This window comes from Periplaneta americana, chromosome 2, assembly GCF_040183065.1.
Source record: "Periplaneta americana isolate PAMFEO1 chromosome 2, P.americana_PAMFEO1_priV1, whole genome shotgun sequence".
In the NCBI taxonomy this organism is placed as follows: Eukaryota; Metazoa; Arthropoda; class Insecta; order Blattodea; family Blattidae; genus Periplaneta; species Periplaneta americana.
The window spans coordinates 171,934,952-171,995,899 of record NC_091118.1 but is presented as its reverse complement, the minus strand read 5'-3'; the positions used below and the strand labels follow the sequence as shown (position 1 = coordinate 171,995,899).

The 60,948-nt window shown below is 33.6% G+C and overlaps 2 protein-coding genes across 2 annotated transcripts; both read right to left on the bottom strand.

Moving 5' to 3' along the window:
* Positions 1–616: 616 nt before the first annotated feature.
* Positions 617–35,746, bottom strand: Gp93 (heat shock protein 90 Gp93). The gene is made up of 15 exons (XM_069818904.1): positions 35,590–35,746; positions 35,014–35,094; positions 34,653–34,813; positions 31,494–31,610; positions 31,189–31,387; positions 26,998–27,127; positions 24,559–24,670; positions 24,020–24,219; positions 19,365–19,554; positions 17,678–17,821; positions 17,146–17,409; positions 16,601–16,846; positions 13,246–13,516; positions 8,257–8,357; positions 617–6,446 (listed from the first exon to the last, which is right to left on the bottom strand). The coding sequence occupies exons 1-15, from the start codon at positions 35,633–35,635 to the stop codon at positions 6,333–6,335; spliced, it is 2,376 nt and encodes a 791-aa protein (XP_069675005.1). The 5' UTR covers positions 35,636–35,746; the 3' UTR covers positions 617–6,332.
* An 8,899-nt stretch (positions 35,747–44,645) lies between these two features.
* On the bottom strand, positions 44,646–53,737 carry LOC138695319 (uncharacterized). The gene is made up of 3 exons (XM_069819744.1): positions 53,337–53,737; positions 49,490–49,700; positions 44,646–46,679 (listed from the first exon to the last, which is right to left on the bottom strand). The coding sequence occupies exons 1-3, from the start codon at positions 53,510–53,512 to the stop codon at positions 46,233–46,235; spliced, it is 834 nt and encodes a 277-aa protein (XP_069675845.1). The 5' UTR covers positions 53,513–53,737; the 3' UTR covers positions 44,646–46,232.
* Positions 53,738–60,948: the final 7,211 nt, after the last annotated feature.

Sequence of the window (60,948 nt, the reverse complement as noted above, 5' to 3'; positions counted from 1 at the left end):
TTTCAGATCAATAGGCAAATGCATTATCATCTGAGCTGTCTGTGGCCTCATTTTTATTTGAAATTTCTATTTTGCGTAACTAAACCTTCCACGATAACTTCACATGTCGCCACTGACTGTTACTGTGCAAATATATTTAACTCTTTGTTTATACTCCAGCATTATAAGCAGTCTTTAGGGTTAGTTAATAAGCCACATTATTGCACAAGTGCCGTAAAGTATCATGCCAACTAAAAGGTCATGACTTCTATTATGATGGCATAACTTTTGCCATATCAGTTAATATCACGCGAAATTTTAATACATATGGTTTCCATTGCAACCTCTTTCTTTCTTCATAGCTCATGATATCAAACTACTTGTCGTTACAAATTTGAGATGTGATTTCTTTATTAATTATTGTTTTATAATGCTGTCATACAAGAAAATAATGTATGAAACACGTTTATGTTATTGCATTCATAAAAATTAGGAAATTTATTTAACTTGTTTCCTAAACAATGACTCCTGCAATAAAGTGTAATCTTATAAACTTACTTCATAATATACTATTTTTATAGTATTAATAACTGAAGCAATATAAATATAGGGATAATACACACACGAAAAGACTATATAAAAATAACATTTTTAATTGGAAAAAAAAAAGTTTATTCACTTTTAAATGGCAATCAAAACAACTTTCACAAAGTAACTAAGAAACTGATTCACACTTCTTAATTTAGACAACTTATGCACCGTCAAACATACTTTCACCATTCAAACTCCAATTGCAATACATGTATTCCATTACATTTGTTTCAAAGAACACAGAAATATATAATTATCCTGGGAAGAAAAAAATGCGTAAAGAAGACTTTTAATTCGTTAACAGCATTTGGCAATTAACAATTCTAGAGCATTCTTGTACAACTTCATTCTCATAAATGCAATTTTTCAAAAAAATGGTCATGTTTTTCAATACTAAGAAATGAAAGGGTGTATTAAATAAAATAGAAGCTTTTAATTTCATTTAAACTTAAAGACCGGTATAAATAAATTTTTAAAACTGTATTGGTAATCACTATTTGAAACAATTCATTGTTTGTTAAGCCCTTTTCATAATTCTACAACCACAGAATTAACAAATGAAGTATGCCATTTTTTAAATACTTAATAATCTGAAAGATTTTTGCTTTTATACCCTCCTCGATGCTTAAGAACAAATTGATTATACATCAGACTTCAGCTTATCTTAATAACAGACAACTCCATAGAAAATCTTTTCGTTTTTGCAAATTGCACTGACAGACAGAAAAAACCGCAACATTATGTGAAACATAAAATACATTTTCCCATTGTTAGATATATTTTTCTGTTAAGCTGTTTTTCTTCTCCCTTCTGAGGTAATTTTTCCCTGTCAGAAGGTGGTTTATGACCTCTACTACTATGTAATATGAATTACAGACAGCTGTGTGCAATAAACATTCTTCCAACAATGAGGTTTATGGCCTGCAGTGATTTCATTTTTATGCTGGACATATCCATTGTTGTCTGGTGGAATTTCAATTACTGTCTAGGCTTATAAATAAATTAAAAAAAAAGATGTTAATGCGTAACACACACACCTTTGCTCTTCAACATGTCCGAAGAAAGAACACTGGTACTGTATAAATCAAGGGTAATATCTGCATCCATAACCTATTGTTTCTTTACCATGTAGTGATATCAGACAATCTTAACTCGTCAGTTAATAACAATCTACCAATGCTCCTGTGTCCCTGTTGATGGGCAAAGTGAAAGTGCGCTGTCCATTGTTACATCAGAAAGGAATCCAGGGAGCCTTACCTGAAAGACTAGATTTGCATGAATCCATTATTGTATCTTTATTCTGATGTCTTTTCCAGACCTTTTGGAGAAAGTGTTAAGTTCTTTGCACCTTATGGCAGTCTAGACATGGAGATATTCTGAAGGTACTAGTTGGTGACTTGAATTCAAACAGCTTGCGAGTCACTTCCAATGTGATGCAATGGAATTCTGCTCATGATGCTACTCATTGGTAATCCACTATGCATTACTGATCAGTTTCTGGTAGAGTAAACGCAAGAAGAGCTTGCCACGGAAAGCTGCGCAAACTTCCGGAAACGTTCGGGTGCACTCGACCTCACTTCGATTCGATTGGCAAACTGTCGACAGTTCTCAGTCGTCTGCAGGCTTGATGTTTCAAGTGAGATTTATCACAGCGCATGTAACGGAACCTAAACCTAGTTGCGGAGTAACTAATAACATAACATTGTTGAAAATACAGAAGCACGAATTCTTTTACATATAAATTCACTGAATGAAATTACAAAGATGTTATAAGAAATATGTGATTGTGTAATAATTGATATTTGATATTGTAATAAAATACTAATAACACGTTACGAGTGGAGCCTGTTTCGTTTTTCATACATTTATAAAAGTTATAAATAATTCCCTAGTTTGACTGTTTAATGTTTCATTAGCACTTCCTAATATAGAGCCAACGGGGGGCATTGTTAAGTACATAGAATGTTATACAGAACTCTGTTATTTAACAAACACACTTTGAACTCTATAAAAATCCTGATATCAGGGATAAAACGCAGAATATGTAACGCACGCGCTGGCTTCTACCCGCTCTGCACAATACATTTCACGATACGAACAGCTCAAGACCGCGCTTTCGAATGCGCCCTGTAATCAACATTAGGTGATTCATGGCAGCCCTGTAACGAGCATGACGGCACGAGGACCGAATATCGTTCTCTGTGCCTCAGTCAAATGGGCAAGCTTTCTTTGCGCTTCCTCTACCAGTGCTCCTGTGTCCCTGTTGATGGGCAAAGTGAAAGTGCGCTGTCCATTATTACATCAGAAAGGAATCCATTATTGTATCTTTATTCTGATGTCTTTTCCAGATCTTTAGGAGAAAGTGTTAAGTTCTTTGCACCTTATGGCAGTCTACACATGGAGATATTCTGAAGTTATACTAGTTGGCGACTTGAATTCAAACAGCTTGCGAGTCACTTCCAATGTGACTCATTGGAATTCTGCTCATGACGCTACTCATTGGTAATCCACTATGCATTACTGACCAGTTTCTGGTAATTTGACTTCTGCGTTACCTAGCTATTCCAATCCCTATCACCAAGATCACAGTCCGTAACAAATTTGTGAGGGAAGTGAAAAAACATTCCATTCTTTATAACTATACAAGCGGCTAGGGTATTCAAGGAAACATTTAATGGGAAAAGTATGATGTGAAATGAAGAAAGAAGTCCAAATGACGGGTATGCAGCATTTTAAATCACTGAAATGAAATTTACTAACAATAAAAATAATTACAATTGCTCATCACTAGACTTTGTACTCCACATCATCACTTTAGAACGAAAAATCTTCACCTTCTATACTCGAAAGCACGAAATTGCCATTTCTGTCACTTCAGAGTAGCCAGCATGCAGAACTGAGTTGCTAGTGATAAGTTACCATTAGTAACTTGAATCATCAACCTATTTCATTCCTCCTGAGGAGCTCCTAAGTGGACAGCCTTAGATTATCTGGACTGTAAAAATACTGACATCGGGCACCCAACGAAAAGGGCAGGTATACTTTACGTTCATTAAAAAAATTGCTCTCGCAGGTTCTTTGAACTTAAGAGCATGTTATATGATAGAATTAAGTTCTAAACAAATTGATAAACCTAAACATTTGCAATTTCATCAGACAATATCCGTGGATATGTCCACAGTTAGGAAAAAATTCGTTAGCTTCAGAAGTGCAGTAGCTTGGAATGCATACTGGATGGTAAGAGGGTCATAAATCACCCTTCGACATGGGAAATCCCTCAAAGACAGAGAAGAAAATACAGCTTTCAACAGACTAATAGTAGGAAAATATTTGAATGAAGTCAGTATTGATTGTACAGATATTCCACACAGTGGTGCGTTTATTTTTTCTCAGTCAGTGTATATCAATTAATTTGTACTTCATTGAAATATGTATCCTTCTTGTCCATAAAAGTTAACCCTCTTAATTTCAAACATCAACTATCATAGTCTACAATTAAGTTACTTACTTCGAGCCAGATATGTATATTTACCCAATAATAGGTTACTAATAAGGATAAGCGTAAATATTAAAACCCACTAAAAAATCCTTCCACAGTAGTTGTTTTTGAAAATATGATATTGAGTTTTCGTACAGCCTGCAACCAGTTTTCATGAATGGCACTGAAATATTTTGAACTATATAGGGCTGCTTAGTTCGTTATTATCAATTACATATTGTATATTAATGGATTTAGTAAAATTCATTAACAATAGAAGCAGTTTGAGGGAGAGTGGAATAAACATTTACTTAACATTTTAAATTCTTCAGTGGTTTGCAACACGTCAATGTTATCCCACAGCTTATTCAGTTTAGTTCAATCTATAAACGACCATCTCATAGTGACATTCAGCACACAATAGCAGTCTTAAACAGCCACTTTCAGCAGTGGACAGAATTAAGAATATTATCGCAACATATTGATTTAAATGATTTACTACTATTCCAAAGCTTGTGCAAACCACAATCGTTCAGTAAAAAAATTTGGTAATAAATAAGTTAATATCACGAGGTTATTATTGATTTCTTCTTTATATGTGACTAATATATTTAAAACTTGTACTGTAGGTTTAAGACGAATTTTATTTTCAATGTAAACTGGCCTCACAATCCTGCAGGAAATTCTTAGAAGGAAGTTTAACAATGTTCCAGTAATCCTAGATAACTCAAGAATCTAAAATATAATATAAACTCGAACAAGCAATGATTTTCAATAAGAACAGTTACTAAACCACCAGACTGACATTAAAGATTAATCAATCTAACTATGTATCACATAGAAGGCAGAAAGTAATGATGCCTGAAACAATGTTACTGATGCTTGAATTGATCTAAATTTGTAACATAAAAATATAATTACTTTATTATTATTAATTTCATCATTCAGGTTTATGCCTTGTGACCTGTTCCAACTTCAAGAGGAAGTTATTTCTAAGTTATGAGTAATGCAATGGCCCCTGAATTATTATTATTATTAACTATATTATTTTTGTTCTTAGTTTATGTTCTACAATTTTATACCCTTTTTATTTATAAAATTCTTTATAATAAAGCTACAATTCTTACAGAAACTTAACTGACAGACTTCTTATTTGAAGAATAATTTATTATACTGCTTATACTGACACAAGGGCATATTATGTTTTTCAGTTATACTATAGAACATTTTAATTTATTTCAATGTATTCATTAAATACATATTTGCACATGGGAGTAAAGGCTAATTGGAATTTCCTGATCTCTGATCACATCAAAAACCCTGATGAAACTGATATTTCAATTCTTGTGATAATTTCAGTGAAGTCCAGAGGGCTTAGTTACTCAAATCCACTCTCCTAACCTACACAAAAATTCGAAAAAGAAAAGTATGAATGAATGAATATTTGCACAAAATGTCTAAATTCCGACCTTAAATATCTTGAAATTAAGAGGGTTAAGTAATGATTGCTATGTGATAAGTTTCTGTAATGTCGTATGAATGTGGCTATCAACCACAATAAATAACTTTTATACATACACCATACACAATAAAGAAACTGGGAAATTATGATTATTCATGAAGGAATGGAAAACAATGGGTTTCAATGAAAGAGAGATCGAAGTGGCCATTTCTGCACTACAAGAATAGAATTTGTATGTTTTTAAACACCAAGAAAAATGTCTGCCGCAAGAACAATGTTTTTATGGGCAATGAAATGCAGAATGATGATTTTTTGCTTTCAGCTAAGCCACCAGCTTCTAGAATCCAATATGGGAACGATCATGTCAAACTGTCGTATTAAAATATACATGTTTCTCAAACTAAATCTATTCAAGTATGGACTGGTGAATTTATAGTATTTACAATTACCCGAAAAAAATTATAATCCATAATAAAGCTTTAAATTTTCGAAGCCAAATCAAGCAAGTGGTATGGCAGTACTATATGAAACATAATTATGGATACAATCCCATACATTTCACTGAATGCTCCAGTAAAGGATATGCAATTGCTTCAATGTTGAGGCAACAAACTCCCCAAGTATACACACAATTTCAACTGTTGAAATTTCACTAATTCATCTCAGTCTGTGCAGGTACAAAATGCACTGAATGTTTAATTCTGTTTAAATCCACAGATTTTCAGTATTATAGTTGTATCACAATAATACAAGTGTCTTGATTTTTACAACACCGCATTGCAACACTTCCAATGTCACTCAATGTCTATCAACAAAACTATCTTACAATTCTATATGTGCCGCATCATCATCATCATCATCTTCCTCGTCCTTTTCTGCATCAACTTCATTTTCATCTGGCTTCTCGTCTTCTTCCTCAACCTCCTCTTCTTCCGGCTATAATAAATTTAACAGAAACTCAGTAAAAGAGGTTTCAAAATAAAATCAATGAAAATAATATGCAGTAAAACTTCTTTCATTTAGCTTAAATTTATTCTTATCTTAAGTCTCAGCAAATCTCCTAAGGTCTTACTAATAAACTGTGTATAGTTGTGTCTTCCTTAAGCTACGTTACGTGGTCGAACAACTGTACCAGCGTCATGGTACTACCACTGAAGATGGAGGAGCATTCCTCCGAAACATGTATGGTTTTTAACCGATTTTATTAATTTTATTCAATCATTAAAAAGTGTTCATATAACTGTATTATATTACTTTTATTAAAAAACAACTATCTTACTCATGAACACTGTTGCATATGACCTAACTTATGTAATTTAAACCGTGTATAGTTTTTATAAGAGACTTGTGCGGAGTTGGGACAGAAAACATTACTAATAAACTATGAATAAGGAATGGATTTATAAACAGCCCGTAAATATACATGGGAATTGCTTTGCACTAGTTATATACACAAAACTCCTTGTTTAAGCGTTGTATATAGAGCAAAAAATGGCCGCCCATCTAACAGCTGTTTGTATCGATTGTCATTTTATGATGATGGTTGCCTTGTAACCACAGAAGGACAAACCAAAAAGCTTAGAGTAATTAAAATAATATTGCTGCTACAGCAACTCTTTGATCAAAATATAGCATGGTAATCGATAAGGCCCAATTATATTATCGATACTTAGCACAGCTCACTAATATGCACTATCGGATGCAATAGAGAACCTCAAATATTATACTACCTTTCATAATGAAGTAATAACGAAACTATGATGTAGCTGTGTAACAGTTGTACTGTTATACACGAAATATATAGTGATTATTAGTAAGGAATTTACACTCGACTTATAAACAAGCTATTTGTTGTGTAAATATAAGACAATTAAACATCTGTAAGAGTTTTTATTAGTAAAATCACTACACTTTCCATGTTAATTTAGTATGATTATATGTTCTGCATTTTTCACTTGTATGATCATATCTTAAACTCCAGGAGAAACGAAACATCTTATACACATTCTAAATAAATTTTGCTCGAAATTAGGTTTGTCATGAAAATATAAGAATGGAAAGTACAGTATGTGTTCATTGTTAAGATGCAGCCCACTATGAAATTCGTGGAAATTCGAAGCTGCCCATGTTTGCCTCTAACAATCTTGTGTCCTTCAATGGCGCTGTTACTGCTTTAGAAACAGTGAAACATTTTGTAATACAAATTATGAAGCAGTTCTCACTATTTGAGGACAAGCAATCTAAAATAACGAACATTTTTTGTAAAATAATCACATGTTATTAAATGAAGATTACAGACGAAGAACGAGGTTAAATTGATTTTGTAACGTTTTCTGGATTGGAGTTTGAAATGTAATATATCAGCCAACTTTGGTTCTAAGCGGTTAAGATTTCCTACAAGTAATCTTACATTCTCCAAGAATAAATTCGAGTATTGTATTATAGACTCAAAGATGGCTGTTTAGTTATAAATTTCTCTTGTGAAAATTTTACTACATTAACTTATCTTCTCCATAGAGACATCAAATGCTATTCAGATGTTACGAATATTTTAATGTCATTTCAGTTATATGATTTTCTCACTTATGCATTTTTTACTTCAGTCCCCCATAAAAACGCATTGTATTTTTTTTTAATAAGCACACTTCAACCATTAAATATATTTCCTGCCAATTTAATTTCTAAAGTCATACAACCTAAGACTCGAGAGTTTTGCTAATAGTTTAAAATGTTAACTTTAACTTACATGTTCTTCCAGAGGAATGCCTAATGTTTTTCTCATCATAAGTTCAACAGTTTCTGCAAAATCTGATGTGTCCTTCAGCATATAACCTGATCGCAATGTAGCTGGAAACATTACAGAAATGAATAAGTATATAGTAATTAATCTTTAAAGTTTATGTACCAACAAAGTCATTTTCTTCAAAGACTTATTCAATAAATACATACACAAACTAAACTGTTACGAAAAACACTAATATGTAGTTTCAATGAGTGCTGCAAAACTACTAAACATTTGGTAAAATAATTTATATGATTATCGTTCACCAAACTGTCTCCTCAACATGACAATCATGACAAAGTGCTGAAGCTATACATCACTGTGACATTTTAAATGCAGCCTAGGGCCTAGTCCACATACCTTTGTGAAATAGGCTCCTGGAGTGTGATAAGTGAAAGAAATTAATTTGCACCGAGAATAGAGACAAAGATGACTTCTACCAGGGCCTTACGGAAATCATACTTCCCACATTTGGTATCTAGGTCCAGAAGATTATCACCATATTTCGAATTATCAAAAAAAGTATAGTGTTAGAAACAGAATGACAGATGGACATTTAGCGTCACTTCTAAGTCACCTTGTCCCAGATGCAACCAGACTATGAAAAGCTTTTAGAAGCATATTCACAGTTCCACTAATCACTCACTGCTTCATATACACTGAATAAGTAACAATAGGCAAATGAGCCTTATGGCCGGTTTTTCCAAGTATTGTTAGAAAATTTAACGACTGTTAAACTCTAAACAGTTTGTTAATTAATAAAATTGTATGTTTTCAACACCAGTTTGGTTTAACAGATTGTTAATTTTAAATGTAGGATTTCGGGCAGTTAGCTTATTTAATAGTTAAATATGGCCAATGTCTTCACAGCTGTTCCAACAGAAGTTGCGAAATTAATATTTTGTGTCTCTCTTTAGGGAATGTTTAGCATATGACTGGTAATATAACATTTAAAAAATACTTTGGACTGTTTAAATACATCAGTGCTATTTTATTTCTTTCGTATTTCGTATCTATAATAGCAATGAGGAAATATAACCTTACTTTGTAATTATTATTCAGCACGTCACCTACAACTTTCATTTGTCAACTGTTTGTTTATGGAACGTGGCCTACTATAACAGGTTGTCATTTTATGCAAGTTTCATGACTCACTCTATAATATAGAATTTAAAGATTAATTTTAGCCAATCAAAAATTGCCTTACATGTGTAGAATCATTACCAACTGCTGTTGAGTAGTTAAAATAGTGCTAACAGACGTTATAGTTAAGTGTTGGGTATCTTAAACAAAATTATGTTGAACAAATGGAAAATACATTAACAAAGTGTTAAAATTAACAGACTGTTAATTTAACATTCGTTAAGCAAAATTAAACATCACTTGGACAAACTGGCCACTAATATTACAAACATTTTGTAAATTATATCATTGAATCTTTTTGATAAAATTTGCTGGCCTCATGTACATTTCTTCTTTCTTTTGACCCTCTCTTATGAAAGTTTGCCCATTACTGATTCCGACAATTAAAACATAAACATACTACTTCTAATGGATACACCCAGCGATTTTTTTGAAATGGATAGGAATGTTAAGAGTTAAAATCGCAATCTGGAACTACAGCAAAAATTAGAAATAAAAATATATTAAATTAAGGAATAAAAAAATACCACTCATGAGTCCCAACACCTAATGCTAGCTCCACACTCTCGCCGAGTCTAGGCGAGCCAAGGCGAGCACGAGAGTGTGGATGGTGCGCTCGCCTCGCCTTGTCTCGCCTAGACTCGCGCTCGCCAAGACTCACACTCGCCTGCGCTCCGCTCCGTGTCGGTTTTTGGTGTCCGAGTCAAAGGAACCCGAGCGTCACCACGTCCCAAGATACAATAACAAAAAGTGTAGACCAGTGGTTCTCACTACGCGGCCCGCGGGTCGCATGCGACTCTTAATGTGATTTATTGCTACTATTGAACTAATATTAGGCCTGCTATTACTATTTTTTAACTTTTCTTTTTAATTTCTGTAATAATATGCAACTGGAGAAAACTTTGGTTACCCTGCATCCTTACTGCCAGTGAAGGTGTTCAACAACGACGCGTATTTGTTTTCATTTTTAAAAGGTACAGCAGTGGCATGTCTCATGTCTTATTATGTCTTGATATAATACTGGGTTATAAATGTTTTTATCTTAATAGACATAGCGTGCATTCAAATTTTTGTAATAGGTACTCAAAAGATTCTCAATCAAAAATAGAGAAACTGAAAATGTTAAAAATTCCGTAATATCTGTACAGAAAGTAATGTATTCCCTGTACATAAAAATCAATTGACAACAAAAGGATCGTGCAACGTAGCAAACATTAAGCTATTTATAGATTCGGTGATTGTTAAGGAGTGTTTTCTAGCTGTATGTGACACTTTATATTCTAAATTTCGAAACTCATTCAAAACACATTACAGGTGAAATAAAACATCAAATCAACCTGCTCGTATCGTATGAGTTGCATAAGGATAGCAGAGTCCGCCCTTTAACTTCAAAATACCAGTAATATACAGTATACATATTAGATAATGATCACGATGATGCTGATGATAATAATAGCAATAATACTAATAGACCAAATTATATAATTAAAAATCCGCGCATTTTGTTAAGCTTCAATACTGTAAAATGCATTGTGGCTCTCGGCAAGTTCCTATTTTCCACTTTCGGCTCTCCTTTAATTTCTAGTGAATACCATTGGTGTAGACTCTTGTACTCACTTAATTACTTACTTACAAATGACTTTTAGGGAATCCGGAAGTTCATTGCCGCCCTCACATAAGCCCGCCATCGGTCCCTATCCTGAGCAAAATTAATCCAGTCCCTAGCATAATATCCCATCTCCGTCAAATCCATTTTAATATTATCCTCCCATCTACACATTGGCCTCCCCAAAGATCTTTTCCCCTCAGGTCTTCCAACTAACACTCTATATGTGCTATATGGATTCATCCATACTTGCTAAATGTCCTGCCCATCTCAAACGTCTGGATTTAGTATTCCTAATTATGTTAGGTGAAGAATACAATGCGTGCAATTCTGTGTTGTTTAACTTTCTTCATCCTCCTGTAACTTCATCCCTCTTAGTCCCAAATATTTTACTAAGCACCTTATTCTCGAAGACCCTTAACCTCTGTTTCTCAAAGTGAGAGTTCAAGTTTCACAACCATATAGAACAATCGGTAATATAGTAACTGTTTTTTTTTTAATCTAACTTTCAGCATTTTCGGGAGCAAACTGGATGACAAAAGTTTCTCAACCGAATAATAACAGGAATTTCCCATATTTATTCTGCGTTTAATTTCCCCTCGAGTGTCACTTATATTTGTTACTGTTGCTCCAATGTACTTGAATTTTTCCACTTTTTCAAAAGATAAATTTTATATTGAGGTTTTGTAACAAGCTCTTTTTTACGGTAATGGGTTGTTAGTCCTTCGTCCAAACCCCAAGCTGGAGGACCACCACTAATCAAATTTCAGCGACTGTCTGTTCAATATATTTCAGTTATTCTAGTTGCCAATATGGCGAGCCGCAATTTGTCTGGTATCGCTTTTCTCAGTTGTGTCTTTCTTCGAAATAATTGGCAATACAGAAGTTATCAAATTCTCCTGATGGTTCACAAAAATTCCTCGTTAAAGATATTTTCTATCATGTCTCTGCAATAGAAATTAATATTTAGTTTTAAATGGCTTTAATTAACTTGGCAAACAAATGAATAGGCCTAGTCATATTTTTATTAATCATTTATAAACTCCTATTAAGATATTGTGATAACATTAGAGTCGATATATTGTGTAATAATAAAATCGTTGCCATGTTGGAAATGTTCATAGACAAGCTACATTATACCCTAGATCATATATGTAACAGATAACTCCTCGCTACGTTAAAATCGGCAGCACTTTGAAAAGAACAACCGCCAGGATCGCCACCCATCCACCATAAACGAACACGAGATGGCAGCACAGTCACTAATGCAATTCAAATGGATATTATGACGTGATTCCTTACGTAACAACTAGATGGCAGCGTAGTAAACCTGACAAAAGTTGTTAACCTCAAAGCCTATAAGCCCGACATATCTGTTACATATATGATCTAGGATTATACTAAATGAGAAATAATGTAATATCAGCAAATTCATCTCATCCGATTTTTGTGTATAGCTTCATTCACCATCTTTTTTTTCCGAGGCTTCCGACTTTTTTGGTGTGATAAGTTACCAATAGTTGTAATAACTAAGAGCACACAGAGCTGATGCAGCTGCAATTTCGGTAGCTTCCATCGTGTACACGTCACAACTGAACGCCTCGCCTCGGCGAGAGAGTGGATAGGTACATCGCTTGCAACAACACGGTTTGTGCTCGCCGAGTGGCACTCGGGTCGACTCGGCGAGATTGTGGAGGTAGCATAAAAGATTTCATTGTACTGCTCGCTTTTGCAAGAAACGTAACTCTAAATATGGAACACCAGCCAACACTTCAAAGTTTAACCAGAGATGGGAGGGGGGGGGGAACAGACAGGTTCATTTTATTTTAGTAGATTATTTTACGATGCTTTATCAACAGCTTAGGTTATTTAGCATCTGAATGAGATGAAGGTGATAATGCCTGTGAAATGAGTTCGGAGTCCAACACCGAAAGTTACCCAGCATTTGCTCATATTGGGTTGAGGGAAAACCCCAGAAAAAACCTCAACCAGGTAACTTGTCCCGACTGGGAATAGAACACAGGCCACCTGGTTTCCCGGCTAGACGCGCTAACCGTTACTCCACAGATTTATACCGAGATGGCAGAAGTTACATAGTTGTTGTCTGCACAGCTGAAAATTTTGGGAAACACTGCTCTGTAGTTTACATTACAATATGCAATTATTTGTTTCAAAGATCTACAGCTAAGATTATGACAACTTACCTGTTCTAAACATCATTACAGCAATATCTTTTGCAGTAGCATCACTAGGATCATCCTCCACCCTTCTGAGGAGTTCTTTAATGAGAGGATGTCGTGGATTAATTTCTAGAGTCTTTTTCTGGTTGAGGTAGTAACTTCTTTGTGGGTCATCTGCTTTTTGGTGAGCATTAGATATTGCTAATCTTTCCATATTTCCAGTCCAACCAAACATGCCAGCTACTAAAGCACATGGTGAGTCCGACAGTCTTTCAGATACAGTAGCCTTTGAGATCTGAAAATATTTAAACATTCAATTATATATTACAAGTGGTGCCTTCTTGGTATCACTTGTGGGGTTCAAATCTGTCTTCGGACAGTTGACTAAACAACAACTATTATACATGGAGAATCCTGAACAATTGTGAACTGGGAAGTCTGTACAAAAATCCAGATAATTATAGTCGCACTGATGAAAACTCAAAGACTACAATGGCTAGGCCATATTCTACATGGAGACCAAACAAATATTCTCAGAAGAACAATGAAGAAGAATTCAAAAGGGAAAAGTCATTTCATAGATCAAGATTGCGATGGAAAGACCAAGTAGACAAAGATCTCCAAATATTGAGAGGTCAACAAGATGCAAATACAGACAAGAATTCTGGAGAGCTTTAATGAATAGGACCAAAAACAGTCTCCAGTTTGAGTAGTCATAAATTTAATTGAACTGAATCTGCCATGAATTGGAATCAATACTCAACAGCCTACTCAACCAAGAACTAAACTACAAAAAGTGCAACAACGCTAAACAAGCAAGAGAAGGCCTTGCTAGACTATATTGGAATGTAAGAGGAACGATACAAATCAACAACCTTAAAGCATGTAAAAGTGTAAGTGTAGACTATGTAGTAATATATTATGTACAGGAACATGAAGTTAATAATAGCGGGTATATTATGAAAAAAGTTTATAATGTTATATGTTATTGCACAAGTCCATCATGAGTTTCCTAATTTTGACGAATGCAAGAACTGTACAACATTGTAAACATGTTTCAAATGCTTCGTTTTTTTTTTTTTTTTGTTCAACAGCATTATGAAACAACAAATAAAAAAATAACATACAATTTTTAATTATGTGCAGTGTGATATCAAGGTCTTTGAAGAAAGGGATTGCTACGACAACAATGATGTATTAAATGAAGGATAACAGGGAATACGATAAACCTCATTTTTATACAGGGTGAACAGTAAGTAGTATCATTAATTTTAGAAGGTTATTCTTTGTCCCTATTTACACTAGCTTAATGTCGTTTGACTTACAGCGCGGGCGCATGCGCAGTAAGGATTTCGTTTCTTCCCTTTCGACATCTGCTGGGTGGAAGTTGTTTCTATTTCTGTGCGACATTTCCGTAGGTGGGCCAGCCGAATTCACGCGACAGGACCCGAACATGGTTCGGAAAAAGCAGTAGCAGACAACTTTTAATCAGCTGTTTCTCTCTTTCCGCGCGCTTTGTAGCATCATGTCAGAGTGGAACAAAAACAAAGTAATGAAATTAATCGAGCTTTACGAGCAATATCCATGCTTATATGACATCAGAAATAAGGACTATCACAATAGGATTCGGAGGGAAAATGCACTGAAGTTTATTTGTAAAAATTTGGAGTCTGTTCGTTCCAATACTATTTCCTCCGACATCAAAACAAAAATAAAGAACATCAGAAGTCAATATGCAAGAAAAAAAGTTAAACTTACAATTCATTTTAATACAATACATAACTACTGGACAATTTTGTTCCAGTTTGAAATCTTTACTGAGAACATGGAATACCCCTTTCTCCTGCCTTCTGGATATCCATTTCCTTTCCCAGTCTCTCTCTCTCTCTCTTTTTTTTTTTTTTCATTAGTGCAAGCTAACAAAATACTTGAAGCTGCAGAAGCTAAAACAGCTGCTTTTCTATTGTTAAAACCCATTCTGTTCATTTAAATGGCTCACCACATCATTCACACGTTGCTCGAGCTCAACAACTAGCCTCGAGTAGCAGACGAGAAATCTGCCAAGAGTGAACGGTGATACTACATTTAGCCGACAGAAAGCGCTTGATATAAGACATTGCTCGACAACTTGCGTCGACTTGTGGACGAGATATCTGCCAAGTGTAAATGGTGATGCTACATATAGCTGACAGAAAGCGCTTGATGTTGCGCGACAAATAGCAAGTGTAAATAGGGACTTTGAGATATTTAAAAAAAAGTTTAATATAATTTTGGTCGTTTCTGAGATATTTCAAACAAAAAAAGTTTAATATATTTTTGGTCGTTTTGCTTCCTTTTCGAGATAAAAATTGTTTTATATGAAACATTTCACGGCGTGTTCTGGGAAAAACATTGATTGAATTCTCAATATGCTCAGTCAATTTAAAAGAGCAGTGTATTATGATAATACATTATTGAAATAATTTTAGTTTTGTCCTTTAAATATGTATAAATTTGATTCAAATAAATGTAACTTTTCGTTCTGAAAATGAATTTTGAAATGTTCGTTTCATAATATAACTTTATGGCACAAGTTATGCCCTCATAATAGAAGTCAAAATGTTTTAGTTAGCACAGCAATATTTTACAGCACTGGTACAATAATATAATAATAATAATAATAATAATAATTTATTTATTTAATCTGGCAGAGCTAAGGCCAGTAGGCCTTCTCTTCCGCCCAGCCAGACTCTAATTCTAATTGAATACAATTGCTTACATAGTTATTACATTAATATCTAGACCATAAAACAACATCAAAGTAAATAATGAAAGTTGGATAAGTAATGTTAGTGTGACAATAATAAACATTGGTAAGAAATAGTTATAATAATAATAATAATAATAATAATAATAATAATAATAATAATAATAATAGTAGCAGCAGTAGTAATAATAATAATAATAATAATAATAATAATAATAATAATGAGGTAATTTAGATATTTATCTGTGATATATATAACCATTAAACATTGAGAAACCTGAAACAGCTAACAAGAATTGTTAGAAAAATATTTCGTTAGTCTATATGGCATATTATGAACGATTTTCACTGACGATAAAGACTGTTTACAATGGAGGGCAAAAAAATATTGTAAAATCAACAATACTTGCACATTGGTAGCCACCTGTTTTGATTTCGCTAAACATGATACCCAAAATCTAGAATGGAATTGCAGGTTCCACATTTTCTGCCAGTTTTTATTGCAACATTCAGCAATGGGAAAAGGTCCAAACAAAACCTCTTCTTATGAGTGTTCATGTACATAAACTATACATTTTCAGGTTCAACACACAAATACAACACTTTGCTGCTAGTGTTAAAATTGATACATACTTGATCCTTAAGAGCTTCATCATTAAGCCATTTTGTAAGAGGTTCAAATTCCTTCTTCATATTCTCAAACTTCTCCTTGGCTTTATCACCCTCTGAAAGTGTAAAGCCTTCCTTGGCAACGTTTTGGAACTTTTTACCATCAAATTCAGGTAATGCTGAAATGCAGTACTCATCCACTGCTTCTACCAGGTACAATACTTCATAACCTTTTTTCAATAGTCGTTCTACAAATGGAGAATTTTCAACCTGCAAATAAGTTAAACCATAATTAGTGATTTCAACAAACTTCAATTTTTATGTCATTATTTTAAATTACATGGTTACCAAATTGAATCCATAAAAAACTCCTCACGCATTTTATAATGGCGCCATTGAATAGAACTGTGCTTAGGAGTACAATTTTGGAGTGATTTTCTATTATAATTACACTCACTTTATGATAAGCATAAAGTAGCAAATTAAGTTTACAGTATTACATTCAGAAAGTCTCTTATATGTTTGTAATATACAGTTCCATTTTCTTACAATTTCAGATACAAACTAACCTCTTTCCTGTTTGATCCAGCAATATAGTAAATATGGTCTTGTTTATCCTTCATTCTGGAGACATAATCTGAAAGATTAGTCATGTCAGACTGATTTGATGAATGGAACATGAGGAGTTTAGCAAGACGTGTTCTATTTGATGGATCTTCAATCACACCAAGTTTAATATTGGTCGAATATTCCTTCCAGAATTTCTCATAATCTGCTTTCTCCATCTTCTTGAACATGTCTAATGCTTTTCGTACCAGTTTCTTCTTGATGACCTATAAATCAAGGAAATAAAGTCATACTCTAGATGACTAAAAATTCTAATGTTTTTAAAAACTACAACCCATCTTTTTGTTTTATTACTTTGAAAACAACTTGCATGGGTGTCCATAAGTATTTTTTTTTCAAATAACCCAGAACTGGAATTATATGTAAGAAGAGAAATATTTTGACGAGTTTCATTACAAATGTAAAATGCAAAGTCGCTTTAATCTTGGTACCTACTTGTAAATGTCAGTAGGCTACTATTAGACATGCACTAACCTTAATCAGCTTATGCTGCTGTAGAGTTTCTCGTGAAACATTCAATGGAAGGTCATCAGAGTCCACGACACCTTGTACGAAGTTGAGATAGTTGGGCATCATGTCGTTGAACTCGTCAGTGATGAACACTCGACGTACATACAACTGTAATAATAAAAGAATAATTACATCCGAGGATCAAAAGTAGAAAAAAAGTAACTCTAAAAATTACACTCTTAACTAGGACAAACAAATGTATGCTTTATTTGACAAAAATTATGCTTTATAATGTTTAGCATCTTTATGCTATTGTATTGTAATAAATGGCTACATACAGTATTTTCAAATTGTGTGCTATATTAGTAATTTTTATATATGTAATGACCCAAACAATTCCTACATTACGAGCCTGAAGGAAGAGAAATTTGGGATGAGAGGATAAACAACTGAGACTGCAATAAACCATGATCATGATGATGACGATCATGATCATGAACTGAAGGCACCTGAACACAAATTTGAGCAATAGTAAAACTTCTTTATGGCATTATTATAACTCTAGTTCACTACATCGACATTTATTTTTTAAAAAGACAGTTAAGAAATAAAATTTCAAACTTCAAAGAATGTATGTCTTGAACAAAGCAGCTATTTCATTTTAATGTGTATTTCATTTGAAGAAGTAGAGAAAATATAACAAATACAAACACATAAGGAAGAAAATTAAGAAAACTAAATTTGAAATTAGTTTATATCCATTATTATAATATTCACTGAAGGACACAACCATCTGCATTAGAGGTTCCTCTACGTAGATTCCTTTTTATGTGTTATAAAAATAGAGATCTATAATGAGACTAGGCATTATGTTTTATTTTCCTAAATCACGCTTTACTATAATTTTCAGATTATAACCTTAACAACCAAATTTAAGGATCGAACCCTATATAGACCCTATATAGTGTATTTCATCACATAATCGTCGCATTTTTAATGCGACTCTTTTAGATTGAAAATATATGATGCGACAATTCGGATTTCTGGAAAAAGAACTAAGGAAGAGACTAGTGAAGTGCTCTGTATGAAGTGTGGCATTGTATGGGGCAAAAATATGGGCATTAAGACGAAGTGAAGAGAAGCGACTAGAAGCATTTCAAATGTGGATATGGAGAAGAATAGAATGTGTGAAGTGAATAGACAGAATAAGAAGAGTGGATGAAGAAAGAATGATACTGAAACTAATCAGAAAGAGGATAGGGAATTGGTTGGATCACTGACTGAGAAGAAATTGCCTACTGAAGGATGCACTGAAAGGAATGGAAGTAAATTATCACTGTGAAAAATTTCAAAATAGTAGCTATAATTTTTTTGAGAAAATGTACCCAAGTCTTAACAAATTATTGAATGGAAAAAAGTGTAAACAAATCCTAGAAAAGTCCATTTCAGTACCTTTAAAACCGGCGGAATATGCACAATTTACAGTATGTATCAAACTGTTCAGAATCAAATACTCAATAGAGTAACCATTTTAATGTCCTGATCACCAGAAAATCTGTATTTTTTCCAAAAATCTCAAAATAGACTTTCCTATACTCTGCACTTCGAAACTAAAAGACTCAGACGAAATTACTGAACACATGACATACCATACTGTGTACATAAGAATTACGTCAAACTACTATCTATAATGTTTTACATCAACTCTCACCTTAATATTATCAGTCTTGCTCCCATATTTGTTGAAACTCTCACCAGGTTGTGTCTGTGGTACATAGAGCACAGATTTGAAAGTCACTTCTCCTTCAGCAACAAAATGAACTTTAGTTAATGGACCATTACGATCCTTTGTCAGCGATTTGTAGAACTCATTATATTCATCTTCACTTATTTCACTTGGTCTGAAAATAAAACAAAATTAATTACAACTTTACTTATAGCAGTTAACAGAATAGGACATGTTTGTTCCCAAATATTAGTTTCCTTGAAGATATTATTTATATAATGAGTTTCACTTTTCCAAATAAGTGAAATAGTAGCTAGTAGCTAACCCACATTATTTCATTTAAATTAATGCCAAAAATAAAATATTTGCACATATTAGAATGATTGCTGAATTGCCTGTTTGTAATCTTGAAACTATATTGTGCGTGTTAATTTGTTCAAATGTTTATTCCTTTCGTAATAATTGTAAGTCTAGTATGCATGAGAACAATAAAGAAAAAGATATTTGAAGATAGAATTGTTAATTTTTTATTACAGCCATCGTGTTTCCAAAATCTTACCCTTCACAATTATTTTATTTATCAGAAAACCTAAAAGACAGTGTCTGAAGGAAGAAAGCATCAATTTTTAACACTGTATAAATGACAACTGTTGATATATTTGGATTTTTTCCGAGGTTTTCCCCAACTATAAGGCAAATACCAGGTAATCTGTTAGCAAATACTCTGCCTCATCTCACTACATCTCGTCAAAAAATTGTAATCTTGTAAAATTTTGACTTGCTCCACCTCTTAAAGCTTCATTGCTAATGTAGGATCTATAGAATACAATAAATGAACTGAAAAAAATAAATAAAATATGGCATCAGGAATGTGAGCATATACAAAGAGTCAGCAATCACAGCAACATTTGTCAATGCTGCATGTTATGTTTACTATATTAGTTATACTGTATGTAGGCAGTGACATTCCCAGAATGTCACTAAACCTAAGAGCTCCACAGAAACAAAATTTTAATGTACTTATCCGGATATGTTTTACCTCACCTATTCTGTCAGATTAGAAGACTACTTTCAAATAGCCTATTTCACACAATAAAAAGTCTGTGACAGTTTATACCATTAAATTCATCTTTCTGCGAAGTGTTTAAAAAACTGGGAATGCTAGGCCACTTACATAATATGTTTTCGACTATCTCAAGTGTAAAATGTCAAATAATACTAATATTGAAATAAAAGTCACGATACTTCAGCAAATACGCAGTACAATCTTAAAAACTTTCATCATATCCCTCACGTATTAGACCCTACAGGATCTGTTATGGTCTCATGCCAGCGCTTTCGTGGACTTCCCAATTTCCTCTTTCCTCTTGGTACATAAGTAAGAATCTGTTTAGGCCATCTAGTGCGATCCATCCTTTCGACATGTTTTTTCCACTGAAGTCGATATTGTTGAACAAAATTAACTACAGAATCCATTTTGAGTTCCTGCAATATGTCCACATTTTTACGGTGTTCCAGCAAAGAGCATCCCGCTGTTCGTCTCATGAACCTCATTTCCGCTGTCGTCAGCCTTTGCTCATCAGCTTTTCTGATTGTCCATGCCTCGCTACCGTAAGTGAGGACCGGTCGAGCTAGTGTTTTATATACCTTTACTGAACATGGGAGGATTTGAAGACGGCGTTAATGACGCCAGTGATTTTTATAAATTTAGATATTTTGTTTGACATATCTTCATCAGTGATGTAAGAGAGGTTATAACCTAAATAGTTAAATGAATTAACACGTTCAATTAAAGCATTATTTATCATGATCTTACTTGAAATTGGGTTCTCTCCCGAAAATGCCATGACTTTTGTTTTCTCTTCTGAGATTTCCATATTGAAATCAGAGGCGATTATTTGCAAATTATAAATGGCTCTTTGTAAAGCATCCTCTGTTTTAGCAATAATAACCTGATTGTCGGCAAACATTAGTGTATCGAGAACTGTGTTTCGATTAATTTGAATTCCAGCATGATGACTTTGCCTCCAAATGTATAAAATATGGTTCATATATATAATAAACAACAGAGGGGAAAGACCGCACCCTTGTCTAACACCTTGGTTGATGGAAGTCCAGCTAGTAGTTCCGCGTTCAGTTCTTATGGCAATTTCATTTTGTTGATATAAATTATAAATGGAGAGAATGATTTGGTTTGGCACATTATCATAGCGTAAAATCTCTAAAAGTTTATTTCTATCAACTCTATCAAAAGCTTTTATGAAATCAATAAAAGCTAAGTGGGTTGGAATATTAAATTCTCTGTGCTTTTCAATTAAAATCTTCATGGTGAAATAGCTGCCACAACATGATCTTCCTTTTCGGAATCCATTCTGTTCTTCAGTGATTTATTTTACAACGAAAATGTGACAACACCGCTTGTCATTAAAAAAAATATATCCAACATAAAGCCTGCTGCGAGAGTATTAATTCAACGATTTTTCTATAGACATATATTACTGCTCCTCGTGATTGGAGCAGCATTTGAGAAGGCCTAATCAAGAAACAACTTATCATTTATCTTCAAAAGGAAACACTGGCTGGGTATTAAGTGAATGCTGAGACTATACAATGTTGCACAACAATCTTCAATAGAAATAATAATAATAATAATAATAATAATAATAATAATAATAATAATAATCAAAATAATTTTCTGTATAGATCTTATATCCAGAATTGAGAAGACTTATACCCCTGTAATTTTCACATAGTTTTTTTGTTTCCTTTCTTATAAATGGGTACTACAATGGCTTTTTGCCAACTTTCTGGGGGGTTTAATCCTGCCCATATACTGTTTAAGAAATATAAAAATCGATAGGTAAATTCTTCTCCAGCGTATTTAAAAAGCTCGAAATTTAAATTATCTTCGCCTGGGGCTTTCCAGTTTTTTAAACGTTTATATACTTCAATGAGTTCATCATAAGTAATAATATCTGTTGTGTTGTTGGAATTCTTTAATGTAAGAGAGATGTTTTTGTGAAACCATATATTTTTAAAGTAAGCAAGTAGAGATTCGTTAGGAATAGGGTTTATAACAACATTTTCTTTTATCTCCGAATTTATTTTCTTTAAAATTTTGGAAGTTTTGGGTCTTGGTAATGTTAAATCTCTTTCTAATCTTGAGACGAAACTTAAAAACTTTAAATAATAAAAATACACCAAACATCAAAGAAGACTATCTCATACTCAGGTAGCTGAAATGAGGTTCTTACAAATACGATAACAAGGGCACTGAAGAGATTGCAATGGACAGTTATTGCTCAATTTTTTCTTCTAAGTGTAACCTAATATCCAGACTGTGTCAAAGACAACTCTTTCCTTTGAAGAGATAAGATAAGAGTTTATCGATTAGGCTCTCAAATGCTGCTTCAATCACAAGAGTGGTAACATACGTCTATTAATGATGTTTTAGCATTTGTTGTCCCAATATTAATTTCACGTGGAGTATGTAACAACACTGTCATATCTCGAGTTGATTGATGACGACAAAGAAGGTTAGCAATTTTAATTTCAGTTTCAATTACAAGTCATCTTATAGCTTCAAATTCATTGTCTGTGAATGGTGGTGGTAGAAATTAATGTATACTGGGTGTTCGTTTCAAAGTGTGTCATGATGTCACTGTTGTGAGTCAGCGATTTGAAGAGAGTTTCAGCTTTTATGTCAGAGAAGTTGCCTATTAATCAAGGCGTTCAATCTGAACTTGAAAACGTGTACGGTATGACTTGAACGTCGTAGCAACAGATGGCAGTCTGTACGGTCTGTGTGCTACCATAACCTCTTTCGAACTGTGTATTGCTCAGGCAAGTCGTACGCAGGGTATTTGTTATCATCGGTTGTGTACGGTTACATTCCACAACACAAATCAAATGCTCCATGTCCATGTTGACCGTCGAAGTTAATGTCAACAAATACGTAAGTAATCGTCTTAACCCTCTCCCCATATCCCGACAGTAAGAAAAAAACTCACCCCAGTACATGTTTCCAAACAGTTCACATTCCTGCCACTACTGGAGTTACCGCACGTATCGGTAAGTACTCTTCAGAATGAACGCCGTACTTGCTAGGCAACTTCTCTTGCACATAGGTAATACGCCTCTGCAGAAGTGTAGGAAGATTGAATTGTCTAGGCTCGTCGGCTAGCCACATGACGTCATACAGCGAGCCATGACACACTTTGAACTGAACATGCAGTAGATGTTGGTATAAAAATAGTTGTAATATTTTACAACGAAAATGTGACAACACCGCTTGTCATTAAAAAAAATATATCCAACATAAAGCCTGCTGCGAGAGTATTAATTCAACGATTTTTCTATAGACATATATTACTGCTCCTCGTGATTGGAGCAGCATTTGAGAAGGCCTAATCAAGAAACAACTTATCATTTATCTTCAAAAGGAAATACTGGCTGGGTATTAAGTGAATGCTGAGACTATACAATGTTGCACAACAATCTTCAATAGAAATAATAATAATAATAATAATAATAATCAAAATAATTTTCTGTTAATACAGAATGAGCAAATAAACTGATATATAGTATTGCAACAAACACCATTCAAGAAATATTTTCCGAAAAGAAATGTTTGTACTTACTTTCTTGTCCAAATTGGTTTGTTATCGTTGAGGACTTCCCAGTCCCATACTGTCTTCTCAACAGTCTTAGTTTTTGGTTTTTCTTCCTGCTTATCTTCTTCAACTTTTGTATCATCATCTTCTGCATCCTCTGTTTTTTCTGTTTCATCCTTTGCTTCAGGTTCTTCATCCTCTTCTATTGGTTCCTCTACCTTCACGGCCTGAAAAGAAGAAAAAACAATGATTTCTATAACGGAAATTACTAATTCTGATTTAGTGATAAAATAATATGGCAATAACAATTAACTAATGTGATAATGTTAAAACACTGAAATACTCCAAGAAATGCGACTTAAAGCCATTTTGTTCATTACAAACTTCATAGGAACAAAAGGTCTCCAAACCTCTCACAGAGTATCTCATTAATATGTATGATTATTAAGTACGTATATACTGATATGATTTTACTACCTTTCTTTCTACTGTTTTACATAAATACAGTTAATTTTCATAATTAATATAAAGTCTTGAGAAAATATTGTAATAAATTAACACATTACCTTACTGTTCCACAAGTAGATGGGGAAATTTATGAACTGCGAATACTTTTTAACAAGGTTCTTGAGGGTGTCAGTTTCCAGAAAGTCATATGCTTCCTCTTTGAGGTGAAGACTGAAAATGAAAAATTCAATTAATTCAAGATACCGGTACTTGTAAATAATCTAAAGTTCTGGTATCACTTTATGCTCTTTTTTTTAACACATTGCAACCGAATGAAATGTTCTTTAACTTTTATGTACGTCTTTAATGACCACTACTCATCGAATCATAATAATAAAAACAAATTTACAATAACATAATATTAAGTAAAGCTGTAAATCTCATCGATTTCGGCGTAAAATATACTCCAATGCAACAAATAAGGAAAAGCAGCAGACATATCTACTTGAACAATAGGCGAAGATGAGAAGGACAGCATCAGATTTGTTTAATTTCACATTATTACAGTACTACGATGGAATCACTCATATCCGGCACTCAAATAACCTGGAATTTCGAAACAACGCCACTTCTAAATAAGAAGGAAAATGAAAATACAAGAGAAAGTCAGTAAATAAGCCACAAATTGAAGTAGCAACCTAAATTTTTTTAACGAGACACCTGAAGCTATCACCACTACATAACACAAATATCAATATGTGCACAGCAAAACAAAGAAACATACATCTAGACTGCTAACTTCGCACTGGGATGTGAGACCAGCCGTTATATGCTATATAGGTGTGCAGTATACATACTGAACATGACATTACCACAAAATGCCGATGTTATGTGCCACTTTTGGGTGCACGAACAACTATTACATGAGTAATCTTCAATAGAAACAAGTAACAGAACAGCTAATTCATAGCCTCAGTCTCTAAAAATTCTGAGATAGTTAACGATCCAGGTAGATTTTGAAACAGCAATTGCAAGATGGTGGCATCTATGCACAAGCGCACAATGAGCACAATTCTGCGCTGTGTAACTTTCTCCATTCTCCTGTAACTTCATCCCTGTTAGCCCCAAATATTTTAAGCACCTTATTCTCGATTACCCTTAACCTCTGTTCCTCTCTCAAACTGAGAGTCCAAGTTTCACAACAATACAGAACAACCAGTAATATAACTGTTTCACAAATTCTAACTTTCAGTTTTTTTGAAAGCAGACTAAATGACAAAAGCTTCCCAACCGAACAATAGCAGATATTTTCCATATATATTCTGCGTTTAATTTCCGCACCAGTGTCATTTATACTTGTTACTGTTGCTCCAAGATTTTGAATTTTTTACCTCTTCAAAGGATAAATTTTCAAATTTTATATTTCCATTTCGTATTATGTTCTGGTCATGAGACATGATCATATACTTTGACTTCATGTATGATGGAGTTTCGTAACAAGCTCTTTACAGTGATGTGTTGTTAGCCCTCTGCCCAACTCCCAAGCTGTTGTTGTTGTTTTCTAATGCCAGGCGTTTGACAATAAAGTCATTTGACCTCTTGCACTCCAATATTTTTCAAAGATATTATCATGACCAGCCACTGAAGCACAGATTTTGAGGTGTTCCGAATCCATTTCTTGGTTTGAGTTGCACAATGGGCAGTTAGGGGACAGATATATTCCAATTCTATGCAGGTGCTTGGCCAAAATCATGGCCTTTTGCCAATCTAAATGCAGCTACAGACGATTTTCGTGGTAAATCGGGAATTAACTGTGGATTTTGATGCAGAGAGTTCCATTTTTTCCCTTGGGATTGAGTTATCAAATTTTGTTTGTTGAAGTCTAAGTATGTAGATTTAATAAATCTCTTCACAGAGTAATATGTAGATTTAGTAACAGGTCTGTAAGTAGCAGTGCTGCCCTTCTTTGCTAAAGCATCCGCATTCTCGTTTTCCAGGATTCCACAATGGGATCGTATCCACTGGAATACAATTCTTTTATTGAGTGATATTAATTGAGAGAGCATTTTAGTTATTTCTGCTGTTTGAGAGGAAGGTATGTGTTTAGAGACGAGTGATAGAATAGCTGCTTTGGAGTCTGACAATATAACTGCATTCCTAAATTTATTGATGTGGCATAGAAGATTCCTGAGACATTCACTTATTGCAATGATTTCACCATCAAAACTTGTTGTTTCATATCCAAGAGATCTATAAAGTGAGAAGAGACAGCATGTAACACCTGCACTGGCACCTTGTTCTCCCAAGCTGTAGGATCACCCTTTATAGACTGTCCCTGACTGCTTATTCAATATATTCGCAGCTATCCTTCATATCTGGAGGCAATCTCTTCTATCCACAGCCTGAGGACGCGCCATGCAGTAATTCACTATTTAAAAATGCAATTTTTAACTATGGCTGTTTTTTTTTTGTAAAAGATGTCTCATATGTGACATGATGCAACATTTTTGTGGCAAAATACTCTGAAATACAGAATCAGGAATAGTTTCAAAACGAACCTGACTTGAGTTCCTCGTTTAAGTGTGTCCCCACGAGGATCATCAACAATAGTGAAGCTGGATGCATCCGATTCCCAAATGTATTGTTTGTCATCATTGTGCTTGGTAGTAACCACTACACGTTCAGCCACTGCAAAACAAAGCATCCCATATAGTGCTTGCTTCAAAACAACAGTGTTTACAAACATGCAGTTATTTTTGTGCTCTCTTTCTCAACTCTGAAGATTCTATAACTAGATACAGTGATGACTGCATCTAAGGCTGGTATTACAATATCAAGTTCTTTGACAAAGATCTTTTATAAAATGTATGACAGTGTAATGCGTTTTCTTTTATAAAAGTTTTTTTGATAAAATATTTTTTATAAAACGTAAGCACATCATGTTACCTTTTATAAAAGATCTGTCTGGCTTGAAACCAATATGACAGAACGTAAATGTTGTTGGACTGTTACTACGACCAAAATGCTGATAATGAGAATATGAAGCAAATGAAATGTTACAAAACACAAGACACGGACTACAAAAACAGAATAATAGATGGGAAGCTTACATAAAAATTGCAAAGACTAGAACTGCTGTGCAGGCGTGATCTGCAAGTCTGGACAAACTGAAAATTATCGCACAAGTCTGAACAAACTGAAAATTATCTTCATCCATTCTCAAATAATTTATGTAACTTTTTAAGTGCTTGCATTGTACCTTTTTTTTTTTTTTTTTTTTTTTTTTTTTAGCGAGTTTTAATTGATATAATTCTTGTCACGTCTCGGAATCCATGGTTTAACCCACAGACGTTTCTTTTTCTGTTTCTTTTACAGCAATATGCATACTGTAATATTTTAGACTAATTGTAGCTAAACATACATAGTACTATATTCAAAGATAAACCACACATGTTGGGCCAATTATACAATGTTCATAGATTTGATAAGAAACGTAAAAAATTATATATTACAGTTATATGAACACTAATAAATATAATATAATTATTAAAAAAATTAGTAAAAGTCAGACATGTTTCGGAGATGCTACTCCATCCTCAGTGACTTTACCATGACGGCTGGTTCATGTGACCGAACCACGTTGTTGCTTGGCTTAAAGGAGACTGACAAAGTCACTGAGGATGGAGAAGCATCTCCGAAACATGTCTGACTTTTACTAATTTTTTAATAATTATATTATATTTATTAGTGTTCATATAACTGTAATATATAATTTTTTACGTTTCTTATGCATAGTACTGTTCATAATTCATTTTTGCATATCCGTGATAAAAAAAAGATTTTTTTTTTATTTAACTATAACTAGAGGCTGATGATTCTAGTTCCTTCAGTTTAGGTTATATTTAATAAAATATTTTATGTAGTATAATATACTCAAAATTCTACCTTTTATCAAAAATCTTTGATAAAATATTTTATCATATTCTTTGTCAAACAACTTTGATAGTGCAATACTAGCCTAAAGAAAATACATTTACAATTTTTAAATGGATACTCAAACACAAACCTTAATACGAATTTAATAAACTTATAATTCATTAAATTTTTATCAAATTCCAAAAATGTACTATTCTCCAAAGTTCATTAAGTACCGGTATACATTATGGAGAACATTCTTCTTACATAGTTCAATTGTCTTGCATCCTATTAGATACCGGCCAATATGGTATTAAGGAAAGACAAGACATTATATACCCACGTGGTGATTTTAACAAATTTAGTTTAATGAGTTATTGGTTCATTTCTCTTTCAAATTCAGAACCCCCATTTTAGGTTATCTCGATTTTGGGTATAGAAAATTCACTCTACTGGCTCCACTAGGGAAGCCAGGGAAAAGGGGAGGCAATCTATTTGTTAACCTGTTACCAAGAGCCACTCTTTCGGTCTTTTAGCTCTTGGCAATGGATCTAATAGGTTTTTCCTGTTCCTTGGTGAAGTCAGGATGTAGCTCCAAAACGTTGCATGTTTCTATGTCAAAGTATGACACAGTGCATATCCCCAAAAACCTCTTAGGCCAGGTGCACACAGAATCAGATGCAACACGACACGACATTTTGTCTCATGCTACTTGTCTCCCATTGATTTCTTATTATGTGGTGCACACAGGATCAGACACAGCACAACGCTCGTGAGCAGACACAAGGAGTCACAGAGAGACAACATCGAATGACTGCTAGAAGTTCGTTGCGAGGAGACTGTCTGATAGCTGCAGTATACTGTGCACACGTTAGCAGTGGCTATGATTACACGCTTTCACCATCTACAGACACTATTGTTGTGTAGTGCACATTATTCATAATGGGGCTCGATGCTGCTAAATTAGTTGTTTTAGTACAGGAAATATACGTTCTATAAAATCTTTGTAACAATATCACGACAATAATGTGGTTTCTAAAAATATGTGAGAAATTGCAAATGAGATGAAGGTACCAGGTGAATAATAATATTGATAATAATTTGTAGTAGGCCTACTTCTATGCTCTATACTTACTTACTTACTGGCTTTTAAGGAACCCGAAGGTTCATTGCCGCCCTCACATAAGCCCACCATTGGTCCCTATCCTGAGCAAGATTAATCCATTCTTTATCATCATATCCCACCTCCCTCAAATCCATTTTAATATTATCTTCCCATCTACGTCTCAGCCTCCCTAAAAGTCTTTTTCCCTCTGGCCTCCCAACTAACACACTATATGCATTTCTGGATTCGCCCATACATGCTACATGCCCTGCCCATCTCAAACGTCTGGATTTAATGTTCCTAATTATGTCAGGTAAAGAATACAATGCGTGCAGTTCCGTGTAGTGTAACTTCCTCCATTCTCCTGTAACTTCATCCCTCTTAGCCCCAAATATTTTCCTAAGCACCTTATTCTCAAACACCCTTAACCTATGTTCCAAGTTTCACAACCATAAAGAACAACCAGTAATATAACTGTTTCATAAATTCTAACTTTCAGATTTCTATGCTCTATACTTTCATTCATTATTGATTTAATATATTATTTTTCTTCATTGTGAGTCGTGAAGTAGTCATTAACATACAAAATGACGTTTGTGCACTACATTAGTAGTATTTAATTTTAAGATTCTTTCAATTCTATAGATTTTTAGGCATATTAGGCATCCTTAGGAAATAATAACCAAAAATACAATGGAATTTCTCATATAGACAATCCTCTTTCAATGACGCCATTTTCTAGCCTAGGCCAGTTTTCTAAACCCACACAGCCAGCAAATCAGTTGTCGCGAGCAGACCGTGTTAACAATTTCATCTTGTTTTGATTTTCCGATAAGCTAACTATAATGTAATAAGTTTCAATTAGACCATCTATGCTTATCTTATGTTACAAATATAAGTTTTTTTTATTGATTTGTCACATTAATGTTTTCGGTACTATGTGTACCATCTTCAGATGTATACTTGATGCTAATTATGAACCAGGCCAATAGATGCATGTATCATGGACTTGAATGATCTGTGTTTGTGTACGTAATATACTATACCCATGATCAATTACTGTGGTTACGTACATAAATACCATAAAACACTTATATGCTATTAAATAAGTAAAACAAACAATTAAAATCAATTGTTTAAAACACCATGGTCAGATAAGAAATCTCAAGGTCTAATTTATATTTATTCAAAATACAGTACAACTAATATAGTGAAATTTTAATAACTTATTGTCCCATTAAACTATCTCGACAACACACATCAACAATATCATATAACCAAGATCACGTCATATCAGAAACGACCACAGTGATTTAAATAATTGATTTTAATTGTTTGTTTTACTTATTTAATAGCATATAAGTGTTTTATGGTATTTATCTACGTAACCACAGTAATTGATCATGGGTATAGTATATTACGTACACAAATACAGATCATTCAAGTCCACAATACATGCATCTATTGACCTGGTTCATAATTAGTATCAAGTATACATCTGAAGATGGTACACATAGTACCGAAAACGTTAATGTGACAAATCAATAAAAAAACTTATATTTGTAACATAAGATAAGCATAGATGATCCAATTGAAACTTATTACAGACCGTGTTAAGCTGTCGTGAGGCGTTGTAAAGCAAAACATCGTGTCTCGCCGTGTCTCATTCTGTGTGCACCCAGCCTTACCATGCAAGATTCAAATCATACTAATCTGTTTTTCTTCTTACCTAAGAAAGAGGAATAAAATCCAACACCAAACTGTCCAATCAAATCGTTCATGTCTTGAGCTGTTGAGGCTTCTTGCATCTTGCTTAAGAAGTCAGCTGTACCAGACTTCGCTATTGTTCCCAAATTATTGACTAGATCAGTTTTAGTCATTCCAATACCAGTGTCAATAATGTGTAATACGTGATTGTCTTTATCTGCCTGTGAAAGATAATAAAATATGTTATATTATTTCATTCAATATATGTTTCCAGGGCAACAATAGCAATATGCTCAACCTTAATACTGACAATGTAAACTATGTTACCTTTATTTTTATTGATAATTCATCTGTTGTGTCGAGAACTGACTTATCAGTGAGGGACAGAAGACGAATCTTGTCCAGAGCATCAGAAGCATTTGAAATTAGTTCTCGAAGATAGATCTGAAATCAAGAAATAAGGTACAGTTTAGATGACCTTAAATGGATTACAAAGATCGACATTTTCCAAAATTTAATCTGAACTTGTGAACTATTGTTATATATAATTTCTGTTCTTATTACAGCACTCACTCGTAAAAATGTTTCACTTATTTGCAGACATTTTTCTGTTCTTTCATTATTAATATAAGATCGTCCAAGTTCTTTCAATTATTATACAGACAGGAGTATTTATGGAGATCTGAGATAGCAGCCTGTTACGTGTTGGAGGTACGGCTGGCTGGTCACTAGTGTGAGACATGGGCATGCACACACAAAGAATGACACTGCAGTTTTGAAATCAGATGCTAGCAATATTTATTTATGCCTATAATAGGGCAAGCCCCAATTATAATAGACAGTACAGATATTCGTTTACAAAAAAAAAAAAAAAAAAAAAGATAACATGAAAAAAGAAGAGATGAAACAGATACAAGTGTAAATACAAATTAAAATGGAAAATGAGAAAAGGAAAGAAAAAAAAAAAGAACAGACAAATAGATACTACCTAACTGAGAGATACAGATATAGATATAAATGAAAAATACAAAATAAAATAAATGAAAAATAGTTAACTATAGATGTCATAGCCAAAAATGTAAAATGTAGCTATAATTGGCAAATTACAGAGTAACAAATAGCAATATTATACAAAATCAACTACCGGTACCTTCAGTATATTAATAAGAAAATGTTTGTATTCCATGTAAGAAATGCAGAAATCTAGATCCCATGTTTTACATATTTCATTGAAATTTGAACACATTTTTAACACTGGTGAATTTTTATGTGCTGAAGTGTTTGGTTTTTTATAATATAACAATTGACTATTTCTTAAATGTGATGTTCTAGCGTTAATCTGGATTTGTGATAATATTTCGCTATTATCCAGTAGACCGTTGAATATTTTATATAATAAAAGTTGTTCAGCAAGTAATCTACGACTGGCAAGAGATATTAAATTAAATTCAGCAAGTAGATTGTTGTACGAAACTTTGTTATGGAGGGCTGAACAATGATATCTTCTAAAATACAGATATCTAGAGAATCGTTTTTGAATTTTTTCAATTTGATTACTATGTGATTTGCAAGTGGGTGACCAAATTACAGATGCATATTCCAATTTAGCGCAAACATGACAATTAAAAAGGAGTGTCAAAGTCGAAGTGTTCTGTAAAGTTTTTGAATTTCTAATAATAAAACCCAGATTTTTTAAAGCATTATTTGTTATATGTCGGTAAAAGGTAAAAAAAAAAAAGGTAAAGGTATACCCGTAACATGCCATGAAGGCACTTGGGGGGCATGGAGGTAGAGCCCCATGCTTTCCATGACCTCGGCACTAGAATGAGGTGGTGTGGTTGGCACCACGCTCTGACCGCCTTTTACCCAGTACTCAATTTTATGGGAGGCTGAGTAAACCTCGGGGCCGTTCTGAAAGTTTGGCAACGAGAAAAAAAACCCTGTCACCAACTGGGATCGAACCCCGGACCTTTCAGTCCATAGCCAGCTGCTCTACCAACTGAGCTACACGGCCAGAGTAAAAGCTATTTTTCTTAAAAGTTTGTACCACTCAGTGTTTTGTGGTAATGCCATATTCGTTTGGCTACGTGAATGTATCTGTACAATACATAGGTAGGCTACATACATAAATACATACGAAAAAGAAAATCCTGTGTGGCAACAAAACGCGAATTTCGAGTGAAATTTCCTAAAGGACCTGTGCTTAGTACCTGTATAATAAGACTATAAAACGTTTATGTGGACAGGTTCAATAAACGATCGTAAAAAAAAACCTTGGACAGCATATTCTTATAGAAGAAAACTTAGACGAGACTGGTGAAAGACTAGAACACAATTCTCAAAAATTTCTTAGGCGTTTGGCAGAAACCAGAACGAGTAACCTCTCTGCTGAGTGAGCAACAAAATTAGCCTACTTAAATTAAAGCCATACAGAATTCCAAACCGCAAGACCCTATTACTAGATTTAATTTTTGTAACTTAATCTTGCAGAGACTCAATGCTTGAGAAATCGATCACACCATAAACAAATTCAAAGACTACATAAAAATTGCTGTAGAGTCACTCAATAGTGAACTTGTGAAAGGGAATATCAATTTCGTAAAAAGATGTCAGCAATGTGTTCCAGCAAAGGAGAGACATTTTGAGCAACAAATATGAGCTAGGTTTGCAAGTACAAATTCTACAACTCTTATTACAAGTGTTGTATCAATGCCAGCGATACAATGTACCTTGCAGTAGCCAAGCCATAGCTTGGAGGGGACTGGCATCACCTATCTCCGGATCACGATAAATGTTCCTCACTGTATATATTTCCTAAAAAGTTCATTTTTCCCCACAACGCATACGTAGATGTGATTCTGAACCAACACACAGAAATACTGATTTTTTTTTTAATAACATCTGACATTTTCTGTTTTATCTTACATTTAATGCTCAGTAGGCCTATATACTCATGGACATTTCTAAATACCGAAAAACCCTTTTTTGAAATGAAAGAGCTTTTCATAGAGTTTACTTAATATGCTCTAATAACATCTTCAAATGTTACACTCGTAATTACGTAATTATTCACACCTTACAAATTGCTACATGGGCGAAGTTCTGACTGAAAGCGAGCGTTGGATGGAGTGAGTTGGATTATGTTGCAGTTGATTGGTTACATTGTAGATTCATTAAAAATTTCGAACTAATTTCCTCTCCATGTGACACAGTGGTTCATTTGAGCTCGAGAAAAGAATGACCAACAGTATGTAAAACTTCAACACATATATAGTCTATCATTTAGAACTAGGAATGGGTAAAAATTTATATGAAATTAATTCACAGATTACATTCAACTCCAACATTTCTAGGGAAACATAGGTATATTCATGTAGGCCTACATACATTTGCTTGGTGAGACAGAAATGACAAATCTAACCTAAATACAAAAATGCTAAACGTTTAGGAGGAATAGCGGTTATAAAAACTTATTTTATCTCTCACCTCTTTGTTACGATACAGAGAATTAATGATCAGTTTCATCATCCTATTTACTTCAGCCTGGAATGTAAACTTTTCTGCTTTCTCTCGCAGTTCTTTCATCTGAGCCACGTTCAGTCCATCAAGTTTAATTGCTTCTTCTTCCCTCTTCACTACTTCATCATCTAAGAAATAAAACAGACCTTTCAGATGAAATTTCACATTCTGCTAAAAAGAACACCTGTGAACCCTAATTGAATCATGCAGTTAAACTTCAGCATGCACAAATTCAGAAATTAAATATACCAACAAGACAGATTATTTAGCGTATAGAATCCCTTGATGTTGAAAGAAACGAAAAAACATTTTCGTGAAAATAATTTACCTGTTCTTGATCCTTCTCGACTTGAGCCAATGTCTGCTTCTACTGTTTCTGTTTCCGTGGCATCTTCTGCCCGAGAAAATCCTTTAAATAAAAATTGAGTCATCAGTCAAACTTCAACAAATGTAGAAGGATATGGGCGACGAAGGTTGAGCCGCAGGGATTGCATGAATTTAATACAGGATTTGGTACACTTATAATTAGCGATAAAATACATTCGTTGACGGAGATGTATCAGAACAGTAATGGATTACATGTGTCTCCTAGATTGTAAATATGTTAACATTTAAATGAGGTACCTTTAAATTTAAAGGTTAGCTACAATAAGCACAGCAAAAATATTAAAGGAAAAACTTTCGACTGTGCAACGGTGGCATTACATATTGAAAACACAAATCACTATTCAACATGCATCGCATTAAATCCATTAAAACGTATACAAATAAGATAAAAATGTTTCAGTTTTTTAGACAACTCTAATTTCATAAAGTCAAAACACCGGCTCGTCGATGGCATGGTTACAATAACATATAAACAAACACTAAAACTCAAATAAAATTCGTATCTGCTATTTCTTACCTGCTAACAAGAGGGCACCTAAAATACAGAGTAGAAAGGTCCTCATTTCTGTCTTATTTACTCCACAATTCACAAGCCACTATCTCACACTGTTGTTTCCTTCGATGACAATAACCAACAAATGATTCTAGAAGGTATTCATTTACGTACTCGTGTACAACTAACCAATCACACTCTACCACGCATATGTACCTCATCCAATAAAGATCTTGCACCCCATTCCCTTTATCCAATCAAGAGCCAATGGGTGGTTGCACGTTGTCCAACTGGCTAATTTCTATTGGTAGATGTTCCACGAGGGAAATATGAAGACACAAACTGTCATTACACTAATTTCCTCACATTTTGACCTCAATTAACTCTAAGGACTATTTATGAATATTACTGAACTAACTTAATTTCGCAAGTTCCACTAATATTACTTCTAAAGAAATCATATAATGAGATTTCGTAAGCAACGGTTTTAATATTTCGCGTTTTACGAAATTGCATCTCGTGTAACAAACAGTACTGAAATGCGAACATAGATGGCAGAGAAGTGGCCAGTGATGCAGTGATGTTATGGTTCAGGTTCGCCATTTTTATGCAAAAACAGAGAATCACTCCGTACAGTGTACTGTAGGTGACTCTGATAATAGCAAAATTGATCCTCTTTCCCAACATTCTAAGCCGTCGAAAACTGATAAATGAAACATCAATTTCGGGTTTTCAAATAACGGAAACCAATAAAATCTCTTTCAATACTTAATACCAAAGACTTTGGTGTTTTTCCTTTTGTGGCCTTACTCCATGTTCGACATACTGTAGGCCTATATGTTGATATAATTATATTAAGTCAATTTCCATTATACAAGGAGTCAATGACTTGGTGGCCGGAATTCCACAATATATGCGAAGAATCTACGTAAAGATTTTGGTCCTACAGAATTAAAACACTAGAGGAAGGGGATTCGATCCAGTGCTGTGGATTGAACTTCGGCGTAGCTCAGTGGTTAGAACATTTGGTACGATCCCCAGCATCGGAGCGAATTTTTCTCCTCTAATAACCATTGTTACCACAACAGATAAATTCTGTAGGACCAAAAATTAATCTTTACGTAAATCACATTGTTTAGTGTTACGAATAACGTTATTTTATCAAGTAGAATCATTTACTTTGTCAAAAGTACAACATTCCCCCATAAGGATATACATAAATATACTTGGACTTCTCCAGATGGATTGACACACAACCAAATAGATCACATCTTGATAGATAAACGGAGACATACTAGTATAGTAGATATTCGAACTTTCAGGGGTGCAGACTGTAATTGTGACCATTATTTGGTGATTGGAGAATTAAGAGAAAGATTATCAGTAGCCAAGCGAGTAGAGCAACAAGTTAATATTACTAAATTCAATATTTTGAAATTAAAGGACGAGGAAGCTAAGCAAAATTATCAGGTCGAAATTTCGAATAGGTTTGCCACTTTAGAAAGTTCCGACGAAGTTGAGAAAGAATTAGATGTTAATAGCGTGTGGGAAAATATCAGAGATAGTATCAAAATTGCAGCTGAGCAGAGCATAGGTTATTATGAAACTAAGAAAAAGAAACCGTGGTTTGATGAAGATTGTTGCATGGTAGTAGAAAGAAGGAAACAGGCAAAATTGAAATTCTTACAGGATCCAGTTGAGGAGAAGAGAGATAATTATTTCAATGAAAGACGGGAAGCAAATCGTACACTTAGGAATAAAAAGAGAGGTTACTTGAAGGAAAAACTGAATGAGGTAGAAACAAATAGTAAGAATAAAAACATTCGAGATTTATATAAGGGTATAAAGGAATTTAAGAACGGATATCAGCCAAGGGTAAACGTGATCAAGGATGAGAATGGTGACTTGTTTGCAGACTCTCCATCAATCCTAAACAGATGGAAAAACTATTTTGCGCAACTACTAAATGTACATAGGCCAAATAGAAATGATCGAGACGAAATTGAAATACAAACTGCTGAGCCATTTATACCCGAACCCACGCTTTCAGAAGTCGAAATTGCGATAGAAAATCTGAAAATGTACAAGTCTCCAGGTATCGATCAAATTCCAGCAGAATTAATACAAGAGGGTGGAAGTGCATTATATAGCGAAATTTATAAACTTGTACTTGCTATTTGGGAAAAGGAAATTGTACCAGAACAATGGAAGGAGTCCATAATTGTACCTATTTTTAAAAAGGGGGACAAAAATAACTGGTAACTTTCGAGGAATATCACTTTTGTTGACGTCGTACAAAATTTTGTCCAATATTCTTTTGAGAAGATTAACTCCGTACGTAGATGAAATTATTGGGGATCATCAGTGCGGTTTTCGGCGTAATAGATCGACTATTGATCAGATTTTTTGTATTCGACAGATAATGGAGAAAAAATGGGAGTATAAGGGTACAGTACATCACTTATTCATAGATTTCAAAAAGGCATATGACTCGGTTAAGAGGGAAGTATTATATGATATTCTTATTGAATTTGGTATTCCCAAGAAACTAGTTCGATTAATTAAAATGTGTCTCAGTGAAACATACAGCAGAGTCCGTATATGTCAGTTTTTATCTGATGCTTTTCCAATTCACTGCGGGCTAAAGCTGGGAGATGCACTATCACCTTTACTTTTTAACTTCGCTCTAGAATATGCCATTAGGAAAGTTCAGGATAACAGGCAGGGTTTGGAATTGAACGGGTTACATCAGCTTCTTGTCTATGCGGATGACGTGAATATGTTAGGAGAAAATACACAAACGATTAGGGAAAACACGGAAATTTTACTTGAAGCAAGTAGAGCGATCGGTTTGGAAGTAAATCCCGAAAAGACAAAGTATATGATTATGTCTCGTGACCAGAATATTGTACGAAATGGAAATATAAAAATTGGAGATTTATCCTTCGAAGAGGTGGAAAAATTCAAATATCTTGGAGCAACAGTAACAAATATAAATGACACTCGGGAGGAAATTAAACGCAGAATAAATATGGGAAATGCGTGTTATTATTCGGTTGAGAAGCTCTTATCATACAGTCTGCTGTCCAAAAATCTGAAAGTTAGAATTTATAAAACGGTTATATTACCGGTTCTTCTGTATGGTTGTGAAACTTGGACTCTCACTCTGAGAGAGGAACATAGGTTCAGGGTGTTTGAGAATAAGGTGCTTAGGAAAATATTTGGGGCTAAGCGGGATGAAGTTACAGGAGAATGGAGAAAGTTACACAACACAGAACTGCACGCATTGTATTCTTCACCTGACATAATTAGGAACATTAAATCCAGACGTTTGAGATGGGCAGGGCATGTAGCACGTATGGGCGAATCCAGAAATGCATATAGAGTGTTAGTTGAGAGACCGGAGGGAAAAAGACCTTTAGGGAGGCCGAGACGTAGATGGGAGGATAATATTAAAATGGATTTGAGGGAGGTGGGGTATGATGATAGAGACTGGATTAATCTTGCACAGGATAGGGACCGCTGGCGGGCTTATGTGAGGGCGGCAATGAACCTTCGGGTTCCTTAAAAGCCATTTGTAAGTAAGTAAGTAAGAATCATTTACTAGAATAATTATTGATGCAGAAGAATACATGTACCAGTACCCGTTAGTATTATTGGATAATATAGCTAATTTTGAAAATAATTTTACTGGGAGAAGTACTATAACTACAATGTTACAGAAGTATCCCAGGATGTTCACTTTCTTCAATACTTGAATCTCAATCATCCATTATTTTGGAGTAACTTAATGGTTAAATCTTCAGGAAGAAATTAGTCATTAAATTGTTCCATTACATTAAATACTCTTTATATTTTGAAAATGCACAAATACCAATATCACAAGAATATCTCATTGTAATGAAATAGCTTATTCAAATGCATGTTTTTATAATCACAAATTTTATACATCTTGATTACACAACTTTTAACACTTCATCACTTCGGAATATAAAGTATGTAATATATGCATTCACGTGTTAATTATCTAGGTTACCGGTATCTTGTTTACTAGCTTCAGCCAGTAGGCTATCATCAGGACTGGGTGGTCTTCGCGCCTTCTGATTGCATTTCCTGTGGGGGTGTGTTTGTGTAGCGTAATGTGGAGTTAAAGAGTGTGTGCATTAGCCCACCGGCTGGAACTAATCAACAAGGTAACCTATTTAATTAACATGTGAAACATACAATATACTTTTATATTCCACAAATTTCATCATCATTATTATTATTATTATTATTATTATTATTATTATTATTATTATTATTATTATTATTGTTGTTGTTGTTGTTGTTATAAATAAATGTAAGGTAACTTAAAAGTTTGTTTTAAGCATGCTTAAATGGTTAAACCAAAGCAAATAGCCTATACTTTGTGCTTATAATTGGTACGATACAAAACCCTTTATTGTATTTTTCATTGTGTACGTCTACATTTCTGCAGTGCCTGGGAAAAGTGACATAAGTCAGTTTCCACAAACCTTTTTTGATAATTTATTGACAACTTACACTGGTTTATGTCGATTTGATTTTTTTTTCCTATATGAATTATTGTAATGGGAGAAATACTTACCGTATGTCTCTTTTTCCAAGCGAGCAGATGTTTCGTAAGTTGTCAATAAAGTATCAAAAAAGATTTGTGGAAACTGACTTATGTCACTTTTCCGAGGCACTGTAGATTTTTAAGTCTTTTCTGGAATGGATATTATTTTCAGTACACAAACATTGAGATTTAATTGTTATTATTTCCTTGCATAATAAGTCTACTTACATAATCTGTATTAGGCCTAAAAGAATTATTTTATATATCGGTAGGTACCTTATTAATAATAGATTAGGTTCTTTGATTCAGTAGGTATTGATATTAGTACCGTTACATGAAAATAGTACCCTACATTACCAGTTATTATTACATGTGAGTTCTCATTTAAGTTACACAATTATTATGACTTATTTACGCTGAATTATAAACTACAAAATTACTAAACAGGTGACAGAGAAAATATATTGTGACAAATATTATTTTAACACACTCTTTCACACTCCTTTCCTAAGTTGAAGTACAGTATCACGTCATACACTGTAAAATATCTGTCACTTTATGTCGTTCTTGTTCTTCAATGACATTAGAACAGGCAATTAGGCCTAGATTCTTGACTTGTTTGATGATGATGATGATGATGACTGTTCTTCTATCTCCATATTGGTATCATAATATAAGATCCAGTGGCAGCTGATTGACTGAGGCAAGTGAGGCCGGGCCTCAGTCACTTGGCTTAACTGAAATCAAATTTTGTGTTTTTATATAATGTATTAGTTATGAAGCATATATCGCTGTAGATTTTTTTATTGGGTTATTTTACGACGCTGTATCAACATTTCAGGTTATTTAGCGTCTGAATGATATGAAGGTGATAATGCCGGTGAAATGAGTCCGGGGTCCAGCGCCGATAGTTACCCAGCATTTGCTCATATTGGGTTGAGGGAAAACCCCGGAAAAAAACCTCAACCAGGTAATTTACCTCAACCGGGATTCGAACCCGGGCCACCTGGTTTCGCGGCCAGACGCGCTGACCGGTACTCCACAGATGTGGGCTATATTGCTGTAGAAGCATTTGAAACATTTGAAAACTTTGATGTATATAGACCTGTTTTGCAGTAAAATTTGTTCCTGAGGCCGGAATCGCTCGTGCCGGGTCTGGCTTGTGATGTATATAGACCTGTTTTGCAGTAAAACTTGTTTCTGAGGCCAGGATTGCTCGTGCCGGGTCTGGCTTGTGATGTATATAGACCTGTTTTGCAGTAACATTTGTTCCTGAGGCCAGAATCGTTCGTGCCGGGTCTGGCTTAATGCATTTCATGTCCTTTTGCGGGCTTTGAGTTTACGCTTAAAACGTTGTAGCTGAGGCACAATTCGGCTGGCCTGGTCAGGTTTCACTCGTCCCATCCATGGGCCGGCCTCAAGGGTACAGTAGGGTGGGAATAGCAGTGGTGACTTGTCTTCTAGGCCATAAATAACAAAATTCCAGCTCTTTGGCAGGCAGAGACCCACTCGATTCTCTCCCCTTATGTGTCAGTTTATGACATAAGTGAGGGTGTTGTACTATTGTACTTCGTAGTACAGTAGTGAATGTGGGCCAATGTTGTTATATATTTCGGGAAAATATAAACAGAAACAAATGCGAGAAATAATGCTAGTGTAGTTAATTCATTGTTAGAGTGTCCTTTTTCGAGAAGAAATAATACTGAAAGAAAGGAAGTTTTAAATAAAGAGAGAGACTACCGAGATACCTACGACATCGCTGATAATTTTTCTGACACATAATCTTAAAATGCGAGTTTCTATTGCATCCTGGTATGGGCAACATAAATGGTTATGTGGTAATGTGATGCAAAATAAACTTCTCTTGGCCTTGTTTGTTGCTGTCAAAGGAAAAAAATAAAAAGAAAAGAAAGAAAGGGGAATTTCAACACATAATATGGGTTGCTTCATCACACTGAAACAGTCACTGAAACTCAGAGCATAACAGCTTATTTGGTGAGTGAAATTATTATTTTTCATTGATAGTAATAAGAATAGACTAATAATAATAATAATAATAATAATAATAATAATAATAATAATAATAATAATAATAATACAGTAATAATGATATTAATAATATCTAATATATAAAAGTGAATGTGGGTATGTATGTATGTTCCCTATACAAATCTACACGCTTTGACCAATATGTACCAAAGTTTGCACATTTAACCTTCATAACCAGGAGAAGAACATAGGCTATATTAAAATTGTTAAAATTGACGTTAAATCAATTAAAAAAGTAAGAAATAAAAATAAATACGATCAAACATTCATGTGTAATACTAAAATGTAATCTTCTATAGTCAATTGTTCTTTATTATTGTCTGTTGTATTCAACATCGACTCTATGAGGCCATGGAAAAAGCAAAACGATATAAAATAACATTGTGGATACATCATGAAGGCCAAAATCTAGACAATTCATGCAATAAGCATCCTTATGCAGTCCAGAACCGTATTATGTGTTTCTCGAGACAGTTGTAGATAGTGAGCAGATTGTGTTTTATCAAACTGAATAATTCTTAAATTCTTTGAAATCACAAGGATTGCCAACACATAATTTAATACTTAATATTGAATCACCAATAGTACTATTGCGAAATATTGATCCACAAGAATTTAGCAATGGAACAGGAATTGGTGTGAAAAAACTCATGACAAACGTAATAGAAGTGACAGTATTAACTGGCAAAATGAAAGGAAAAGATGTTTTTATCCCACATATTGTCATGATAGCCAGTAACATGCCATTCGATTTTAAGCAACTGCCATTTCAGTGCGACTAGCATTCGTAATGACCGTAGTAAAATAAAGCTCAAAGAAAGTTGCTCAAAGTTGCAGACATTCACTTAAATCTCCGTGTTTTTCACATTGTCAATAATTGCGTAACTTGCTTTCAAGTGATCACACCTAAACATATATTATACACATTTATACAAAAGACGGGAAAACGAATTGTATGCATATCAATGAGACTTTTGTCATGTTCCTAATTTATGTGAATATACGTAAGACCACTGAAAATAAGACATTAATTTACATTTTCTTTATTTTTGTTCATTTGAATTGATTGGGATGCCGATATTTTAAATCCAAGATTTGGACGGCTATCATTTCGATATACTACTTAATTCTAAAATATATATCTTTCAAAATATTATTGCCCATGTCCAATAATGTGTTATGCTAAATTTTATCTGTGTAATCAGGTTGCCAGTGTAGTATGTCAAGTGTTGTGGAAAGAATGGTCACTTCATTTTCTATAACATAGGATGTCTTTTAGAATATTATTACTTATGCTGCACAATGGCTTCTTGCAAAATTATACTCTATCTGTATTCTGTATATAAAATAAAAAGTAATATACCGGTATTTAATATGTTCTGAATTTGTTAGATACAATATCTCAAGTAATATTTAAAAAAAGGGCGGGCATGATATAAGTGGGCGTACAGCTGTCAAGGGGTAAAAAATATTCCAATATAAATTGAATTACATACGTATATATTGATTCTTTGGTACGACCGATAGATAAATTTAGGCTCACGATAACACCCCAACGATTCAGACTGGGAACAAGAGAATTCTCTAATTACCATCAGCTGTCTCTGAAGTTCAAGTGAAAGCACACATAGACATGAAATTACGTGAAATGTATGTCAGCACAGCTTCAGTTAAATGTACAGATCTTATAATTATTTTTTCTCTGCCTCTGTACAACGTCATATTTGTGGCGGGGAGGAAAGGAGACGGTAGAAAAATTAATGGTGTTTAATACGCTGACAGCCACGACTAAGATAAAGCACTTGAAATTTAGTGGTAACTGACCAGCAGAGATAAATAAACAAAACAAATAAATATATAAATTTTAAAAAAAGTTGAACATCAGGCACATGATGAAATATTTTCTTTTCGGTGCCTGATCTACAACTGTTTTAAATTTAGTTAAACCTGGCAGGCATTTGGCTAAGGAGTATTAATTCATGTACAGTAAGTGAAGTTAAGTAAAGATTCATCTTTATGTGCGAGGAAAGCTTAGTAAAACAATTCGTTTTGGTTGTCTTTAGTTGGGTTCCCGAAATTTCCGAAAATTTAACAACCAATTCATTTGAAAACAGAAGTAGAAAGGGCAACGCCGGGTACTTTCAGCTAGTAATAACAATGATAATTAATATCATGAATAAACATTTCCTATCGGAGGCACTTAAACTAGTTGCATCTGGCCTCACCGAGGATTTCGATCGCCGGCCGCTACTGATAAGATCTACGAAAAACAAGAAAAATAATGTATGTACTGGTACGTAATAAAAAAAAAATATCGTAAGTTTGTTAAAGTTAATTCTTTAATGGAAAAAAAACAAATCAAACATTTTCAAGCAACTTATTTTCTCTTCCAATAAGCTGATTTTAAGAATTTGTACTTTAATTCATAACTTCGTTTTATTATACCTTGCGAATTATTTATTTAATTTTTCTCTATAATGTGGCATATTGTAATCATTTCCTCAACATTATGATAATTATCGACTTACTTTTCTAATAACATTCTGATTAGTTAATATAAACTAATTTTTATCTAATGTGAACATGCAAATATGATGCTCAGAATTCATCACAGCACCGTACAAAACTTTTAAGAATTTCAACAATACTTACGTATCTAATTACTAGTTTTATGTCTTGCATTAATATTCTACACACTGCCTGAAAATAATTGAAGAAAGTTATTTACTAGTGGATATATGTGATATATGAAGTTTATTCTCATGTTTTATGCTAATATTGTAAAGCACTTGTGGAAATACCAGTAGTTACATTATATTGTACTAATATAATCAAGAAAGGGAGTAGAATGGTAATAGGAGAATTAAAAAAAATCAGTCTCCGTACTTGATCAGATACTTTGTCATTTGATTTGTTAACATTAATTCCAGATATTGAGCCAAATTATAAATATAATTCAACAATTTAGTTACCAGTATACAATACTATATACTAGTAACAATTACATTATTATCATTTATGATTTTGCAGCAATAACAAGGGTTAATTTCTTAGTTACGAAACAATAGATAAATCTATGGTAACTTATATATCATAAAATAATATTTTCATATTTAAATTCAAGAAAAATTTAATTTCTTCTTTATTTGAAAAGATATAATAGGCTATTATTACAGATTCTTTTATTACAAAATAAAATACTGATATGATTGAATTAAGAATTCAGTCAAATAATAGTCTATTGCTGACACTCCTCAAACAATACGTGCATTATGACAATTATTGTTGTTGTCATCTTATGTGTACATGTCATGTGTTCTACCCATGGGCAGGTCTTTCACTGCAAACCCAGAATTCTCCAATCTTTCCTATTTTCTGCTTTCCTCTTAGTTTCCACATATCTTAATGTCGGCTATCATCTAATATCTTCTTCTGCCTGAACTCTTCTCCCGTTCACCATTCCTTCCAGTACATCCTTCAGGAGGCAGTTTCTTCTCAGCCAGTGACTCATCCAATTCCTTTTTCTTTTTCTGATCAGTTTTAGCATCATTCTTTCTTCACTCACTCTTTCAAACACAGCTTCATTTCTTATTCTATCTGTCCACTTCACACGCTCCATTCTTCTCCATATCCACATTTCAAATGTTTCTATTCGTTTCTCTTCATTTCGTCGCAATATCCATGTTTCTGGTGTATAAATATAATATTTAACAAAAATGATTCCGCACTGAGTATTGGTATATTATAGAAATTAAAGTAAGATCAACTGAATAACTGTAAATGTATATATTTGCCTTGACCAGTGGCATATCGGAAAATTTGATGGCCCATCTACAATCATATTTTGAGGCTCTTGACCCATTATTAAGTAGACACGTCCAAGTAACCTCTTCGTTACATCGTGTAACCTAATTTCACTTTCAGAATACAAGGATGAGTGAAAAATTAAAACAGCAATAGGATTAACAAATATTTGAAATTTAGGAGACCTTCTAGGATGGTCCACCATATTTTGCAAGGATCTGATTACTCTTTAAATTTACTTCGTACTTAATCTTATCATATTGCTGGAAATATCTGATTCAGTTGAGTTTCTAGGTTGTCGATCATTTTCTCGTAAATTACGACCATAAGTTGACATTCCATAATTTTGATAGTAATACTTCTCCCTGCTGCCGTCATAGAAACAAGTTTTCACCATTAACTGTCCGCCAATTATAAACTCGTCGTGATACAGTGTATTGGACGATTGGGCAGAACTGTCTTTTGTTGCACCATGAGGCCATGCTTCACAGCGGTATAGGCCAGCAATTCCAGGCAGTAATGGGTTCTGAAGAATATGGAGTTCAGAGACATAAATTCCATTCTGTCCTAAAATCCTCACTCCATACAATGATGTATTGGAGACAATTGTACCATCAGCTATCAACATGCCCTCTCCAGGTGATTGATGATTAGGACATGGGTACCATAACCATGAAATATGCTGAAATACAGAAAAAAAAACTATTAGCAGTAGAATTCGCACTTTAATAATTTATTATTGTGTACCGATATATATGTACACATTGAAGACACTTAAAACTCTTGAAGATTCTTATCCCAAATTCATATTTGAGACTTTTTTTTAAATTTGGTACTATACACAATGGAACTCTATATCTTTGAGTCAGCGCGAGAAAAGAATACAGGTATCATACTGATGAATGACACATATTCATGTTCTGCAGATTTTGAATCTATTACAGTAGCTTTCAAGAAATGTTGCTCGTTAGCAATTTACATAACAAATCATGACCGATAAATAAATACGCACATTAATTGCTGTGTATCAAAGAACAAAATTTTCTTTTATTTATATAGATCTTTGAAAATTGTTATATCAATGTAAGTTAAATGTAGCAAACATATCTAAAAAATGTTGCTTCTTAAGTTCATACAACACTGATATCATTGAATAATGAAGTAACGGTACAGTACGGTAACTTTATCATTGAATAATGAAGTAGGCCTACTAATTTTTGTCATTAAAATATAGAGTAGGCTACCAGTAGTAATAAAATTACCTTGGTAATAGCTTGGATTTTGACTACCTAGCTGAAATTAATATGTTTTGTATTTTAACGTGAAATCCATAACTGTAGATACCATATTATGGTAATACTTCTAAAACATTCGTCGTATTATACAAGATGATGATGATGATGATGATAATAATAATAATAATAATAATAATAATAATAATAATAAAAATAATAATAATAATAATTTTTTTCTTGCTGATGGTAGGTACTTGACAAGTAATTCTCACATATGAAGCTAGTTATGTAGATCAATTTACCGACAGAGCTATTGCCCAGGGTGCAATGAATTGATGTTAGAGACTTGTTGGATGCCACAGGGAAACCAGAGCTGCTGGAGAAAACCTCTGTCTTACCTGGACCATGGGCTTGCCCAACAGAAGTTATAAATCAGAGGCAAACCAGGAATCGAACCGGGGCCCACAGGATTATAAGTTTCACAAAATTCTAAATGTCCGGTGCATACAACTGTCTTCTAATGGCATATAGTCTTCCTCAGCATATGGGCAAAACACAAAAGAAAAGAGGTACTTTTCGAGAAAATACCATTAGAAGGATAGGGGAAACAACCCACTCACTGAATTAGGTTAAGTTATGCAAAGGAAAATCAACAAAATTAATCCCTTCTATCAATAATATTTTGATGAATGAACTTTTTTTTCTTTTTGTTCCAACGAAATTTTCGTAATACAGGCATTTGTACAAAAGAAATTATTTAATTCTGCACCTTATAAGGCCATGTACAAGGATTACGAATTTTTTCGTTTAACTGAAAATTTGTTAAAATACTGTCGTTATATAGACATTTGCCTTTATCTTAAACATCTTGTCACTAGAAATGTTAAATTCTTTAGTAGAACGAAATTTATTTTATAACGTATTCAATACTTATAATAGGTTGCAGATAACGTAACAGTACTGGAACAAAAAATGTTTTGTGTACCATGTATGTTAGACAAGCAAATAAAATGTATTTTATTGTCTGTGGCATTTCTTCACGATTTCACAGATTAGTATTACTACATTGAGATTTTATTCTAAAAGAATTTCTCGAGGTAGCTTTTGAGCTTTCCATGTCTTGTAGTATACTTTGAAGTTATAAAGTCCAATTCAAAATATTTGTACCAGTAATTTAAATGATTCATAGAGATGTTGGTCATCCTAGAACCAGATGGAGAGATTCTTTCTTAATTTATGAACTAGTGGACTTACTCGTGTTAAATATGAAATATCTGTCCGGCTTACAGCTCTTTCAGTGCTTCACGCACCATCATCAGAGCCTACTAGATCGCGGCGTCATCTCGAACTTCTCTGCCTGTTAGGAGGGTGTGTTTTATTGTTGGAAGGTGTTGAATTGTGGAGTCGAATAGTGTGTGTGTACTGAAATTGATCTGTGTGTTGAGGATTTGATCGGGGTGTGTTTTAATGTGTTTGTATATTTCATATTGTTCCAGTGTGTTGAGTTTTTGGTTCTTGGGTTGTGTGTGTAGGATTGCCATGTCCGTATTTATGTTATTGTATGTATGGTTAGTATTGGTTATGTGATTGGCGTATGTAGATGTATTATGTCCTCTGGTTATAGCTTTAATGTGTTCTTTGTAGCGTGTTTGGAATGATCTGCCTGTCTATCCTATGTAGAACTTGTCGCAACTATTACATTTGAGTTTGTATACACCTGTGTGGTCGTATTTATTTGTTTGTGTTTTTTGTGTGTTGAGATGTCTTTGTAGTGTGTTTTCTGTTCTGTATGTTATGTTGTATTTCTGTTTCCTGAATGAAGATGTGATCTTATGTGTGCTTTTGTTTTCATATGTTAGTGTGATGTACTTCTTGTGTTTTTGTGTTTGTGTTGTGTTTTGTGTATTTTTGTGTTTGTTAAGTTTTTGTTTTGTCTTCCTTATGATAATGTCTATTATATTTGGATTGTATCCGTTTTCTTGTGCTTCTTTCTGAGCTGGAACAGACCTTCAGGTCTACCATGTTGAAGAAGAAGCTGATGATGATGATGATTTAAATAATCTCGTATAGGTACTAATGTAAAAAATAATGAGCTATGAAATTTGTTACTGTTACATAAAAAATTCCAGATCTAATTCTGAAAACAATTTTACTTTGAAATCTTATGCCTTTCGTATAAATTACCTTTTATTGCACATATGCTTTTATCACTTGTAATGATTTATTTATCTTTGTCTCTTGCTAAAATAATATTTACCTCCAATGGTTCTTCCACTTGACATACAAGAACAAATGCTTCTGGTATCTGGATGTTTACAACTACTGAATAATTTGGTGGTGGTGGCGGTGGTGTAGATGGTACAGATGGAGCCCAGAGCTGATTTGGAACAGGCATGGATGGATTTGGATGCTGGTTATAGTGATGATTAAGGAATGGGGGAAAAAGTTTCTTCTTCATTTCTTGTTGCCTGAAAGAACAGCAAGAAAGAAATATCACGTATTTATTAAAATACCTATCAAGCATTTATTACAGCACACTCTGCACTATCATCAGAAAAATGAATGAAATTTTTGATCAAGTTTACTAATAAAATTAAACTGATCATGAAATTAACATTTACAATTTAGGATAATTAAGTGATTTGCATTTAAGAACTAAATATACTTAGATACGTAACTGGGACTAAATAAAAATGACGAAAGAAAATAATGAATATATGAAAGAAAATGTTAACACACTGGAAGAGCACCACAGAATAAGACTACTTACTAAAAACAAAAGGCACGAAAAAGTCCAAGTGACAGATACACTGACATGTTGAGAAGAACTTAAAAACTGAATATTCAGATCTGTTTTACAGGGAGATTTACCTGAAAAACTAGATTTGCACAACTTAAAAACTGTTGGACGTAGATGATTGCAAAACTTATTAAGTTAAGAATTTAACATGACTTTTTTTTTTTTTTTTTTTTTTTGCTAATGGCGCGTACTTGACTGTTCATCATTCACACATATGAAGCCAGTTGTGTAGACCACTTTACCGACAAAGTCATTGCGCATGGTGTGCCATAGGAGACTGGTTTTCGCCTACATCCGCGATGAGATAAGAAGAGATGATGGCGATTTGTTGGGATGTCACAGGGGAACCGGAGCTTCAGGAGAAAATCTCTGTGTTACCTGGACCACGAGCTTGCCTAACGTAAGTTATAATCGGAGGTACACCGGGGATCGAACCCAGGTCCACAGAATTACAAGTCCAGCACTCTAGCCACTGCGGCGATTTAACATAACATTGTTCTACAGCTATCAAATATCAGACGAAATCACACTATCTAACAAAATAATACAGACAAATGGGGTACCGTATACAAGGAGATCCTATCAGCCTGGTCCTCTTCAATATCATGACCACAGACATAGCGAAAATCACAGAGGACACCACAGCATCGTTGATTATGTACGCAGACGACATGGCGATAGGCTCGTCCAACATAGAAGAACTACAACAGGTCCTAAATAAATTCGTGAGATGGGCCGAGGAAAACAGCCTACAGATAAACCACCAGAAAACAAAACAAATGAACTTCAGAAACGGCGGCAAACAAAGAAAAAAAGACACCCTGACACTGCAGAACGAGCCACTTGAGGTAGTGCAAAAATTTAAATATTTAGGAGTAACACTTCAAACAAAACTAAAATCATACAGAATCCACATTCAAGAAAGAGCAGCCGCTGCAATAAAAGCTATGTACAATATTAAGAATCTGCAACAACTAGAAACAAAAACGGCAATGACCTTATTTAGGTCAGCTATAGCACCAATAGCAACCTACGGACTAAATATCATATGGGAGAACTTAACAGTCAGTGACATGGGAAAAATTGAATGAGTCAAATCATCCTTCATGAAAAGAGTACTACGAGTAGGAAGAACAACTCTCTCGAGACTAACATACGAACTAATGAAGGAACGCTTCTTCATCGAAGATATTAGAACGCAACTCTGCATGCCGAACACCCCAGCATACGAGAAAGCCCTGGAAGTACTCAGAGGAAAGAAGAACGCCATCTGGAGCGAGTTCTACATAACAGACGCCATGACAACCAGAGACTGGACAAACACAAACTACGAACTGAGACACATAGTGACCCGCTACGCAGTACATGGTTTTCACCATAAGATCTGTACCACCAAGAGATACCACGAACCCAACGACGAATGTGTGTGTGTGTGAACTGTGTCAGAAGCCGTGTGGACGATATCACGTTGAAAACTGCCGAGAAAGGAAAACCTCGCTCACAAATTTCTGCAAAGACTAAACTTCAAATCCTACAGTATGCATATTGTGCGCATTTCATTTCATTCATTCATTGTTCTACAGCTATGATCCTATGAATCCGTGAATTTATGCTTATAATGTATTGTTTGTAGAACACATAACCACGCAATATTTTAGCACCTACTTGTCTTCATAATTATTTGCAAATGTTTCACAGCAGTACTGAACGGATTTATTTCTTAGTTCGTCACAGGATGGATAGTGATCAAAACTTTAAAATATGGTGCAAAATTACCTCTGATCCTCTGAAAGTAGACCTACATATTAATCCTGCTTGGAGGTAGTAATAATGGTGTTTATGATGATTATGATAATGAAATTGGAATAAATATAATGAAATTGAAATATAATAATTTTAATTTAAGTCCCGAAAAATATAACTGTAATTAATTACCGGTAATTGCTTTCCTTAATTACTAAATAATAATCTTATTTTATAGTTATTTCGCAGTAGTTTGGATTTACTAAGTTTTAATAAATCATGCAGGTCAGGGGCGGCTTTTGGGGTAGTGCCAGTGTGCCATGGCACCACCAATGAAAGAAACAAAAATAATATCCTAGAAAGCAGTTGTAATAGTTTATACATTTTATTCGTATTTCATTTGAACGAGCGCGCGCACATATCCAGACGTACTCTTGCAGTGTTTCTCCGAACGTTGGAGCCACTTCGGTGAGGCACTACCTGCGTCCATATAACACTGTACAAAAGGCTACTGCTTCTAGTTTATATGCGTTTCTTATGGCAGACTTTGAGCCGAATTCAATTTGACTCAGTAGTTAATATTCCGCCCGCTAGAGCACAGTAATGCAGAAATTTCGCTAGATGGCAGGGTTGTTGGAGACGTTATTTGTCTATGAGTTAGAGCTCCGCGCCAAATGTTAATGTAATGTTGCCAATTCAAAACTAGTGCACATAACTTGGATTTGAATGTGTAAATTATTATCCATTTAGCTATATTGAACGCAGAGATAGTCATGGTTCTTTTTAGAAAGATAAATATTTTTTTCATATTATGTAACACTGTTTGTTAATGTTGTGTAATATTTGTTTTATTTTGCGGCAACTAAATATCGCTACACTGTTGCTATAGTATTGATGCTTTTGTTAACGATACATGAGATCTATGCAGGACATGAACATGTGTTATTCAGGCCGCTGCCTTGGATTCATCGGCCTGTTAAATAAAGTGCAAACGTGTTTGTTTATTATCTATGCCATTGTTTATCTCGTATGTTTTTGCCAGTAATTTTACTAGTTATAAAAGTTATTTGTATTTGACTAACAATACTGTGAAAGTTTTGATTATCTGTATCTGTAAATTTCGTTATTAGTTTCGGAAATGTTATTGTAACTGTTACTAGATACATTATTAACTGTACACCTGGTAAAATAGCTGGTTTAATTAATGTGTTTTATTTAATATAATGCAAACGTGAACTGCGATTATTAATTTCACTAGGGTAATTTGCGTACAACTTTTTTCATTTTGGCACCACCACCAGAATGTCTCACCAGCCGCCACTGATGCAGGTGTGAATTTTTTCGAATGAAAGAATTCTGGTATAACCATAATTAATCTCTTCTTAAACCACACACTATATCGTAAATATGATGCTAAGTTCGTTGTGTGTTTATTGTAGTGAAAAAATAAACACCATTATTTACCGTACACTTTAATTGCTATTTTTCAATTTATTGATATTTATTACAAGAAAGTTATTACACTTTTATGTAAAAGTATTATATGATGTAAACTACTTACTTCGTCTCTTCTTCAGCCATGGATTTGTTGGATGTCTCCTCAAACCAAGCTGGGCTGGGTATGAAACCCTTCTCTATATTATCCACTGGTATAAGTGAATTAGTAACTCGTAAAAAGACGAATAACCACGCAAGTTTATACATATTACGAACGAAAGTTCGTACTTTTGCAGCCATTATCAGTCATTCCAAAACGAAGTGAAACAATATATTCACTTCGCGAGTTTTATTTCCAACATTCTTCTCAGTTACATTGTTGTCAAGGCATGTCTATACTATCACCTATAAATTACATTATTTTGCTGCCTATCCATAATATCACCATTATTTCAAGATTTGAATACCGTATCTCTCAAAATATAGTTCTCTGTAATTTTCAACGTACCGGTATGCACAGCTGGCTTGTATTGTGACAAATACTTTCTCACCTGAAATCTACTCTGCATTTATATCAATTGTCATGCAGGTATCTGACCTCTTATCATTTCTGTTAATGTATTTGTGTAAAAGTGTTCTAAGTGAATCCTACCAGCAGGAAACAGTTCCAAACAAGATAGGTTATGATGTAATAATCTGCGTTAAAAAAACGGTATTATTAGAAATTCTTCCTTACCAAATTGGATTTTAGATGTTAGAAAATTGTTCTAAATATAACAATTTTGTCTATTTTTTTTTAACATTAAGGATGAGAAATGTAAAATTTGTTTGTTAGTCACTCTAGTGGAGTGGTAATAAGTTTGGGCCATGTTAAACATAAAGTTTTTATTTATTTATTGTTTGTATGTTTGTTCGTTTAATGTTTTGTTTGTTATCTTTTTTTAATTTTTTTATACACACTACTTATTTTACGTCTATTTCGCGATACATATTCACTGTCTTCCCTGGAAAATGAGAGAATAAGGAAAATACTTAGTATGGTACTGGTACTGAATAATCAATGCTAAAGTTTAATGTAAGAAAAGCATAAAGAAAATTATATACTGGTTAGATCACTAAATGAAAGGAAATTGAAGAAATTAGAAATAACTATTTATTCACGAAATACCCACAAAAATAGAAGTATTTAGGTATAGCAACGAAAAATCAGACGCTTATAAATAAGCCAACAAACGAATTAGTTATATTGATGGATGAATAGATGGCTGGATGGATATATACAGATGAGTGGATAAATGAGGGGCTCAGTGGAAAAGGGCCCATGCCACAAAAACTAAATTTTGTAGGAGAAGCATTTATTCCACTGAGATTTTCTCTCTTCAAGTGAAGAAGAGGCATTTATAAATGCTTATCATGTCTGATAGACGCATGCCACAAGACTGGAAGTTCATTAAAAAGGAGCTAGATGGCAAGATCTGTCTGATTATCGAAGAAACTAAAAATCAACAGAAATGTGGCATGGACCCCTTTTCCACTGGGCCCTTCAAATGGAGGGATGAATAAATAAATGGGTGACTGGACGGATGAATGAGTGATTGGATTTTCAATGGAGGATGGATAGGCGGACCAATTGACCAATAGATGAAAGGACAGACAGATGAATGAATAAATGAATACATGAATGAATGAAAGGAGTGGCTGGATTATGAATATAGGTAATGGGTTAATGTGAGTTAAATGATGATTGGATGAATGAACGAATCGAAGAAGGTAAAAGCTTGTGAGATAATATTAAAGCTTGATTTGCTGAATATTAAAGCAGTATATTATTGAAGAAGGTAAGAATATTGTAAGCTAAATGATGATTGGATGAATGAACGAATCCAAGAAGGTAAAGCTTGTGAGATAATATTAAAGCTTGATTTGCTGAATATTAAAGCAGTATATTATTGAAGAAGGTAAGAATATTGTAAGCTAAATGATGACTAGATGAATGAACGAATCCAAGAAGGTAAAGCTTGTGAGATAATATTAAAGCTTGATTTGCTGAATATTAAAGCAGTATATTATTGAAGAAGGTAAGAATATTGTAAGCTAAATGATGATTGGATGAATGAACGAATCCAAGAAGGTAAAGCTTGTGAGATAATATTAATGCTTGATTTGCTGAATATTAAAGCAGTATATTATTGAAGAAGGTAAGAATATTGTAAGCTAAATGATGATTAGATGAATGAACGAATCCAAGAAGGTAAGGCTTGTGAGATAATATTAAAGCTCGATATGCTGAATATTAAAGCAGTGTATTATTGAAGAAGGTAAGAATATTGTAAGCTAAATAATGATTGGATGAATGAACGAATCCAAGAAGGTAAAGCTTGTGAGATAATATTAAAGCTCGATATGCTGAATATTAAAGCAGTGTATTATTGAAGAAGGTAAGAATATTGTAAACTAAATGATGATTGGATGAATGAACGAATCCAAGAAGGTGAAGCTTGTGAGGTAGATAATATTAAAGCAGCACATTTTTTTAAGAAGATAAGAATATTGTAAGCTAAATGATGATTGGATGAATGAACGAATCCAAGAAGGTAAAGTTTGCGAGATAGATAATATTAAAGCAGTATATTATTGAAGAAGGTAAGAATATTATGACGATTGTACAAATTCAAAAACTAAACATTTTTAATTTATCCAAGTACTGGTATATAAAAATCAGAACATAATAGTAGGCCTATAAAGAAAATAGAAGAGGTGACTATAAATGTTAGAACTTGATATAGAAAATGACTAATAAGTTCACGTAGGCTACTTAACGATCTAATGGATAAACGCGAAGATTGGATTAGTTCTCTCTCTGTACATTTACTGACATCAGTACAGTGAACTCTACACGCTTGAATGGCCGTAAATGCCCGTATTACTTGCACTTATCACGCACAGCAGGTAGACTCTCCCTCACGGTCACTGTTTTAGTCGTTAGTACTACATACTTCAATTAATTTATTAGTGCTCCTTTAGGATCATTTTCATGCACTATGATAATTTACTGAAGATAAATTAATTACTTCGTGTTGTCGCCATCAATATATAATCTAATTAATTGAAATAATACAGAAATATCGGTAATTATCTTAATTCGAAAAACATCGTAAACTAGTATATGAAATCATAACTTGAGTTTATTATTATTAGGCCTACTACTACTACTAAGCTCTTTGTCGCTGAATTGACAATAAAATGCCATCCTGTCTGTAAAGTCTTCTTCCAATCAGACATTTTTAACGTTTTCATATATTTTTTTCTAAGTTATCGAAGTCTTGGGAGTTTTTGAAATAAAGCTTATGTTGCGTTCTTTGTAGAGAATTCTTAATCTTCACCATTCTAAACTGAGTGAAACAAATATTGCACCTAATACTTTCCATCGTATGATCATATCTCATGTTATTGTTAAAAATCAAAACACTGCGTAAGTTTACGTCCCTTTCGCACTAACGGATATAAAAAGCAAGTAATGGATATGGTACCCGCATGATTTTATTTAACCTTTCACTGAATTTTAATATGTAACATTTGCGAAGAAAGTGGAGAAAACATACCAACATACCTACTGAAGTTCAACGACACTTTAAAGTGAAAGTAAATTTCCATCATGCCACCATAAATTCCTGTATTTTATATTAGACATTTCACTAGCAATTGGCGATCAATTATTCCCACAAGTTGAGTTAGGAACAACCACCTAAAAGTTCTGTACAAGCCTACCATATAGTCTCTGGTTCCCTGAAAAGTAAGTTCCGAAATGCTATGTACTGTACGTACCTCACAACTACAACTGTGTTTCTTTTTATGCCTATTGTATTCTCTGCGTCTGCAGACGGACGCGGAAAATATAACTTACGCTCACCAATATTGCAGGATACAGATTAAATGAAGGGAAGGTTGAGAATGCTTGTGGAGTGATAGAGAGAAACGAGATATTGTGCTTTGTTTGAAAAATAAAACAGTATTTCCTGATTATGTCATCAATATAATACATATTTAAAATTTTAAGAAAGAATTAAAAAAAAGAAAGAAAGAAAGAAAGAAAGGAAAAAAGAAAAAGAAAAGAAAGAAAGAAAGAAAGATCTATCAATCGTGGCACAATAATATTATTACATTATTCTTCTCTTAAATGTCTTGGAGGAGAAAAGTTTTAGAGATATTATCATGCATAACTCATCTTATCAGAATTCAGATTTTTTCTGTTTCATATGGCTAATACTGTAATAATTTTATGAAATAAGTAACACATTGAAGTCTTTAAAAATGACAAAATATGTACAACTTGCTTTACAATATATTTTATTATTGCAAATTACACATTTATTTCTTTTTTTAACCTGTTGATGGTATCAGTGTCTTTTAACTAATATTTGCTTATCTATACAGTGTGAAAACCTGTTTCATCTTTTTACAATACTGTGGCAAATAAATAATCTGGTAACATTGTTTCTTGCATAACTCTGTAATAAAACTTTTAACGCCCACGGAATTGACATTTAGTGCAATATACATAACAATCACCAATTCCTTCTATTATTTAAATCATTCACAACAATGATTCATCAATATATTATATAGAGAGACTTTAGCATTATGTCAACAATTTGCGTCATTATAAGGGATATTACAATTTATTGGTTTTTTAAGTTTTCTTTATTTAATACAAATACCATTATTCTGCAGTGTTGAAAGATGGGGGTGAATGGTGCATGATATTATATAAACATATATTATTAAAGTATACATAGTTAAAACACAATATATAAATATAATATATTTACATACGTAATAAGACTATATTTATGCAAATATATTTAATATACTGTATCATCACAGAGGTACTTGGCAGCAATGTTGGTGTGATTCTTCACCCTGATTAGAAATTTATTTCAAAAATCTAATTATTCTGCATACAATACAATAACTACAACCTCAACACTGCTAGGAGTACCAAGGATCTCTGCAATCAATTATTCATTAATGAATGTAGGCTATCGTCTTCTGATCATATACTTTGTGTTTGGACACTTGAAAATAGGCTTATTTTAAGTCCAAGTGTCACAATCAACATCTAACATATTATTAAAAGCATTTAATACTTATGCATAATACAACTAAACTTAACTTTAATAGATGATCTGAGGGATGCAATTATCTTATTATAAATTATGTATCAAATAACACTTCGACACAAGATGTGGAATCAACACACTTCGGAAATGATAGGCCATGTCTAACCTTGTTCCAGGATCAAGGGAATATGAGTTAATAAGCATCATATGCTTCATTCCTTATCTACTATATACGGCTATCAATTTGAGAAAATAATTTTGCTTGAACTCTGAGTTATAAATTACTAATTGTAAGTATTAAAACACAGTTGATTGTTCAAGAGAATGATACCGTACATACCGGTAATAATTTTCATACTTTAAAAACTTCAGAAAAAATTTAGGTTGAAATACTACATATGTATCATTTGCTACAACTACCAATTAGTTTAATTTATTATGTAACAGTAGTAACGTAAAAGTTGCACGGTAAGTAGTGTTTATGCAGAGGATTATGTGGATTTATTTTTAATTATAAACACAAAAGACAGAAAATCATTTCCTTACAGAGACACATTTTCTTCAATATAAATTTTATCATGAAAGGTAATTTTGCGTACTTTAATATGTGACTACTTTATTTATATTTACTTAAACAAGTAAAGTTTTGCCAATTACGAGTTTAGTCATCTTAATAATTAACATAGAAATATCAAGAACTTTAAATAATAATTGATTAAATGGTGATCTTACTCGTGTTAATTATGTAAGCATGTGCGGCTTACAGCTGTTTACTAGACACCATCCTCAGAGCCTACTAGCTCTCTCTAGTAGGCTCTGAGGATGATGTCAAGTAGCACCAAAACAGCTGTAAGCCGCACATGCTTACATAATTAACATGAGTAAGATCGCCATTTAATCAATTATTTATATTCAAGTGTTAAAAGTAGTGTACGAAAGATTCAACATGGATCAAGAACTTTCTTCAGGCAAGCCTTTCACCAAATCACCATGCGATATTGTCTGCTTCCATACTAAATAACACACTTTTATTTAAGGCTTCTATTTCTCTGTTAACGGTAATATCTGAACATTAAATAATTTTTTTAACTCTTTCGAATGATTGTTATGTATAAAGATATGAAAATGTACACTATTTCAGTGATATAATTTTAAATTTGTTACTTCTACAAATGATGTGTTGACTAAGTTAAATTCTTGACATTATATTGCTAAAAATTAATTTAAATCCTATACAGATCTCAAAATTACACATTTATAGTATTTTTTGGAAATCCAGACCCAGATCATTTTTAACACAAGAAAATGTTTAGGAGCTTGATAAGAACATCATTATTTTGTGCCAAAATACATCTCAGTGACCCGTTACAAAATAACTAAGAGTTCATTCATTATTTTTATAGTTGCATTTTGTATTAAGCAGCAATGTTAAACAATAGCTAAATTCTAATATAATCGTTTGGCAAGGTATACCGAGAGTTTAGAGACATGTGTAACATATTTCAATTGATCCTGGAATGCAGTACTGAATGGCAAAGATACAGCAGAACCTGCTATTACCATGTTATTTTTATCACATGTATTTGACGAATCAATAATTCAGGCTGTCAGGATTTGGTACATTTTAACACAGAAACTATTTATTGAGTACCTTGGTTACCATGATACTATGACATAATGTAACAGTGAGCATCATATCACTATATACAAGACCTCTATCAACAGAAGATGAAATTGAAATAATAGTGACATAAAGTCAAGTGTCCCGGACTGCTATTTTAGCGGCCTACAATAACATAATTCTTAGTAATGAAGTGCGTTTGGAAATCATGCTATTCTACATGCATTCTTACATTTTAAAATTACTCAAGTTCTTGAATTGCTTTATATAGTATCAGATTTAGATGTTATGATTTACTGAAGCTGAACATACACATGACAAAGTTGATGGTTGATTTTGAAGTTAATAAAAAATTAAAATATAATACGTACTCTTTACAGTTTATTTGTTAATACATTGAAGTCAAAGCATGTAAATAGGTTAGTAAGGCCCCTGAGTTATAAATGTGTTTCATATTAATAATTTTTTATGAAAAGTTAATCATTTTAATACAAGGATGTGAATGAACGTTGGATGTCCCCTGAAATACTTATGGGTTCAATAATTTGATTAGAAGTGTTAAAATTTGAATAGTCTATTTGTATTAAAACTTGATATGTCACAAACTGCCATGAAGGTTAATTCTGCATATTGGGCTGGTTAATTCTGTATATTGGACTGTTAGTTTTAGTAATGAAAACTCTGGGAGATGAATAAATACATTTTTAATGATGTTCATGGCAGGGTTTTATTTATTTATAGGCACATCTATGCAGAAGTACGGAGTAGAAGAATTTTAGCAGGCTGTAAACTTGTATACCTATGAAATAATTAGGCTATACATACTGATATAGATACATAAATTGCTTGTGCATATTGATATAAATGAGGGAGACTATTATTAGTAGATAGATGGTAGCTTTTGCAAGATAGATTCTGTTTCCAGATTTACCGTACCATAAAAGGCTTGCCATATACCCAATGGACGACTTGAAAAGACGAAAGTAGCAGCTTTA

Coding starts and splice junctions, on each gene's coding strand:
- LOC138695319 (XM_069819744.1), bottom strand. CDS start 53,512: ATGGCTGCAAAAGTACGAACTTTCGTTCGTAATATGTATAAACTTGCG. Junction 49,701..53,336: donor ATGGCTGAAGAAGAGACGAA/GTAAGTAGTTTA, acceptor CTGTTCTTTCAG/GCAACAAGAAATGAAGAAGA. Junction 46,680..49,489: donor AAGTGGAAGAACCATTGGAG/GTAAATATTATT, acceptor TCTGTATTTCAG/CATATTTCATGGTTATGGTA.
- Gp93 (XM_069818904.1), bottom strand. CDS start 35,635: ATGAGGACCTTTCTACTCTGTATTTTAGGTGCCCTCTTGTTAGCAG. Junction 17,410..17,677: donor AGCAGCATAAGCTGATTAAG/GTTAGTGCATGT, acceptor CTTGATTTATAG/GTCATCAAGAAGAAACTGGT. Junction 13,517..16,600: donor ATGAAGCTCTTAAGGATCAA/GTATGTATCAAT, acceptor AAATATTTTCAG/ATCTCAAAGGCTACTGTATC.